This window comes from Euleptes europaea, chromosome 3, assembly GCF_029931775.1.
Source record: "Euleptes europaea isolate rEulEur1 chromosome 3, rEulEur1.hap1, whole genome shotgun sequence".
NCBI classification, from domain to species: Eukaryota; Metazoa; Chordata; class Lepidosauria; order Squamata; family Sphaerodactylidae; genus Euleptes; species Euleptes europaea.
Window position 1 is genome coordinate 10,495,644 of NC_079314.1, and position 67,543 is coordinate 10,563,186.

General features: G+C 55.7%; 5 protein-coding genes across 5 annotated transcripts; 1 reads left to right on the forward strand and 4 right to left on the reverse strand.

Moving 5' to 3' along the window:
• Positions 1-1,078: 1,078 nt before the first annotated feature.
• Positions 1,079-7,128, forward strand: MAP3K10 (mitogen-activated protein kinase kinase kinase 10). The gene is made up of 10 exons (XM_056847066.1): positions 1,079-1,256; positions 1,466-1,649; positions 1,868-2,016; positions 2,442-2,617; positions 2,861-3,101; positions 3,270-3,392; positions 4,916-5,054; positions 5,370-5,482; positions 6,045-6,593; positions 6,779-7,128. The coding sequence occupies exons 1-10, from the start codon at positions 1,094-1,096 to the stop codon at positions 7,126-7,128; spliced, it is 2,187 nt and encodes a 728-aa protein (XP_056703044.1). The 5' UTR covers positions 1,079-1,093.
• Positions 7,129-9,661: 2,533 nt separating this feature from the next.
• On the reverse strand, positions 9,662-12,174 carry TTC9B (tetratricopeptide repeat domain 9B). Its single transcript, XM_056846322.1, has 3 exons — positions 11,907-12,174; positions 9,937-10,119; positions 9,662-9,744 (listed from the first exon to the last, which is right to left on the reverse strand). Exons 1-3 carry the CDS (start codon positions 12,163-12,165, stop codon positions 9,662-9,664), a joined length of 525 nt encoding a protein of 174 aa, XP_056702300.1. The 5' UTR covers positions 12,166-12,174.
• A 1,858-nt stretch (positions 12,175-14,032) lies between these two features.
• Positions 14,033-18,946, reverse strand: CCNP (cyclin P). Its single transcript, XM_056846323.1, has 9 exons — positions 18,893-18,946; positions 17,506-17,955; positions 16,814-17,078; positions 16,508-16,614; positions 16,298-16,396; positions 15,925-16,080; positions 15,497-15,655; positions 15,085-15,263; positions 14,033-14,240 (listed from the first exon to the last, which is right to left on the reverse strand). Exons 1-9 carry the CDS (start codon positions 18,944-18,946, stop codon positions 14,033-14,035), a joined length of 1,677 nt encoding a protein of 558 aa, XP_056702301.1.
• A 4,586-nt stretch (positions 18,947-23,532) lies between these two features.
• Positions 23,533-36,086, reverse strand: AKT2 (AKT serine/threonine kinase 2). The gene is made up of 13 exons (XM_056846996.1): positions 35,996-36,086; positions 30,370-30,498; positions 29,689-29,800; positions 29,118-29,274; positions 28,860-28,991; positions 28,240-28,305; positions 28,043-28,111; positions 26,502-26,624; positions 25,575-25,703; positions 24,923-25,137; positions 24,385-24,472; positions 23,817-23,919; positions 23,533-23,637 (listed from the first exon to the last, which is right to left on the reverse strand). The coding sequence occupies exons 1-13, from the start codon at positions 36,039-36,041 to the stop codon at positions 23,558-23,560; spliced, it is 1,449 nt and encodes a 482-aa protein (XP_056702974.1). The 5' UTR covers positions 36,042-36,086; the 3' UTR covers positions 23,533-23,557.
• A 16,099-nt stretch (positions 36,087-52,185) lies between these two features.
• On the reverse strand, positions 52,186-62,310 carry C3H19orf47 (chromosome 3 C19orf47 homolog). Its single transcript, XM_056847020.1, has 8 exons — positions 62,291-62,310; positions 61,369-61,456; positions 59,301-59,415; positions 58,679-58,760; positions 58,344-58,478; positions 56,895-57,044; positions 53,232-53,302; positions 52,186-52,714 (listed from the first exon to the last, which is right to left on the reverse strand). The coding sequence occupies exons 1-8, from the start codon at positions 62,307-62,309 to the stop codon at positions 52,226-52,228; spliced, it is 1,149 nt and encodes a 382-aa protein (XP_056702998.1). The 5' UTR covers position 62,310; the 3' UTR covers positions 52,186-52,225.
• Positions 62,311-67,543: the final 5,233 nt, after the last annotated feature.

A 67,543-nucleotide genomic window follows, 5' to 3' on the forward strand; every position in this document is an offset into this window, starting at 1 on the left:
CGGCGGGCCGGGCGGCGCGGACGGAGCCCGGCTCTGCAGGCGCCTTTGTCTGCCACCCCCGCCGGCCAAGCCACCGGCGGCCCCGCAGGCAGGGGAGCCTTGCCAGCCCACGCCGGCCTCCTCGCCCAGCCCAGGTGGGACGCTCGGGCCCCGCCCCAGCCAAGGGCGCGGGAGGGGGGGGGGAGGCGCGCGGACTACAAGGTCCAGCATCCTCCGCGGCCCCCTGGCCCCCTCCCCGCGCCTCCCTCCGGCTCGCACCAGCTGACAGCTGCCGCGGCCGCCCCGGGAATGGATGGACCCCGCCGGCCTCGGCCTCCGCGCCCGGAGAGGGCGAGGCGCTAAGCCGGGTGCGGCTCGGGCTGGACGGGGGCCAGCCGAGCCGCGCGCCCCTGCCCCCCCGCAGCGCCGGCTCCGGCCGGGGGGCCGCCTCCGCCGCCGCCAGGTGAGCCGTGCCCAGGTAGGCGGGCGGGGCCGCGGACCAGCCTCTCCCCCCCGGCGGAGGGGGGCGCCGCGCCACGGCCTCTTTCCCGGGCCGCTGCGGCCTCGCGCGGCTGGCGCATGAGGGGCCCGGGCCCGTCGGGGGGCTGCGGGCAGCGGCGGTGAGCGCATGGAGCGGGGGGCGCCGGGGGCCCCCTCCGGCCCGGGCCCGGGCCCCTTCTGGACGGCGGTCTTCGACTACGAGGCGGCGGCCGAGGAGGAGCTGACGCTGCGGCGCGGGGACCGCGTGGAGGTGCTCTCGCAGGACGCCGCCGTGTCGGGCGACGAGGGCTGGTGGACGGGGCAGCTGCAGGGCAAGGTGGGCGTCTTCCCCAGCAACTACGTGGCCGGCCCGCGGCCGCCCCCGCCCGACGTGCCCTTCCAGGAGCTGCGCCTCGACGAGCTGGTGGGCGCGGGGGGCTTCGGCAAGGTGTACCGGGGCGCGTGGCGCGGCCGCGAGGTGGCCGTCAAGGCGGCCCGCCGGGAGCCCGGGGAGGACCCGGCCGCCGCCGCCGAGAGCGTGCGCCAGGAGGCCCGCCTCTTCGGCCTGCTGCGCCACCCCAACATCATCGCCCTGCGCGCCGTCTGCCTGCGCCCCCCGCACCTCTGCCTGGTGATGGAGTACGCCCGGGGGGGCCCCCTCAGCCGGGCCCTGGCCGGCAAGAAGGTGCCCCCCCACGTGCTGGTCAACTGGGCCGTCCAGGTGGCCCGCGGCATGAACTACCTGCACCACCAGGCCCCCGTGCCCATCATCCACCGTGACCTCAAGTCCATCAACGGTGAGCCCCGGGGGGAGCGGGGGGGTCAGGGGCATTTCCCGGGCAGGCCTCTGGAGCCCCTCCTGCCCCGGGACGCAACCCGGAGAACAGGGGTGGGCGGGCGACGGGATGGCCTGGCCACAGGGCGCTTGAGGGGGCTGGGGGGCTGATGCCCGCCCCTTCCGGGGCACTGCCAATGCCACCCACCTTCCCCCCCCCCTCCTCTCTAGTCCTGATCCTGGAGCCCATTGAGAATGATGACGACCTGAGCGGGAAGACCCTGAAGATCACGGACTTTGGACTGGCACGCGAGTGGCACAAAACCACCAAGATGAGCGCGGCGGGCACCTATGCCTGGATGGCGCCAGAGGTCATAAGGCTCTCCCTCTTCTCCAAGAGCAGCGATGTCTGGAGGTACGGGGAGGGCTAGGGGGGTCTCCAGTGGGTCGGCTCAAGAGGCTGAAGCACGGGTGGGGAGGGGGGCTGCTGCAGTTTTGCTTGCTCCCAGGCCAGCTGCCCTGCCTGGGGGCAGAGATGGGGGAAGGCTTGGGGGGGGGGCAGGCCAGGGGGGGCGCTTGCAGCCCTCTTGGGCCTTCACTCTCTGCCTCGCTGTTTTTGTCGGCCCTTCCTAGCTTTGGGGTGCTGCTCTGGGAACTGTTGACCGGCGAGGTCCCCTACCGTGAGATCGATGCCCTCGCCGTGGCGTACGGTGTGGCCATGAGCAAGCTGACGCTGCCCATCCCCTCCACCTGCCCCGAGCCCTTTGCCCGCCTGCTGGAGGGTAAGTGAGAGCTCCCTGGGGGCCGGGGGCATTCAGGCTTTGGCTTGAGGTGCTTTGCATGTGGGGTTGTGTGGAGGTGGAAGAGAGTCCTTTTTCTCCCCCCTCCCTGGTCTACCTGCCCTAGCCTGTTCTCTGTGCTTCCCCTCCTCCAGGCTAGTCCTGAAAGGAGAAGTGTGGGGGAGGCGGTGGTCATCTCCCTCTGAAAACCTTGCTTTTTGTCCTGGAAGTCCTCCCCTTGAAGCTGTCTTGTGCAGTGGCTCGGCAGCCCTCCATTCCATCACACTGCACAGGACTCAGAGGGAGTCTGGCTGTTCATGTTCCTGGGCGGCCCGCTGGCATCCGGGCGGCCCTGGGTTCGGCCAAGAGGCAGTATGGGGCCTCAAGAATCCTCCTGTCTTCTGAGCCCCCCCCCCCACATCTTGCAGAGTGCTGGAGGCCGGACCCCCACGCGCGCCCAGACTTTGGCTCCATCCTGCAACAGCTGGTGGCCATCGAGCAGTCAGCCATGTTCCAGATGCCCCTGGAATCCTTCCACTCTTTGCAGCAGGACTGGAAGGTGGAGATTGCGAGCATGTTCCAAGAGCTGCGCACCAAGGAGAAGGTGTGTGCCCCTCCCTCCCTCCCTCCATTTACAAAGGATCCTGGGCAGGGGTCCAGCTCAATCCCTCCTGGACTCCCCTGACTCCAGAGATGGAGACGGGTGGTCTAGCCGGTAGGTTACCGTTCCCCTTGGCACCGGCTCAGATGCACACCTGCCCTCCTTTCCTTCTGGGGTCGAGGGCCAGGGCAGGCGCTAGGAGCCCCACCTGGTCTCCTGCGGCCACCTCCTCCCTCTCCTTTGCAGGAGCTGCGGAGCCGGGAGGAGGAGCTGCTGCAGGCCGCCCACGAGCAGAAGACCCAGGAGGCAGAGCTTCGCCGTTGGGAGCAAGAGCTGGCCGAGCGGGAGATCGACATCGTGGAGCGGGAGCTGAACCTCATCATGACCCAGATGGGGCAGGAGAAGCCCCGGGTGAAGAAGCGGAGGGGGCACTTCCGGGGCTCCCGCCTCAAGCTACGGGACGGGAACCACATCAGCCTCCCCTCGGGTAGGGCCTCCTGTGCCTGGGGAAGCGCAAAGCGCTCGAGGGGGCTGGGTTGTCCTGGGGCTGCAAACAGGCCTTGGCAGGCTCAGGAGAGGGGAGGAGGAAGGGGAAGCAGGTCTTGGCCGTGGGATGCTAGCTCCCACTCACGCCCTTCCTCCCCTTGTCCTCCAGGGTTTGAGCACAAGATCACAGTGCAGGCCTCGCCCACGTTGGACCGGCGGAAAGGTCTGGGGGCCGATGGCGTCAGCCCCCCGGGGAGCCCCATCATCATCCCCCGCCTGCGCGCCATCCGCTGTGAGTACAAACCACAAGCCAGCCCCACGCCAGGTCAGTCGCGGGCAAAAATAGCCCTTCGGGACTTCGGACACAATGCAGTGGGAGTGTGCTGCAGAGCTAGCCCCAAGGCCCCTGTGCCCCAAATGTCTGGCTGGGGTGGCAGGATCTGTACAGGCTGTGTAATCATCTGTACCTGGGGCTCTGCTTGAGTTTACTCTGGAAATTGCAGCTGGTCCAGAACGCAGCTGCACTTGTCCTGACAGGAACATCAGAAGCTGCACATATTCAACATGCGCTCCGTCAGCAGCACTGGCTCCAGATTTAATTCCATATCAAGTTCAAGGTTTTGGATCTAACCTTTAAAGCCCTATGCGGTCTGGGACCACTTTATCTTCAGGACCGCCTCTCCCTATATACTCCCTCAGAGATCCTTATGACCGCCCAATAATAAACCTTTTGGAGGTCCCTGGCTCTTAAGAGTGTCCTGCTGTCCTCGGCCAGGGCCTTTTCGGCCTTGGCCCCACCCTGGTGGAACTCTCTGTCCAATGAGGCCCATGCCCGCGGGACCTAGCTGAGTCCGCAGGGCCTGTAAGAGAAAGATGTTCCATCAGACTTATAGTTGAGGGCAGTTGGCCTCCCTCCCTCCTTCCCCTCCTTTTAATTCCCTTCTTTCTCCTTTGCGGATGTCCCCAGTGACCTTTCCTTTGTCCTACATGTGTCCCTGCTTTGGGATCCTGTCCGTTTTCTCCCCACCCTCTGTTGGCAGCAGTTGAATAGAGGCCGCCACATTAACAGCTCTCCCTGTAGGGATTTATATTGGTGCCGTTGATGTAGAATGAATTTTTAAGCTCAGCTTATGATTGATTGAATTTCTAATGTGTATGGAAATGTGTATTGATATGATGCTAGCTGCCCTGTTGCTGGGGGAGGGCGGGATATAAATAAAACTTTATCATTATTTATTGTAATTCCTTTCCACTCTGTGGAGCCTTGCTGGGCATTGTGAGGTTCGCCCCTTGGATGGCCGGAGTTGGGGATTTTTGGGGAGTTGGGCCGGAGTCTTTTGGGGACTCTTCGTATCATCCAGCATCACCACATGCAAAAAGGCAGCATTTAGACTTCTTAAAACCCCAAGTTTATGGATGCAGGTGAATATTGTCCTGCCCTTTCATTTGCCCCCGGGGGGGGCGGACCCTGGGGGCAGCTCTCAGCCCGCTACTGCTGTTAACCTGTGTCTTTAAGCCCCCCCCCCAACCACAGCAATATAATCCACTCCAAACATAACCATCCGAAGGCCCTGAGAGTGGGATGTGAGGCCAGCCCAGCCTCACCGAGGAGAGTGTTCCTTGAAAGGGGCTGCCCCAGGGAAGGTGGCGCTCCTTATGTGGGCTGCCTCATGTGCAAGAGGGGAAGGGAATTCAGAATAGGGTCTCTCCCGGCTAATGGGTGGCATGGGGTAGGGAAGAGAGCCCGCCTGTGGAGGTCTGAGAGCCCCTCCGAATCGCTCTGTCCTCCCATTCTCCCCGCCCCCCCCCTTGCAGTGACTCCCTTGGATGGAAGCCGGACGTGGGGGCGCAGTACCTTGGCCAAGAAGGAGGAGCTGGTGGGGACCAAAAAGAAAGGGCGGACTTGGGGGCCCAGCTCCACCCTCCAGAAGGAGAGGCTCGGTGGGGAGGAGAGGTACGGGGGGGGGCAGGAGCTGTGGTGGGGGACAAAGAGTGGGATGGGCTGTGCGGGGTGGAATTCTGAATCCTTGGGTGTATGCCAGCCTTTAGGAAGCATAGGTGGAGAGGGAGGAGGCTTGGGGGGAGGGGGAGGGGGAGGGGAGTGCCATGTTAGAGAAGATCCTCAATGGCTCAGTGGCAGAGCATCTGCTTGGCATGCCAAAGGTTCAATCACCAGAACCGCAGGTCTCAGTCGATAGTCCCGACCTTGATGGACTGAGGGTCTGATTCATGTATTCAAGGGCTAATTGGTGCCCTCCCCCCCTCCCAGGCTGAAGTCCCTGGCTGAAGGGAGCAAGCAGTGGTCATCCAGCGCACCCAACCTGGGGAAGTCTGCCAAGCACATGCCCCTGGCAGTGGGCTTCGCCAGCTTAACAGAGATGGGTGAGCATGCCTCGTGCCTGGGGGAGGGGGGAAGCCTGAAGTACTTTGTAATGATTCTGGCGGGCGGGGGGAGGAATAAGTTCAGCCAGAGTGACCCAGCCCTACTGCATCACCCCTGATTCAAGGGTGGGGAGAGGAAGAAAGGCATTTTCAAAAACTGCTAGAAGACCAAATTTTTCAGACATGGAATCTTGGTTTTATTTTGGTCTACAGTCATTTTAGCATTTTGCGGGTTTTATTGAGCAATTTCTGCTGGGGTGGGGGAGGAGCTTAGAAAACAAAACTGATGCCACTCAGAAAACACACACACACACCCCGGTCTCTGTGAGGAGCCCCAGCTCAAAAGCTGCTGCTGTTGGCAGACTCCAAGCCCCCCTACCCCAAGATATGTGCAGAGGAAGAGCAAAGATGCATGGGGGTGATGGGGGGAGTTTTTTCTTTCTGTTTGCTTAAAAACCGGCAGAGGTCTGGCTCACTGTGCTGGGGGACAGCACCCCCCTCCAAAAGGTCTGCCCCAAACACTGAACCGCATTTTTCTCTCTTTCTCTGCCCCCTTCCCCAGAGGAGTATGCGGAGAACAGCCCCCCTCATTCCCCATGTCTTCCCCTCTCTCCAGAGGGGTCAGGGGCCTCTGCCCCCCTGCAGCAGCTGCCATCCAGCTCAGAGGGACCCAAGCGGGGCATGGGGCCGTCGCGTCGCCGCAGTGAGCTGGTTTTATTGGGCTGTGCCTCCATCCTGGCGTCCGTCGCACTGGGTGCAGACCTGGCTGAGATGGCAGGGGAGGGCCTCAGTGCCCCGCTGGGACCCCCCAACTCCCTCACCCTCCTGTCCCTCTCGTCCCTCTCGGACTGCAACTCCACCAAGTCACTCCTGCCCTCAGACAGTGACGAGGCCTCCTGCCTCCCAGAGCCCCGCAGCCCCTCACCTGATTTCCTCTACAACCCCCTGGTGGATATCACCATGGAGAGCTTCAAGAAGGACCCTCGCCAGTCGCTCACGCCCACCCATGTCAGCGCCCCGCAAGTAATCAGCCGAGGACACCGGCGAACGCCCTCCGATGGAGCTATCCGGCAGGCAGGCCAGGGCTCTCTGCAGGCTGCTGACCACCAGGGTGAGCACATGTGCTGGGACTGTGAGCCCCAGAACCTCTAGCTTGAGCACTTGAGCCCTTCCCTGGGGGGGAGTCAGAAGCTGGGTTAACAAAGAGGGGACGGGTTGGCTGTCCTGCTTTCTCTAGCATGTGCAGGCAAGTGTGTGCCCTCTCCTTCCCACCCACACATATTCGTTTACTTCCAGGTGCCCAGGAAGCCCTGCTCTTTCCATGCCTGCTGGACTCCCCCTCCCTTTCCTCTGGCCAGGCCCACCACAGTGTCTTGGAGCAGCCTGCCGCCACTGAAAGGCCAGCGGAGCGCCCTCGGACACTTGCCTTTGCCCCCCGCCCCCGCCCACCCCCGAGCCGCCCCCGCATAGACCCCTGGAAACTCGTCTCCTTCGGCCGGACCCCGGGGGAATCCACCAAGGGCAGCCCTGGGTGCCGTCAGACGCTACTAGACATGGACATGGACGGACAGAACCGAGACAGGACCGTGCCCTTGTGTGGGAGGCGAACCTCCTGTTGTGGCCTGGAGCCGGACATCTCCCATTGACCCCCCTCCCCCTGAGCCCCAGCATCCATCTGTGGGAGAGAGGCGCAGGGTGCTGTATTTATTGACTCGGGCATCCCCGCTCCCTCCAGAGTCGGTTGTGGAGTTTGTTTCCAAGCACTGTGGCTGTTGGGCCAGCAGGGGGCAGGAGTCTTGCTGGCGGTTGGTGCGTGGGTGCGTGTGGGGAGGGTGTTTTCTGTCCTATGCTCCAGGCATCTGTGGCTCTGTTTGTTTTTTTAAACTCTCTCTGAGGACCAGCCTGTCTGCCTTTCTTTTGTTCTTTCCCCTCTACCGTCCGTTCCCCAGGACCTTGTTTCTGCAATGAAAGGCTTACACCAGGGTGCCAGGGCTGAGGGGCTGGCTAGGCAACTGCAGCTCCCCCCTCCTGGCCTGTGTGGACAAGACTGTCTTCCCCCGTGGTTCAGGCCCCACTCCCCATTTCAACTCCCTCCAGTGAGCCTGGTTGGTTGAGTGGTGTTTTCCTCCTGAGCTGGAAAGTGGATAGGGGGCTGAGAGCAGCTTGCTTTGTGCTGAACTCTAGGCCTGGTCTTTATGACCCCAGCATGCGGTAATAAGGGAGGTAGTGTTTCTGGGCATGTGCCAAGGATGGGTTGTAAAACCTGACTCCTCTCCTTCTCAGTTAAGGTGGGAAGGGACATGGGAAAAGATTGATCTGTGCCCTATCAAGTCCACATCCTGCTGGCTTTGCCTTCGGTTACCTTATCTGTGTTTCCATTTAAGAGTCTGGGGGGTCTATAACCCCCCCACATTGGGTGAGGGGCAGGGTCAGCTGCCCTCGGCATCTTCCAGCAAGGTGTTTCCTGTATCCATCCAGAGGCATTCCAGATTGCTGTCTCTGCCCAGCCGAAGGGCCTACCTGCCTCTCCCCACATCTGCAGCATCTCCCAGTCACCAGGGCAGCAGCAGCATCTTTCCTGGCACCAAATGCCCCCATGCCAGGCCTTCCATCCCAGGTTGCTCTGTTTCTCTGGCCCAGCAAGCACAACGGGATTTCTCAGCGCTCTGAGGCAGCTGCCCACGCGTGCTTCCATCATTGCTGGGAGCAAGGGGGAGAATCCCCCTCCCACTCTCCTACCGCAGGGAAGGTGAGAAAGCCCTCCCCAAGCTGTGAGGACAGGAGTGCTTCACAGTGGGTAGCTGTGTTAGTCTGTCTGCAGTAGTAGAAAAGGGCAAGAGTCCAGTAGCACCTTAAAGACAACAAAAATATTTTCTGGTAGGGTAAGAGCTTTCGTGAGCCACAGCTCACTTCTTCAGATACTTCTTCAGACAGGAGTGCTTGGCGGATATGCGGTGTGAGCTTTGGACCAACCCCCCCTGCACTGCAGGGCTCTCGCTTGGTGGTGCCCTGGCCTGGGGCACTGCCAGGAAGCACCTCCCTTCCCACAGGGGGTGGTGCGGGCAGCCTAAACCAGATGCAGGGGGGCCTGGCCCTGCGGCTCTCAAGGCCTGGGGAGAACTGTCTGAGCTTCAGAAAGGGGGAGTCAGCTCCACCTGGTCAGCTGAGGCTGAGCTCCTACAGGGAAGGCAAGGCTTCCCAGACACAGCCTGGAATCCCCAGCCCACCCTGGCATTCACTGCTGGTTTCCTGGGGGGCCTTGTCCATTGTGCAGCCCACCACATTTTGCTCTGGTGCCACTTCTAGCAGGGGCTGGGGGGGGGGGATGTGTCCTGTCCCATGTCAGGAGGAATCTGAGGAATGATTGTCGGGTCCAAGAGTCAGCCGGGAGGCAGGAAGCCCCTGCAGCCAACCTCCCCTCCTGCAAGAAGCTACCTTCAGCAAGCTCTTCCCACCAGCTTCCCTTTTGTAAGGCGGCAACAAGAATTCTGCACACACACACCCATGGATGGAGCACTCTTAAATGCTTAACCAAAAGACAGAGAGGACTGAGAAGGTACCCCCCTACAAGGGGCAGATGGGGCAGAGTGCCTATGGGGGCAGGGGAGCGAAAGTCCCAAGCCCTCCTCACCCTGGAACATCCCCCTGACCTCGGGCTACTCCTGGCCTCCTAGACTGAGGTACTTCACAGGCTGGGTTGTGTGTGTGCGCCTGTGGCCTCTGCTGAGCTTTCAAGGAAGCTCCCGGGAAGGGGCTGCCCACTAAGCACCTACATTTGGTAGTGACGCCACAAGCGAGGCACAGCTGGCAGCTCCCCCCCCCCCTTGTCGGGACAGGCCGGCCTGGGCCGGGCCTAGTTCCTTCCAGCACACCCTGGGACCCTGCCCTCCGGCCTGGCCCCCATCAACTCCCGATCCTCCGGCAAGCCCCCTGCCCGGGCTCCGCAGGATCACCGTGCCTCCCTCCCCACCCGCCGGGTGTTCCTCTGGGTCGGGCGCTGCTCAGCCGGCCCTGCAAAGTTTCCCTCTTCGGAAAGGAATAAATGCGCGACCCCGGCAGCGTTTGGGCGAAAGGCTACATTGCGGCGTGGGGGGGGGGGGAGGAGGGCAGAAGAGGCGGCGGGGCGGCGGCGTCCGTCGGTCCAGGATCGGGGCGCGCGCGGCCCGGCGGCTCCCCGCGCTACGCCAGCACCCCCTTCTCCCGCCGGCTGCAGCGGCTGATTTTGATCTCGGTCAGCTGGATGTAGCGCAGGACGTTGGTGTCTGCAAGGAAGCCGGGGAGGGGGGAGCTCGTTACCGTCGGAGGGGCGCTGGCGCGGGAGAGGCTGCCGCTGTGCGCCCTTCAAGCCCCGCAGGATCTGGAGAGAGCCCCGCAGCCAGCGATCCCGTGCGCCTGGGATGCGCGGAGACTTTCCCCAGGCCGCCCCCGCCCCCGGCAGGCAGGCAGGCACCCACCTGCGGGCTCGCGGCCCCGGGCCTCTCGAAGGTAGAGCAGAGCGTTGTCGTAGTCGCCCAGGTGGTAGAAGGCGACCCCGGCGCGGTACATGGCTTTGAAGTTGCTCTTCTCCTTGGCCAGCACCTTGAGGCAGTACTCCCGCACCCGCTCGTAGTTCACCAGCTCCGACTGCAGCAGGCAGGCTGCCCAGAGAGAGAGAAAGAGCGCCGGCGGGGAAGCGTCAGCCAGCCCAGGGCCCCAAGCCCCCAGCCCCACCAGCGCAGCCCGGCCGCCGCCCAGACCCAGCACTGCTGCTTCCAGCAGTGAAAGAAAGGGGGGGACACGAGTCTGGCGAGAGCCTGCCGGTTCCTTCGGAGGACACGTGTCAGGCCTCAGGAGAAGGGGGGTGGTGGAAGGCCACTGACTGAGGGCGGAAGCTTTTAAGAAAGGAATCCCCCCCCTTTGTTCATTCATTCGGAGCCAGCGAGGTGTGGTGGTTAGGAGCGGCGGACTCTCATCTGGAGACCCCGGTTCGATTCCCCACTCCTCCACATGAAGCCTGCTGGGTGACCTTGGGCTAGTCACAGTTCTCTCTGAACTCTCTCAGCCTCACCTACCTCACAAGGTGTCTGTTGTGGGGAGGGGAAGGTGATTGTAAGACGGTTTGATTCTCCTTTTAAAAAGGCAGAGAAAGTCGGCATACAAAAACCAACTCTTCTTCCCCACCCCCAAGCCTCTCCCTTCGGCTGCCTCTGGGTTCAGGTCAGGGTACTGGCTGTCACCGACAGAGCCTTGCGGGCCTCGGATCTTCTCCTCTGCAGGGCTGCCTCTTCAGGTCTACAGGAATCTGGCAGTTTCAGCCACCCCCGCGAAGCCTTCAGAAGATGCCCCCCTTCCCTGCAAAGAGGTCAGAGCCACCGCTCCCGGCGCCCCCACCATTCCCGGCTGGGGTTCTCCTCCTGGGGGAATGTCCCGCCTGACCCGGCCAGCAAAAGCACCCCCTGCTCCTCGCTTGTCCCTATGCGTGAAACTGAATGGGGCAGGAGGGGCGCTTAAGAAAAGGGCCAGTGCTGTCATTTTATTGCCTATGTACACTTGTAGGCGATTTTCGTCGCATTTTTATTATATGTGCCAGACTACTTTTTGCATTTTTAAAAATATTGTGATCCAGCTTCATTATAGTTTGTTTTACTTATTTATTTATTTATTTATTTATTAAAAATATGTCCTGCCTCTCCTCCTGGTTCAAGGTGGCTTATAATTGTTTCACTGAACTGTTCTCTATTTTTAAATCTAGTTTTGTGACATTGTTAGCTGTGTGTGTTATCCTTTTTTCATTGTTTTCCAGTTTTCTAATCCAGTTTTAACGATTGCATTTCTGTTTTTGTTTTTTTAATGCAACGTACCTTGAGCCTCAGGATTTCTCCGAATAAAATATCAATAAAGCGTTTGATACGGTGGTGGCCGCCTGGCCCTTTTCTCTTCGGGGCATTACGTTCTCTCCCCCTAGCTGCCCAGGGTCAGGCACTGTGCAGACCCTGCTACGCCAAAGGGGGCTGGTTCCCCGACACCCTGAAGTAGGAGGGTGGTGGTTTGGCCAGGGCTTCTTGCATTTCAAAAGCGAAACGCAGAACCCCGGCTGTGGGTCATCTCACCTGACCTGAGAGACGCTGCCCCCTCAGAGGCCAGCAGCCAGGTGCCCTAAGAGGAAGAGTGAGCCCCCCCCCCAGTGGCTGTAAGGGAAAGGCCTTCTGCCCAGGGAACGGTCCTACAGTGCAGGGCTCTGCTCTGAATAGCTCTTGGGAGGTAGTAGACTTTGCCCGCGCGACTTTACTCTGGAGTCCAAACCCAGAGGAGACGGGACTTCCCTGCTTCCAGCTGGAACGCACCAGTCTCCCCTCCGCCACAGGGAGAGGCAGGTCAAAGGCTCCCCGTGGGCGCGCAACCGGGCCTCCTCCCCCGCGGGCGCCCCCCCCCCGCCAGTCTCTACCTGTCAGGCTGTTGTAGCACTCGATCTCGGTGCTCTCCGCCAGCGCCCGCTGCTCCTCGGTGAGCCGGTGCCAAGCCGCCCTGCCCAGCAGGCTCTTCTCGGCGGCGGGCTCTGCCAGCCCCGGCCCGGCGGCCTCAAGCCCCTTGAGCTGCAGGAGGGCCCGGTGGTACTTGCCGATGGCCTCGCGGAATTTCTTCTGCTTGTAGCAGCGCTGGCCCTCCGCCTTGAAGTCCACGGCCTTCTGGACTTTGGCTTCCATCTCGGCGCCTCCGACCACGGCCGCCGCGCCGCCCCCGCTGCCCTCCGGGCAGCTCTTCTCCATCTCCCCCCCTGTCACGGGCAGTGGCCCATGCCGGGGCAGCTTCAGCGCCGGCCTCCGCGGCGCCGCCGGCCACAGGGCGCTGTGCATGGGGGCGAGAGCCCGCGGACCGGCCGGCCGGCCTGCCCGCCCGCCTAGGACGCCGCTCCGCTCGGTGGAGCGGCGGCGGCAGCAGCTTCAGCACCGAGGACAGCGCTCCAGTGCATTGTGGGAAATTCTCTCTGCATCCGCATCATCAGCCGCCCGCCTGACCTCCGATGTCTCTGGACTCTAGAAAAGCAGGCAGCGGCCAAGGCGGGCCCGAGCCAGGCTCAAGGCTCCCACCCCCAACCCCCAGCAAACGGACTCCGCCTAAGAAGCCCCGTGGCCATGCTCCATTGCAAAAACATTAAAACTCCAGGGTGTGTTTGGGGGAGGGGCGATAGAGACAGGAGGCGCCATTCCCCATCTGCGGTGGAGTGCACAGCAGAGCCCCAAACGCCCCCCCCCAACAGAATTTTCAATGGGCTGAAACAAAGATCGACCAGGGCAGAGCTTCTCCCAAAAGCCTGGCGCAAGAAATGCCAGAAGGAAAACCAGAAGTGTGAGCACTGGCCAAGCGCCTTTCCTTACCACTGGGGAATACAGCCTAAAACTCAGAGCTGGGGGAGGGGTGGGGGCTGTCGGGTTCTTTCTGCCACAAGGAAGGCTTTCCACCAGCTTGGAGGAAAAGGGCCTTGAGGGAGTCCAGTCCATTGCCTGCTGATTGGGTGTGTGTGTGTTTAGCTGGGAACAGATGCTCCCTTTCAAAGTAAGACACCGGCAGGCCAAGGTGTAGGACCACCCCCTTTGGCTAAACCATAGCCAGGCCCAGGACTCCACCCATTAAGCCTTTTCTGTCTCCTAACAGAGGCAGATTCTGGATTACACCCTCTTCTCTTTTTCTTCAAGTGGGGGTACCACTCTTTCCCCAGTGATCTAGACAGGCAGCAGGCCCCAGCCCAGGAGTTCAATGTGCTGTGTGTGTGTGTGTGTGTAGCCTACATCACATGACCTTTCAGCTAAAGAGCTCAAGGCAGCATCCAGGGCTCTGCATTCCTCTAGTTTATCTTCACAACAACCTTGTGAGGTAGGTTACACTGGCCTAAGTTCACCCAATGAATTTCAGAGGAAAGTGGGGATTAAGGACCAGCCTCCTCCCTCCCAGATTAATGCTCTATCCCCTGCTCCATCCCAGGACTAGCCTTTCCACTTTCCAAGAAATATGGGTATGTGCAGCGTGGGTGTTTGTTGCCTGCCCCTTGGGGGCCTGATGTCCTAGCCTGCGCATCCCGTTTTGGTTGGAGAAAGAAGGCCAGGGCCCCAGCAGCTGGACACACAGAGCTTGCGGTGGGGAGGAAGGCAAACGGCCCCAAAGAGGAGCAGCAGGAAAAGAGGACGCAAAGGAGTGAAGGGCACACACTTTATTAGCAACTTGTGGAGTCCCGCTTCTTCTTCTTTTTTTAGGCGGACCTACAGAAACTCAAGACTGCAGCCCTGAGGGCAAAACTCCCCCATCCCCCAGGCAAGGCAACAGGACAGTGGAGACAAAGCAGAGGAGACAGAAACCGCAGCAAGAGAGTGAGGCAGCAACCCTCCGGCCTGCACTGCATGGAGATATGCAACACCCCGTCCCCACTCCAAGATCTGCCAGGTGGCTGAGGATTGTTCTTGGGATCCTGAGCTCTCCTTCCACCTTCTGGGGGCTCCGATGCCCCAGTTCTTCTCACGTCAGCTAGGTACAGGAAACACTCTCCTGGGGAAGATCCTCCCACCCTGCCCTGAGCCCTCAGGAAGCCCCCAGGCAATCCTGCTTCAGAGTGGCAGGGCTTCCCAGGAAGCCTCTCAAGTAGGCAGAGTCAGTGAGGGCAGGGTTGGTGCTGGCACAGAGCTTCTGAGGCCTGGAGTATTTCCGGAAGGTGGCGTGGAGGGTGGAGCTGGGGCCCCGAATGGCAGCCCGGGCCATAGATGGATACACCACAGATAGCTCTGACTCACTGCAGTGGGGGGAGAAAAAAGGGGACAGGATGGAGGGGGGAGACCCAGCATGGGCTACGCTGAACTTCAAGGAAATAACAATGCTCTGGCTCATTCAACAAGTTAATTCTGTTAGCCAATAAACACTTTCAAAACAAGCACCAGCAATTAGCAATTGAACTTGCCTGCAGTTGAGGAAAGGCTGAGCCAGGACTTTCATGCTTCACTTGTGAGACTGCTCCCCCTTGGTGGTCAGAGGCATCTCATCACCATTTGGCTTCAAGACCCACTTTATGGGGTGAAGCGGAAATAACCCTGATGCTCTTTTGCTAAAGGTCTGTTGGTAGGAATGGCCTGGCGGTAGGGAGGGACAGGTGGAGGTGGGGAATCTGGGGCAGAAAAGGTGGGGGCAGGATAGAGTAAGCTGAGAGTTGGTTGAAATTGAAGCATTGGTGGTGATGGTGCAAGATCTCTCCCTGGGGAACCCACTGCCCTGCGGGAGTGGCTCTGGCTTGCCACATGCTCTGCTGGTATATCTGTCAATGTTAGATTTTGGTTTATACACATAAGAATTCTTCAAGCTTCGATTGGTACCAGTGCAGGAAAGATTAAAGGGGTTAGCAAATTTTGCAGCTACCAGAGAAGCCTCCAAGATGGAGACACTCAGCAGTTTTGGAGCTCTTAGTGCACAGAAATATGAGAAGGGGAGGAACATGCCTAGGAAAGCCCAAGGGAAAACTCACCCCCCCCCCAACCACACACACACACTACCAGGCAGCTGTGAGAGATCACACCCTGGGGCCCTCTCTCCTTCCAGTGCCACGTCTGCACCCAAGCACTCCCCTCCCGGGTGCCAACTCCTACCTGTATGTGTGGAGTTTGGGGGAATCTTCCTGTGGGGTCTGTGAGCCTACAGGGCACCCTTCACCCAGGACTCGCTGCGCCAGGCACAGGGCAGCAATGGATAGCCGAGCCGGCTCAACACCCACCGTGTCTGCCTCCATCAGGGAAAGCTCCATAAAATACATTGCCAAGCACTGGACCTGAGGAAGGAGCAAAAGGGGCAGCTCACACTGGGAAAGGGAGCCCTCGAGTCCCCACACCTGACCCAGCATCCCTCCCTCCCCAGCCTGGACTCCTGAGAGCAGCTCCAAGGGCTGTGCTTCTTCTGAGCATGCCAAGCATCCATCCCCATGCGCGTGGAGTCAGGAAGCAGAGCTGGCCAGGAAGGAGGTGGACACCACGGCCAGGCCCTCCCCACCCCACTGTCCCTCACCTCCAGGCTGGCACAGTCCACTTCGGCCAGCAGGCGAAGCAGGGGCATGGGGTTGGCATAGTGCAGCTCAAAGTGGAGGTGGGAGAGGATTTTGCGCTCCATGCAGAGGAGCTCCTTTGGGCTGAACGAGTCCTCCATCATGAAGCACAGCTGGGGGGGCTGAAGGGGAGAAGGGCAGGCCAGGCATGAGGTAGGCCCATGAAGAATGCTGCCCCCTCCCCTGGGCCAAGGAGACCCTCTGCTAATGGCGGGGTGGGGGGTGGCAGGGAGACTTTCTTTTCTTTCTTTCTTGGCTGGGCTTTGTAGGAAATGGTGTCAGCCCCCGACCCTCTCCTCCTGGCTCCTGCACCTCTCAGCAGGGGCCAGGCAGGCAGGCAGGAGCCGCCCAGGCCAGCCACAAAACCCAGGGAGGCTGCCTCGGCTCTTACCTGGGGGCAGGTGCGCTCCTCGACCTTGCAGGCCAGAAAGAGGCAGGTGATGCTGATGAGCTGGAGTCTGGCCACCCGCACCTGGTTCCTTCTCAGGTAAGCGTTCATGAGGTAGACGGCCAAGTAGAGCGTGTCGTCTGCCAGCTTCAGGTACTCCTGAGAAGTGGGGAGGGTGAGGAGGAAGCCAGCCGCCCCCTGTGGCCAGGCAGGCAGGCGGGGAACCCCTTCCTTGGGGGCGCCCACAGGCTTTGGTGGGCTTGGGACAGGAGCAGGGAGATCTGAGGGTAGCTGCCCCCCCCCTCAGGGAGCAGATCGGCCAGGTGGGATTCTCAGCAGCCCCTGGCCCCGTGCGTGCGTGGGAATCGGGACCTACGTGCACCTGCACCAGCCAATCGACAAGCAGAGCCCGCCTCTCCGCAGTCATGGCCCGGGGCACGTCGGAGGCTCGGAAGGAGAAGCGCCGCTGCTCCTGCTGGGGGAGGGAAAGAGGAGCGAGGGGAGCTGCCGGGCCGGCCCAGAGCCCGGGGAGGGAAAGGCCTCCGGCTGGGTCTTGGGGAGGGGGGGGGCTGCCCCCCAGGCTCACCATCAGGCTGCGGAAGATGTCGTAGGCGTACTGCTGCTCCACCCCCATGTCCATCCGCTTCATGGCTTGGGCCAGCGCCCGGCCCAGGGTCGCGGAGAGCGGGGCCGCTGAAGGGGCAGGGCGACACGACAGCGCTGGGTCGGCCGGCCGCTCGCTCGCTGCGGGGGCCTGGCTGCCGCGCTGGGAAGGACCCCCCCCCCAATTCCCAGCTGCGGAGCAGGGACTGCGGGGGATTCCCTCCTGGGGATTCCCTCCAAGGCCCCGGAGCCGCCCAGGCCGCCCGCCCTCGCCCCCCCGCCCCCCTACCTCTCCTCGGAGGGCTCTCCGCGGCGGCGGCGTGGGTGGGGCAGGCGGCCCCCGCCTTCTGCGGCGCTCCATCCCTCCCCCGGCGCTGCAGGGCCTTCTTGGAGAGGAAAGCCAGGCGGAGAGCAGGAGTGGGCCCCGGGCAGCGGGGAGGGGGCGCCCCAAACCGCCGCGCCAGCAGAGCCCCGCAGCCCAAATGCCCCGCACGCCCAGCTGCTCTCGTGATGGCTGGCACGTGTGAAGCCGCCGGCCCCTCGAGGCCGAATTTCTGCCGGGCAAGCGCGTTGGGCGTTCGAGAGGCTGGAGACCCCTCCTCGCTGACCGCCGCCCCCCCCCGGCGCGCCAAGAGGGACGTCCCCCCTCCCAGAGACCACCCCCCTTCAGGAGAGCGGAGGGGCAGGGAGCGCCCGCCTCCAGCTCCAAAATAGCAACTTCCCCTGGAAAGGAGACCCCCCCCCTCCACGCGGCGGCCCAGCTCCCCCTCTCCCCCGCCCACGGGCTCCGCCCCCAGCAAGAAGGGCGGGGCTGCAGGCCGGCCAGAACCGTCGGAGGGAGCCTGCCGAGAGCGGCCGGCCCCCCTCCAGGATGGAACAAGGGGCAGCTGGTTGTCAATGGGGAAGGGGGCGGCAGGGACAGAGGCAAGAGCAAGACCCCTTCCCCATCCCGCTCGGCGTCGGAGCGGGAGAGAGCCGAGCCCTTCCGCGGCCGTCGGAGGGACCAGCAGCGCCGGGGAAGCGCCCGCTCGACCCTGCAGGATGCGCCGCCGGGAAGGAGCAGCGAAGAGGAGGCGGAGGCGGGTCGTTGCTCATCTGGGCCTCCACCTCAGGCGCCAGGCAGACGTTCCACAGGTAAGGAGCCCTGGCTGGTCTTCCGAAGGCGCCAACGGCCGGGCAGCCAGGACCACCCTCACCCCCTCGCGCTTGAATCGGGGCCTTAACCAGTCGGGGGGGGCGGCTTTCTGCCCCGCACCCTGTGACGCTCCCCGCAGAGAGGCGGGTGGGCGCCTGAGTAGGCCCGCTTGGGGCGACTCCGAGACCCGGCCCTGGGATCGCGGCCCTGGGAGCTCCCCGACAGCCTCCGGCACTCACCTGCCTGGCTCCGCGCTGGCCGTTGGTGCTTCTCAGGGGCTCCCGGGGCTCTTCGGCCTGCAAGCCAGCCCCGAGAGAGAGAGGGAGGGGGAATGAGGCGGGGGCGACCCTCACCCCCAGAGCGCCGCCGCCCCCCCGGCAGGGAAAGAGCGTGGCCCCTGCCCCGCCTGCTCGCCGCCTTCCCCCCCTCCCCGGCCCTGCGCCTCCAGCCGCCGCTTGGCCTCGGCGGCCACGAGGCCGGCTTAGCGCCAAACCCGGATTGTCCCCGCCATACCCCTCTGGGCAACCCTGGCTGGCTCCCCGGCGCGGCCAACACCCCGGCCATGGACCGCAGGACGAGCCCCAGCCGGAAAGGGGGTTAATGAGGGCTCCGCCCAGGGGAGCCGCCCTTTCTCCCTCCCGGGCCCAGCAGAACCTCCACGCTCAGAGGCAGTATACCGCGGAGGTGGAAGAGAACAGGGTCAGCCCTCCTCCTGGACGGACCACCAGCCTTGCCCTTGTGTGTGGGGGTGGTTCTTATGGTGGCGCCCAGCCCGTTCCCTTCCATGCTGGGAAGAGGACCAGTGCCAGGAAGCTTTTCCCGAAAAGGCTGGAGAAGCATCTGGGGGAGTGTCCCACCACCCTGGGCTGAGGAGACTCCTGGTTTGCCCTGCGAACAAACCCAAGCAAGCCTCTCCAGTCCTCTAGCAAGCGGGCCCCACCATCTCCTGAAAATCTCCCAGGTGGTGTAGGGGTTCCAGGGAGTTTGGTGGTGAAAGGTGTGTGTGTGTTGTTGGGCCCAGTACCTGCACCAGCACTGCAATCCCCAAACAGGCAACAAAACCTCTCACACCCACCCCTTCAGCCACCATCACATTATAGCTTTGGCCTTTGGTTGTGGGAAAACCTCTCCCCCCCCCACCCAGTTATTTGTCAGCCCCATAATGTGTGAAGTCCTGGAATCCAGCTGTCCTTCCTACTCTCCTTTATTCTTATTTAACTACTGATTTCACACCTTTTCCTCTGCAAAGGTAATACTGCCTCCGGCTGAAGAGGAGACAGAGAGCATGGCCTGCTCAAGCCGGTCTGCTGGGATCCCCCTCCCCCCCCCCCCGCTGAAATATGCCTCCCCCCAGGTGCCCTTGAAGTCCTCTGGGGCACTGGGCCTCTGGTGGCAATTTGACATTTGCACTGTCATGGTTGAAGATAAAGTCACTCGTTTGGGAAAGCCCCCACCCCCCAGCTCTGATTTCTGAGCAGGAGCATGAGGAAATTTATGTGAACCGAGCAAGCAACTCTGTGGCCACTAGGTCAAGTGCCCCTGGCCAGAGGGCCAGCAATAGCCACATACCATACAGGCCACCCCAATGGGCAAGTTCAGAAAACACCAGCTGAGTGGCCATGGCCACTGATCGCGGTTCTTGCCCTGTGGCCAGGACTTTCCACTGGTTTCCTGTTGTAGCAGCTCTGGGAATGCACCACAGAAACATTTTTTTCAGGGGAGGAAAGAGCCAGCACTTTTGGGGAAAACGGCCCTGCAGGTAGGTATGAGTCAGGCTAACCTGACTGCCCCCCCTTTTTTGCTCACTGGGGGGGGTGTCTTCCCCAGAATCACTGCCCTGTCCTTCACCTTCTGTACAAACCCTCTCTCACCCTGCTCTGCTGCAGCACCAGCATTTGCAAAGCTGTCCCCCCCCAACCAAAACCAGCCCGTGGCAAACACAAGGGCAGGCCTGGCTTTACAGCAAAAAGAGCCCCACACCGCCTAGAAACAAAAAAAGGAAACATTTTATTGCTTGTACCGTACAAACCCAGGGCAGAGGCTGGCCCTCCAAGGCCTACAGAAGCCAAGCAAGCAGCGCCCCTTGGGAGACTCACCTCCCCCCCATTTCACAAACTGAGCTGGGGGGGGGGCTGGTGTCCAGTGCTGAAAAACACCCCGCAGCACCAGAGCAGGCTTCACACTAAGGCGGCTAAAACAGGCCAGTATTAAGTTAATAAACTTCAACTATCACAACTACAGAAACAGAGAGAACACTTTTATTTTTTAAAAACCCCAATGTAAAAAGTAAAAAAAAAAAAAATCTCTATCCAGGCTTCCCCAGAATTCATATACTTGTTGTCTGGTTTAAGAGTTCCTACACAGCATTATTTCAATTCAAAATGAGTTTCCTAAAAGGCAAAGTTGTCAGGGGGCAAGCACCTGCCCCCTAGGGCTCCAAGTTGGGAGACGGGGCTAGCGGGCACAGGTGGCACATGAGGTGGAGATAAGATGGCAGCGCCACACTGCCAGCAGCAATGGAGGGGCAAAGGGAGGACTCTGGCCTGTCCTTTTCTTCCGCTGTGGCCACTGAAGGTCGGACTGCAAAGCCCAACCACCACCCCTTGCTGAAGGCAGCTGGTGGGCACAGCTCTTTGGAAAGGGTGCCATTCAGCCTTGGCTAGAGAAGCTGTGGCTGCGGGATCCCTCCAGGGAGGCTAGCACCACCCGATAACATTAACACCCCCACGTGCATGCTGAAGAAGTCAAGTTGCATGGCTGGGAGCGCTCTTGCGCCTAACTGCCCAACAACACAACTGCGTCAGCAGCCATGGTCAGGCAGCTGCACCACGACACAACTGACCCAGTTCCACTCCAGCCACCCAAGATGCCCCCAACTGGCTCACTTCCTGCAGTCAGCACCCCAGATAAGTGAGCAGTGGGGGAGGGGTTCCTTGGGGCGGTAAAAGAAGGCCCCTGACTTCCCCCACAAGATCACCAGCCAGGCTCTGCAGAAGGCTCCCTGAAAGTAGAAGCCCAAGGGGAGATGCTTGGAAAAGAAGGCGCTTGAAAGTGGCAAGACACTGTGTGGCAGGAAGGGCTTCCCCCCCAAAAAAGCAGCCCCAGCTGCACCCAGAGGAAGCAGGTTTCTTCCTGAAGCCCAGTGAGACCTCAAAGGCCTTCCTTCCAGCTGCCATGCAGAATCCAAAACTTAACATGCCTTTGGGCAGTAACCAAGCTTTCAGGCCCTTTGCAGCAGGGAGGATCCAGAGAAACTGCCAACCCCTGGGGAAGCCCCCCCACCCCCGCCGAAGTTGCCCATAGTCCTCATTCCAAACACAGAGGTCTGGCTCTGGCAACAAAATTCATCAGCCAAACCACCCAGAAAGGACAGCCCTTCGATGCTTCCCCCAATCCATCCCTCTGCCTCTCCCGGCAGGAAGGCCAGCTGTGATGGAGATGACCTCTCAAAAACCGCCCCCCCCAACTTGTCCTATACACACATCAACCAACAGTGGCAGCTTCTGATACCCCGGAGGTCTTCAGCATCCCTGCTCATTTAGGATCAAGCTGCTTCCCATTTTGACAGAACCAGCAAGGGGGGGGAGAGAGCCTGTATCTCCACCCCACCCAATTGTGTAGGCAATTGCAGAATGGATGCTCTCAGCCTTATAGAGAGGGGAAAGAGAACTGCATGATCTCCAAGGACAGAGGCAGGAACAATCTGAATGCGGCCACTTTGAACCACTCCTCTCCCCCCACTCCCGGCAAATATTTCAGGAAAGGCCTCACTGTAAACGCAGGGGAGGGAGGGAGGTTTTGTGGAAGCGAGTGGGGTTTCTCCCCATGCCAGCACTGCCCACCCCACACTCCCCCCTGGAGGGCTGCTGCCTGTCCATGCCTGCTGCCCTGCACCACCAGCCCCTGGACTTCCCCCAAGCAGCAAAGGCCAAATTGCTTCAGTCCGGCCAAGGCAGACGTAGCCACTGAGGGCCAGCAGGGCAGACCCCAGACTCCCCCCACCGGGAGGGAGCCCCAGAAAAGGATCTCTGGTTGGGGGGGGCATGGTAGGGGGGCTGGCTTGCAGCTGACCAGTGAAAAGTGAGTTGCTGCTGCCCTCCCCCCCTCAAGCTTCATGTGCTATTTTTGAAATGTTAAGATGAGCCTACAGGGTCACTCTTCAGATGGCCAGCCCCACTGCGAAGGGCCCCCCTTGAACTCAATAAGGACGTGTGCCAAAGTCCCAATTCAGCCCCTCACAGGGAATCTCCCCACACAACAAGGCCCAGGCAGAGAAACAGAATAGTCTGGGGGTGGGGAGAGTGGAATCTGCTCTGCTGGGAAAGTCAACTGTAGGCCTGGTGGGGCAGAGGGGGCCCCTGGCCGCTGCAGCACACAGGAAGAAAGCTGTGGCACAGAGATTTGGGGGGGGCAGAACGTCCATGCTCCTCCTCCCCTTCCCCAAATCCAGAGGCCAGCTGCACTGAGGGGAGCACTCCATTGCCAGCAATGGAAGACACAGAAGGGAGTACAGCCAGGATTCTGGCTCGCAAAAGGGTGAGTGTCACGAGGCCCTCCCTCATCCAGCCATTGGGGGGTGGGCAGCTGCCAAGGCTTCTGCCAGTGGAGAAGGCAGGCCTGGGGTACATGGCCAGCTGGAATTGACCGTGCTGGAAGCCAAGCCCCCATGCAGACATAGGGCCTGCCTTTGGCCAGAGCAGCCTCCTGACCCTTCGAGGTAGCAGCCACCCAGCGCGCAAACCGCATAGCTCACTTGGGCCAAAGAAGGTTCCTCACTCAATGCCAGGGAGGGAAAGCTGAGGAGAACACAGCCCGTGTCCTTCGGAGGCACCGGAACAGAAGACTTTGACCTTCCTCCCCACTTGCTGGCACTTGGCCCCTTGACTAGTGGTTCACCTGGCACCAGATGTACCCCTACCAACAGCAGCTACAGCACATCAGAGCGATCAGCGTCCAGCTGCCCTCCCCAGTATCACAGAGGCAGCACCCTGCCCGTTGCTGGCGGGGTGGGAGTGAGGCACTGTTTGGGGCTGCCAGGCTTGTCGAGAATGAATCCTGGTGAGCAGGGCCCAGGAGCCACACGGCTGGTGCTGGGCGTGCTCTGCCCTTGGCTTAAGGCGTGATGAAGGCGTCCGCAATTGCTCTGGTGACGGCCCAAGCAGGAGAAAGACTCCCACAGCTTTCTGGGGAGTTGGTGCCCTTCGCACCGAGCAGGAGGAGTGGGAAACTTCCCGCAGGTTCTCGCTGTCGGCCGTCAACGAGGGTGGCTCTGCTGGTGGCAAGTGGGTCTCTCTCTCTCCCTGCTGGCCAAGGCCAGTCTGAATGAGAGAGCTGCCAAGCAGAAACCACAGCCGGCTTTGGCGCCTCCTGCTGGCCGGAGAGAGGATGTCCCATATCCAACACGCAAGTTGTGGGGCAACGACGCCCCCTCTAGAAAATGTGTCTTTTCCTGTCTGTCGTGTGGCAGTCTGTTGATCCAAAGAGATCCCCTCTGGTCCACAAGCATGCTCACCAGAAACCCCTCACCTGGCTCCATGGGGGGACGCCCCTCTGCCATCCAGAGAAATTTCCAAAGAAACGGTCCCCGTGGCAGGATACAGATCCTTTAAAAGCTACCGCCACAGCCTTGAGACTGTCCTCCTTTAAAATGCCGGTGGGGCTGGGAGCCGGAATGCTCCCGGCATGGAGAGCCCCCCACTTTCTCGCTCCTGCAAGTTCAGGACTCTTCAGGGCCTGGCTGCAGAAGGGGTGTGGGGAGGAGGCAGGGCCGGCGAAGTCTGTCCAGTCCCCCAGGAGCCAGGGTGCTGCAGAACCAGCAATGTGGGGGGCAGCCACAAAGAGCTCTCTCCGCGGCCCCCGCTGGCTCTTCAGCAGGCTCTCCGAGGGACTGCTGCCCGCCTACTCCCGGATGCTCGCCGAGTAGGAGAACTGGGGGAAGTGGGTCCTCTGGTCCGCCTCCAGGGAATCCAAGCTGTCGTCTGCGGGCAAAGAGGGAACGGATGGCGCTCAGCCCAGGGAGGGCAGAAAAATATGCTCCCCCCCTCTCTCAGGCCAGCCAAGAACCAGCCCTGCCCTGGCTCCAAACCCAACACCCACCAGGGAACAGGCTGGCCATGCTTCCGGGGGGTGGGGACGGGGCAGTCTGCCTTCTACTCACATCGGTCAGGTGGGGTGATGGTTATCGACTGTGCAGTGAACTCATCGTCAAAGTACCGGGTGTCGATTTCGGAGGTCACCTGGGGCTTGAAGGGTGGGATGAGCTGCAAGGGAAGAAGAATTGTTTTGTATACACTGACTTTCTCTACCACTAAAAGAATCAAACCGGCTTACAACCCCCTTTTCCTCCCCACAACAGACACCCTATGAGGTAGGTGGGGCTGAGAGCTGTGACTAGCCCAAGGTCACCCAGCTGGCTTCATGTGCCGGAGTGGGGAAACCAACCCAGTTCACCAGATCAGCCTCTGCTGCTCATGTGGAGAAGTGAGGAATCAAACCCGGCTCTCCAGATCAGAGTCCACTGTTCCACCGCTCTTAACCACTTAAGAGGCCCATTTGCTCCAGGACCCGGCCAGCCATGAGCCCCACACCCAATGAAGGACTGAGGGCTATAGAAGCTTGCCAGAACTCCCAGATCCACCCATTTAACCAACACTGCTCATGCTGGTGTTCCCTGGGTGGGTAAGGGGGTGTATGCCACTTGCTTCCCAGACACTCCCTCCCCCTACCTTTCTCTGAACCACATCTTGCCAGTTTACAGCTGCAAAGAATCGGTGCTCCATCACTTCCTTGGCATCGTTGGGGCCACCACCAAGCCTGCAAGATGCAAAAGGAATGGGTTCCCACTACCGAGGAGTGCATCCAGGGGCAACTCACAAGGAAGCAGGGCTTCCCCAACTTGCCAAAAGGCACAGCGACACAAACAGCACCGAGGGAGCCTCAGAACTGTCGCCGCCTCCCCCAAACCCAAACAGTTGAATGCTGGCCTCCGTCATGGGGAACAAACGGCCGCTCTACATTTTCTCCAGCCTGCCCCCGGAATGCGGCAAAAAACACCCGAGGCTCCCTGAATTTCACCCAACACAAACTCTGCAACAGAAACAAGATTCACTGGGAATTCACAACCGCCATAGAATTCTGACACACTCCCAGACTGGCCTGTTCGGTTAATGCTGCTTGTGTTCTACACCCCTGTTTTGAACTCAGGCATGGGCCAAAAGATGCCCCGTGGAGCCCCGGAGCTACCCAATAGCACACCGACCTCACCTCTGCTTGGGATCTTTCTTGAGCAGTCCGGCAAGGAGGGCCTTGGCCTCGGGGCTCAGCGTGCGTGGGAAGCGGATCTCCTCCATGAGGATGAGCTCAAAGAGGCGCTCGTGGTCTTGGTTGTAGAAGGGGAGGCGCCCGCACATCATCTCGTACATGACCACGCCCAGGCCCCACCAGTCAACGGCCCGTCCGTAATCGTTGTCTTCCAGCACCTGCAGTGGGATGATGGGGTAGGGTGGGTGGGGTAGAGAAGCAGGCCGCCCAGCACGCAGTGGCCCCCCTCAGAGAAGCGCTTTGGCTGCCACTTGCCCACTCTCCCTGCCCATCTCCCATTTCCCCCGCTGAAGCCCCCTGGAGAGCCTGCAGCCGTCATCTGCTGCAAGTGGACAGGGCGTGAGTGGCAGCCGCTCAGAAGGTAGCCTGGCTGGACCTTGCCTCACAAGCTAAGCCACACTGTTAGATCACAGGGAACACTACCAAGTCAGGCCCTCCTGGGCATCCCGGTTTGCTCTGACTAGCAACCGCTCTCCAGAGTTCTGCATTCGGGGCGGATGCTCAACAACTCAGCCAGGCACTACAGGGGTCTTCGCTCCCTTCTATGGGTCCCTTTGGACCAGTTGGCTGCACAAGCCACAGGACTTCCCCCTACCTCTGGGGCGAGGTACTCCGGTGTCCCACAGAAGGTTTTCATCGTGGCCCCATCGGTGATGCCCTCTTTGCACAACCCAAAGTCCGTGATTTTGATGTGTCCGTCTTTATCCAGCATAAGATTCTCCAGCTGGAAGGAACCAAGGCAGAGAGTTTGACAGCCACCAAGCACAGGGGATGCAAAGAAGAAGAGTCCCAGATCACCTGCTAATCTCCTGCTAATGGCAGGACAGCCTGCCATCAAACTACGTGGAACATGTTGACTATTTTGTATTACTAACTGCTATACTGGCTGTATCCTAAGTGGAACGTGGTGACTATCCTGTATTAGTAACTGCAGTCAAAAAATATTTGTATCAAGTCTTCTTGACGTTTGGGGACTGATGAAGAATTGAATTGAAGAAATTTGAAACAGCCGTATCCCCGAGTCATCTCTTAAAGCATCATCACCTGTGCTTTATTATCTTCAATACTAATACATCAGTTACTATTGGACTTTGTAGATACAATGTGATTTATTTTTGTTATGCTGTTGCTTATTACTTGTAGCTTTTCCAAAAAGAACTTTTTTGCACTGTGTAATTATATTGTTGTGTCGCTCCTGTGCTAATCTCCTGCTAATGGCAGGACAGCCTGCCATCAAACTACCACCAAGACAAACCACCCAGCCAAAGGCAACCTGATGTGGGGAGGGAGACACCATAAGCCACAGTTGCAGCACTGGTTTCCAGAGACAGCGCCTGGCACAGCTGGGCCCCTTCCTTAGATGAGGGGCCTCATCTAAGGAATATCCCCCCCACACACACACACAAGGGCAGCCCTTGCAGTGGTGTGGCCGGGTCTCAGAGCATCTCCCACTAGTCCCTGAGCAGAAATGCCGACTGGTCCAGCATCCTCACAATGCCTCAAAGGAAGGACATGGCATTACCTTGATGTCTCGATAAACAACATCCCGGGAGTGGAGGTACTCTAAGGCAGAAACAATCTCTGCCCCATAGAAACGGGCTCGGTCCTCAGTGAAGACTCGCTCTCTGGAAAGGTGGAAGAAGAGCTGGAGGCAGGAAGACAACAGAGGCACCTTGTGAGCAGCAGGGAAGATGAGCAGAAGCTGCCAGCAAACACGGGGTGGGTGGTTGGGCACCGAGTGTGTGAATATGGGCACACGGTTCCCCCCACAGTCCTCCCCTTCGATGTTATCCTGGCTGTTTAGTTTATTGTTTGGCTGGCACCCCCACTGTAACAAAATGATTAAGGGGCGCCACCAGAACTTTTAAATGTTGAGAATTTTAACTATAACTGTGATGCTTTAATTATTATAACATGCTGTGAGCCGCCCTGAGCCCAGGGTTGCTGGGGTGGGTCAGGATAGAAATCGAAAAATAAAACAAAAATAAAAACTATGGAATAGCAAGTCCCCTGGCAAGCCATTGAGCTGCTGCTGAGGGCTAGCACAGCGTCTCAGGAAAGTGTGGCAGACCTCTGATCAGTTCATAGGTTTTTTTTTTTTTTTTGCTGGTTTCACCTAGATGAGAGCCCCTATCAGGGTCATCAAGTTGGTCCATCTGATTGCACAAGGTTTTTCTTTTATCCTTGACAGTTAATTAAAGCACCTACAGAAGTACTAGGTTTACAGCCCTTTAATTTAGATTAAGGGTTAAATTTGACCTTCTAATCTTGCTCGAAAAAGGATAATGAGCATGTATCAGAGGTGGTTTCAGATGCATCAGTTTGATTACCTCATCCTTATGAATTTACCATTTATCTAGATGATCATCATAGAATGAGTTAGAAAGATGTAGCATAAGATAAAATTGCTATTTTTCTATATAAAAATGTTGTGATCAGCAAATCAGATTTCTCTGGATGGAACTCTAAGAAGGTATTAGATGAGGTTTCTATGTGTGTGTCTGTGACATGGGTTTACAGAAAAATTCATAAAAGCAGTTAAAGAAAACAATCTAAAATCGGTTTCGGAGGGCAGTCGTGGCGTTTGGCAGTAGAACAGCTAGATCGGAGTCCAGTAATGCCTTAGAGATCAACAGGATTCTATACCCAGTAAATCTTGTGGGTCTCTAAGGTGCTTCCAGACTCAAACCTAGCTAATCTGAAATCTGCTTTCCTTTAAATCTAATTTATTCAAATATGGTTGAGAAATGCTAGGAGATTTTATTGGCACTTGTTTTTACAGTTGCTGTATGGTTAATTTTCACATGCTTGTATTTTCTAACATCTTGTCTAATAAAGAGAATTATTTCTTCCTTCCTGCTTTGCTGGTGAGAGCTCAAAGAACCGAACTCATAATTAATTCATTTGTACTATGAAAATGAAGGGTTGCAAACAACTGTATCTTATGGATCTTGGAGATATCTGGGGCCAAACAGTTTAATAGAAGAATGCTGAGAGAGTCCAGAGTCTCTCATTAGATGCGAGAGTGACGGGGAAATTGTCTCGTTACCAAAGGACCCCTACCTCCCCTCCGTTGGCGTACTCCATGACAAAGCAGAGCCGGTCATTGGTCTGGAATGCATATTTCAGTGCCTGGGAAGGAAAGGAACCGAGTCACCACTGAGAAATGGCAGCTGCAGCCACTCCTGTGCGGCAGGGAAAGGTGGCAAAGACTCAGCCGCCACAGCCCTCCTGCTGGACCGAGGCCCCAGTCCACATACCGTGAGGAAAGGATGCCTTGTATTCTGCAGGACTCGGCTCTCGGTGACGGTGTGGGCCACCTCATCCTGGAAGGGAGAGAGAAAAATTGTCCATCACTTGACCTGCAGAATCAACACTTGACAAGCCCCAAAAGGCAGACATCACCCGTGCCGGGATCTTGGGCCCAGCCTCCAAATGAGCCCCTGCATGCAGGGAGGGCCACGATGGCACCCTCTCTGGGGGAGCTTTCTCAAGATGCCTCTCTCCAACTGGGCAGGGCATAAAAGGACTGCCAGCTGGACCCCAAGAGGTGCAATTTTCCTCCGCTTGGGAGCCAGGACTGGACAGCAACAGGGCACGGATGAAACCCTCATGCATAGCCCCTTGCAGCTGCAGGGAGACCTCTGGAGGCAGCTCTTGGAATCTTGCCTACAGATCAGGACTCAGAGCCATGCCCACCCCATATTTCTGTCCAGGACACTCCCTGCAGGAAGAAGTCACCAGCCCTCGGGAGCCTCCTGGCAGCTTTTCATGGGGCCCCTTCTGCCTTTCACCTGGACACCTGGCTGAGGCCAGGCCTGGTTTCCCCAGGCCATTCCCCATTCCCCCCCACTGGATTCTTGCCACAGCTCAACAAGACCTTGGCGATGATGACTTCCTTGCGCAGGATCTTCATGGCGTAGTAGCGCCCTGTGGCCTTCTCACGCACCAAGATGACCTTCCCAAAAGTGCCTTTGCCTAGGAGCTTTAGGTAGTCGAAATCATTCATGGTCTTTGGAGGAAGGAAAGAAGGAAGCAGAGAGGAAGGTCAGGCGCCTGCCAATGTCCACCTCTGCCACCCCGGACCCAAACGGCACATCGCAAGCAGAAGAATCTGAACAAAGCCTCGGCTTCTCACCGCCTTGGCCCGGGTCTGGGTCACGGCCACCACCTCCATCTCCTCTGCCCCGGTGCTGCCCCCGGGAGAGCCGCCCTGGTAGTCCATCCTGTCCTCTTCCGGCTCTTGGTTCTTTAAGCTGTTGGCAACCATCTGGATGGCACGGATCCACTCCTCACTGGGGACAACACAGGAGATATGGGCACTGGAGGCCACGCAGATGACAGGAAACGATCCGCCCGGCAAGGCACAGCAAAGCTCCGGGGTTCGATACTGCAGGGTGGCCAGGGGCCTCTAAGCGTAGAGACCCTGAGAGATGGGTTTGGCTAGCATTATGGGCCCCTCCGCAGCTTCTAGCCACCACCACCAGAGTCTGCACATGCAAATACCAAATTCCTCCAATTACTGGGTGTGGGGAACTCACAAAGGGTGTGGAAGGAGTTGCCACACCCACCCCGTGCTGGGAACGTCTGTACACCAGACACGAGACCCGGGACGCCTCTCTTTCCAGGAAGAGCCCCTGCCAAAGGCTCAAGCCCAGCCGACTAGGTCACGCTTGCACCCACATGGACACGCCCTCTGTCATGCTCACCGTTCATCAGGGGAGTCTACGTGGAATGTCCTCTCAATGACGGTTGTCCACTGGAGGCAGCGGATGATGAAGGTGTTGGGCCGGGGACGCTCCGCCTTCATGAGCTGGCATTCTGTGTGGCGGGCAGAAAGAGAGGCCTTTTGGGCTAGGGGTAGATGACAATCCCAGCATCTCCCTCCCCTGCCCAAAACAAGAACCCACCGAGCCTGTGACCCAGCTGCAAAAGCTTCACCCAGAGCGCATGCGGGGGAACCCCACGCTGCCCCTCCTCCCTCACAGCCTAGGACGGGCCTAGGAACAGCCTCCTGCACCTTATTGAGAAATATCAACAACAACAACAACAAAAAACCCGGCCCCACTAGATCAGACCAAAGGTGCAGCACCCAGTTTCACACAAAGGCCAGACACTGCTGCCTTCTCCCGAGCCAGTCTCCAGGCCTACCAAGGTCAGCCTTGCCTCCCTAGCTGGCAGGTACTCTTCAGGGTCTCCAGTACACAGAAGTCCCTCTCGTCCGCACCCATCTGGTCTTTTTAACTGAACCCAGCACTGCTGAGTGCCGAGCAGAAGCTCTCCCGCAGAGCTGCAACTTCATAGCTGTATGCCTCTCAGCTGTTTCCTCCTTGGCTGCTGAGACCCAGAAAACCTCCATGCCCATCACAGGCTGAACATGCGCAACACACCTGCCACAGAGAAGTCGTTCAAAGGGGGCAAGCTGTGCTCGGAGGTTTCAGGCTTCTCCTTGTACCCAATGAAAGACCCGTCACTCTTCAGCAGGAAATATCTGGGGCGCCAAGTTTTGATGTATTCACCTGGAAAGCACAAGGGTTGGGGCAAAGGACTCTTCAGAGAGATATGCACGGCTCCCCCTTCCCCGAAAGGAACGGTGGGCAGGTGACGCTCACCCTGGAGCTGACTTTCCAGCAGGGCCCTGCCGGGGCTCTGACTCCCGCACACAGAGTGCCCCGTCGCCTTCCCCAACTGCCCTGCCCTCAGATTCACACCCTTTCCCTGGGCAAGTGGAGGGGGCTCGGGTGGGATCGGCATCTACGCTAAACACTGTTTTCTAACATTTCAGCAGCCGACTCTTTCACACACAGAGGCCAAGAACCACTCTGAGGGTCAGCAAAGGCTTGGAAGCAGGCAGGCCCTTTCCAGCAACTTCCCAAAGCCCAGATGGAAGTTGCAGCGGCCAGAGCCCCACCCCTTCCAGTTGGCAACCCATACCCCAAATGGGGCTCGGGTCTCCCTTGCCTTTGCCTGGTTCAGCTCTTCTCTGCAGCCAGAAAAGCATTTCAGAAGAATGCGACTGAGGACATTCTGAGACACCTGGGATCCCAGCACAAGGCCTGCATTTTCACATTCACACAGCGCTCTCAGGGCAAGAGAGAGCGAGCAGGGAGGGCTTGCGCGTGTGCCCCAAAGCTGCGCTCTGCTCCAAGGACCAAAATAGCCCGCAGGAGGGCCTGGAGACCACCAGCTGCCTTCTATATTTGTCTGCAGGGAGAAGGAATGTGCTGGAACCCCAGCCCGGGGGGGGGGCGCATCACGGGTAAAGTGCCCGCTCAGGGGACAGCTGAGGATGAGGAGAGGAGAACCAAGTAGGGGTGGGGGGACGGGGACAAAGGGGCATTTCAGAACTGTAGAGCTGGGGCCAGCACTCAGGTGGGATCAGGGGGTCATTACAGCTTGGGCAACTGGTTACACATTTGTGAAGAGGGTCGGGATCAACAGGCACAGCACAGAGGGGGTGCAAAACAGAGACAATCAAGTTACTGGCAGCCCTAAATTGTGATTTAAAATTTTGTTGTTTACATGTTTTATGTGGTTTATTATTAACAAAATTTATATCCTGCCTTTCTGCCCTTATAAGAGCTTCCAAGGCAGTTAACAATTTAAAACACAGATAAAATTACATCAAGTGGGGGTGGAAAGTGCCACTGACTTACAACTGCCACTGACTTTCAAGGCCAGAGACGTTCAGCGGTGGCTGGCCATTGCCTGCGTAGGAAACCTGGACTTCCTGAGTGGTCTCTCATCCAAATATTAACCAGGGTCGACCCTGCTTAGCTTCTGGGATCTGATGAGATCGGGCTAGCCTGGCCCATCCAGGTCAAGGCAGAGACAGACAGAGGTGGTTTGTCATTGCCTGCCTCTGCATAGTGATTTGGACTTCCTTGGTGGTCTCCCATCCAAGTACTAACCAGGGGCAACCCTGCTTAGCTTACGAGGTCTGACAAGATTAGGCTAGCCTGGCCCATCCAGGTCAGGGCAAAAAAATTACACTATGAAACCATTAAACTCAACTCCCCCAAGCATACATCATTAAAACAATTTTTAAAAGAGTAAAAATCAAGAGTAAAATATATATACAAAACATAAAAACATTGGTTAGGAAGGAGGGATCATTGAGGGAATGCCAAACGAAAGAAAAAAATGTTCACATGCTGGCAGAGGATGGCAACGTAAGGGGACAGATGAATCTCCCTGGGTGCCACAACCGAGAAGGCCCTCTCCCAGCTTGCCACCCCCCGATCTCAGAAAGCAGGGGCACCCAAAGCAGAGCCTCCAGAGAGCACCATAATGATCAGGCGGGTTCATAAGGAATTTGGTAGTCCTGCAGGTATGTTGGCCCCAAACTATACATGGCTTTGAAGGTCAAGACCAGCACCTTGAATTGTAACCCAGAAACAGACTGGGGGCCAGCGTAGATGGACCAAGTGATACAGTCCCTACAACCCACTCCTTACAACATCCTGGCTGAGCATCATGTACCAAGTGATGCTTCTGGACACTTTTCAAGGGCAGTCCCACATGGAGCACACTGCAGTAGCCAGGGCATGCAGCACTTTCCTGCCCAGGAAAGGCTGCAGCTGGCTAACCAGTTGAAAGTGGATAAAAGGCCCTCTTGGCCACAGCTGACACCCGCTTATCCAGCAGTAGGCCTGGGTCCCAGAGCACTCGCAGGCTACAGACCTGTTCCTTCAAGGGGAGTGCATCCCCATCCAGATCAGGGGACACCTTAAATCCTGGGTCAGGCCTTCTGCCCACCAGTAGCACTTTTATCTTGTCAGGATGCAGCTTCAGTTTATTATGCTGTAAGCTGCTTTAAACTGCGTAAGGAAGAAAAGCTGCTGATAAATGTTTTAAATAAATAAAAATAAATAAGGGTGCCCCTAATTAATTCCACTGAGCAATTCCTCACCTGCATTGCACATTATGCTCCCCCAGTACACTAACCCAGCCAGAGAGATGGGCTGGTCTGAAAATTGTAGCTGAAATGTGTTTTATTGTTTCCACAAGAAGTTTCTAAACATTCACTGTGTCATTAAATTAACAACAACAATAAATGGGTGCCACTGCCATATAATATTAGGCAAGCTTTGCAGTTTCAATGCGGTCGTGTTTTTCAGGTGATGCTCCCTAGGAATGGTGTGAGGGAGCACACCGATGTTTCACAAACACGTATAACGATCCATACAGTTATAACTGTAAAAAATACAGGTATTCGTTCACCTAACTGGTTGAGCCAGTCAAATCAAAATTAAATTCTTCTATCTCCTCTCACATGATGGAAGGGAGACTGTCAATCCCTCCCCCCCCCAAAAAAAAATCAGATACAGAACTAACAGGTGCCTCACTGGCCTCCATGGAAGAAGAATTACAGGTCAGCGGGTACCCAAGTTCACGGCCTGTCAGGAAGGGCCAGAGCTACATTTTTTTTTAATGGGGGCAAAAGAACCAAATGATGCCCCCATATATTACATACATATTTTCCTTTATATATACATATATAATCAATCAATATAATATACATATATAATCAACAACTCTTTTAAACAATAGAATAAATTGTGTAGACCTCTATGAACTGTTAATTGTTAATTAATAATTACACTTTTACATTATCTTAGCTATCTATGAAAAGTTACACTTTTGGCACTTGTCAAGAGTATAAGCTGGCGGGGCTGACAGAGGAGAGAAGGCTCAGAGCCTGGAGGATCGGGCTGCTGCCCCTCCATGAGATCAAGGATGGGGAGGAGTCCATTGACAGAAGGGTTGTTGGATGGCCATCTGTCAGCAATGCTGATTCTATAACCTTAAGCAGATGATGAGAGGGAGGGCATCTTGGTCATCTTCTGGGCATGTACTGGGGGTCACTGGGAGTGTGGGAGGGGGAGGTAGTTGTAAATTTCCTGCATTGTGCAGGGGGTTGGACTAGATGACCCTGGCGGTCCCTTCCATGATTCTATGATGAGACCCCACATTGGGATGGGGAGACCAGTCGGAGGGACAACAGTGTGGACAACTCCCCTAACGAGAATGGATGGCTTAACAGTAACCAACAAGCTAGAGTTGGTGGGTGGGGTGGAGGTGGTGGTGACTTCAGGGGGAAGCGCTCAGGTCCTCACAGAATTCCTTTTCCTGCTGGGAGCCAAGGGAGTTCATAGCCATGTATGTTCAGTTTTAGGAGGACAGACTAACGGACTCAAGAGGCACGATGAGTGGCAAGTCAGCCCAGAACAATGCAATGGGCAGCAGCCCTCTGTGGGGGGGGGGGGCTTGGCAAAGGAAGGCCTTTGGCAATACCCACTGTCTCCTGGCCAGGCTAGTCCAATCTCATCGGATCATGGATGCTAAGCAGGATCGGCTGCAATCAGTATTTAGATGGGAGGCCGCCAAGGAAGTCCAGGATCTCTACACAGAAGTAGGCCATTTCAAACCACTTCTTGCCTTGAAAACCCTACAGGGTCGCCAGAGGTTGGCTGCAACTTGACAGTTAAATGAAAAAAAGCCTGTCTCCTTTACCTGCAGATGGCAAGGATTGAGCCAGGGACCTTTAGCATGGCCCTCTCTGCTCGAACTGATGAAGCTGCCAAGTTAGACCCACTGGTTCATCTATCCCAGTGTGATCTACTGATTAGGAGCAGCTCTTCAAGATGCTAGGATTTCCCTTAACTGAAGAATGTTGCAGTGCTTTGCATATCAAGATAGTAACGTGGGCCATGCCACCATGAGAGGGTATACAGAAGGTCCCAGGTTCAATCCTTGGCATCTCTACCCCACCCGCGCTGCTCTCCCCACCTACCCCCAGGAAAGGAGTGGTGAGATGGGGAAGGGTGAGGACTTTCCTCCAGCGGGGGGGGGGGAAGGGCTGGGACGGGATCCCCAGTCAGCCGGGGGCAGGGGTGTACACCCTGGTGTGCTGAACGGGGGCCAGCCAGGATGCCACTCATCTACGCCTCATTCGGCTCTCCTCTGAGCGGCAGTGCGGCTGCCCTGTCTGCATGTGCCACCCAGGGCAGGTGCCCTCTTTGCCCCCTCCCCGCAGAACCGGCCCTGCTGTCAGGCACTGTTCTTTCAGGACGTGTCTCCAGTGTCGGGGCCTTCAAATGTCAGGGAAGCACACGCCACAGTGTCTCAAAATTGTCAAAAGTATTATTTCAGTAATGAGAAGTTACACATGCAGTTTTAAATTTGTTTGAACATAACTTTTAAACCGCTTTATTGGTCTCCTACTTCAAATATTTCAGTTCGAGCATTTTTTTAAAAAATTGAAACATAAGAGACATGGGATTCTTTAAAAACTTGTTTACCAGACCTGAGGATATAAAAAGTTAAATCAGATCACACTGTATTTAGGGGATCAGTTAGTTTTCTGGATAACCTTTTGGAAAATTTTCCAACTGTTGCAACGGTCAGTGAACAACAGTTGGAAGGGGCCAAGCAGCCACGTAATCTGCACCCAAGATGTCAGTGCTACCCACCCACTCCTCCAGCCTCCCCTCTCCACCTTGGCCTCTCACTGGAGCTAGCGGAGAGTCCAGGCAACTGGCCAGAAAGCCGGGGGGGGGGTTCCCCTTCTGCCCTAGCAGCTGCACAGCGAGACTCCTGGCTGAGGCTCTGGCTCAAAGGCAGAAACAGCAGTGGGACAGGAGACTGGTAACACCAGCCTGCCCCTGGGATCAAGGGAGAGACAGAGACTCCGCAGCCTGCAAATGAGGATCCCCAGTATTTGGCGACCTGCCTTCAGAAAACAGACAACCACAAAAGCATCTCTCTAAGCCCCAGTGATTAAAGGTCAATCCTGTTAAGCGGGGCTTGCCTTATTCCAGGGCTTTTATGCACTTCCTGTGGGAGTCTCAAGGCAAACTCAAAGGCCACCTCTCTCTGCGTGTAATCCAACCAGAACATTCTGGCAGACACCCCCAAGGGGGAGCACCTTACGTACTGGGGAGGAGAACCTCCCCAAGAAGGCAAAACCCTCACCACTTAGCCCCTTCCTATGAGGGGGGGGGGATTGCTCACCTCTCTTGTGCAGCCACCCCTCCTTGACGACAGACACCTCATTCATGTTGATGTGGTGGTCACGTCACTTCCCTCTTGTAGGGTTCTGAAAAGGCCTTGACTCTGGTGACCTGCAGGAGAGAAGAGGAATGGCTCAGGACTCATGCCGCAGGGTGACAAGCAGTGGGTGCCGCCCCCCCAGGTCAAACCACACTCCACCCCAGTGGCCTGTGGACCAACAAAGCTCCCCCAAGATGTGTGACTGGCCCCCTGGGCAAGGCTGGCTGGGCAGCAGCCCCTCCCTCCCTCTGCCTTCTCCACAGCTGCCAGAAGCAGCAGAATAATCTCGTGGAGCTGGGAGTTGTCATCTCCAGGGCCAGAGCATCCCCCAGGCAACCACCAGCCAGGGTGGATAAAAAAGCAATTACATTAAAAAAATCATTTATTTTATTTAAATCAGATTTTTAAAATAAAACTTTTTTGAGGAAAAATCTATCTAAAGATAGTTTTCTATTTAAGATCCATTGCAGTCCAAAGGTTATTCATCATGAAATAAGGATTAGCTTTTAAATATGTAGCATAAGGCTGTGTGTGTGTGTGTGTAAAGTGCCGTCAAGTCGCAGCCGACTTATGGTGACCCCTTTTGGGGTTTTCATGGCAAGAGCCTTAACAGAGGTGGTTTGCCAGTGCCTTCCTCTGCACAGCAACCCTGGTATTCCTTGGTGGTCTCCCATCCAAATACTAACCAGGGCTGACGCTGCTTAGCTTCTGAGATCTGATGAGATCAGGGTAGCCTGGGCCATCCAGGTCAGGGCAGCATAAGGCTGTATATTCATGCAAAGTTTAAATTTTTTGGTAAATGAATTCCATTAATCCATTCACAATGTCATGCTCTTCCAGAGGTTTTTGAAGATTATTTTGGACAATTCTTCTGTCTAGAAGATATTGCTAGCTTTTGCAATTCTCAAAACTATGAATTTGTGTCTGCAGATAACACGCCCCTCCTTCATAGCAAAAATGTTATAAAATAAACATATAGAGTTAAGAAAATGACCTTTATTCCATTGTTCCTTTGCAAATCTATGTACACCAAATCAACCCCTTACCTCTTAAGTGCTAAGTTTCAAGAAGTTCAATGAATAGAAGATTGTTTGGAGTGGAATAGATCTGCACAAGGAGTTAAGTGTGAGGAGGAGAGGGGCAAGCAGTAAAAATGAAAGTGAAACCTTTTGCGCAGAATACTCCACCAGTCTTTGGATCTTTGTATAGCCTGAGGTTTATCATATTATTCTCTCCCTGGAAGAGAAAACCTATAATGGCAGCAGGCTGTAAAAGAGACCCAGTTTGGGAATATTTTAATGAAGTTCCTCTACCTATGGGTAAGGCAGGCATGCACGCAAAATGCAAACCCCGCAACAAAGAAATGCCAGGTCTGGTGGCCTGAATGAAACTGGAGATAATTCACCTCACAATCATTTCATAATTATCTATCTACCTATTTTTAACAGTATCACCAAAACAGTATTTTTTTTATTTAATGGAAAAAATCTGAAAAGATATTATTCTAAAAATGAAACCTTCATCTGGTTGTAAATATTAGGATTATACCAGCAAGAATGAGTCTTCATGTAGGAAACCATGATTTAAATTGTGATTTAAATCAAATCCATCCTGCTGCCAACCAACCAACCAACCTCACCCAGAGGGAACTTCAGAGGACCCCAGCCCCTCCACCAGGGCCAAAGAGATGAGCAAAGCCTGCTTGCCCAGATTTCTGGGCCTCCAGGCAGATCGCCTCCCCCCCCTCCCCCCCACGCCCTTTACACCTCTGTTTTCAATTTCCCTTGAGGCCTTATCTGCCCCTGTGCCTTGCCCTGCTATCAGCAGTGATAAGGAGCCCAGGGAGATAAGAGGCCTTCCACATGCTCAGATCAAAGAGCCTGGCTGGAGAAAAACATCCACCCTGGCAGCAAAAACAAACAGCTGGAGAAAGATTAATTCCAGGCACCTGACGGCATTAACGCTGGGGTCAGACAGGAGCCTCAGGAGGCTGCCAGTAAGCCAGTGGCAGGGGGCAAGGAGGGATTCTGCCTACCACCTGCAGACAATACGGCAACACTCAAGAGGCCAGTGCAGCTAGGAACGGGGGTGGTGGTGGTGATTGCATGTCTGTGTCACATCCCAGCTCAGAGCTCATGCTCAAAAGAACCTCACAGCAAGGCCTGTTTGGGGCTGCTTCTGAATGGAGGCGGGGAGAAACCCCACACAGCAATACTATGATGATTGGGGGGAGGGGGGAAATCCCATGCCCATAGAAGGCTGGCAGGTCAGGGAAATGCTGAGGCAACACTCCCTCCCTAACCAGCTACTTTACACTGGTCGGGGTATTCACTTTTGTTTTACTTCAATTGTAGTTTTCCCCAATGGGGACCCAAACTGGCTTGTTCCATTCTCCCTTTTATCCTCACAACCACCGCTGAGATTGTTGAGGCTGAGTGTGCATGACTGGCCCAAGGTCAGCAGGCAAACCTCCATGGCACACAAGTGGGGATTTGAGCCTGGGTCTCCCAGATCCTACTCCAACCGCTGCACCACCCTGGCTCTCAGATATGGGAGAGGAGTCTGCCATGCATTCTGAGGATAGGTCAAGAGTGGTGCCTCCCTGTTTGGAGGGCCCCTCTTCACCTCGCCCAGCTTCCACGGAGCATCTGCCTCCTCCCCCGCTGCCATGAGGCAGGCACAGCCAAGACAGCAGTCAAAGAAAACCTCACGCCTGAGCCGAAAGGAGAGCTTTCCTCTGTGCTGCTGACAAGGAAAAGCCCACCACCGCTCCCTTGGCCAGGCACCTGCTTGCGAAACACAGAACAGCGCTTGCTCGTTTCCACACAGGCCGGCCACTGGAGTTGCAACAGGACTTCCAGGCATTTGCGTAACTGTGTGTAGAAGCCCTGCAGGCCGCCTGGAGCAGCCACATTTCCCATGTGTCTGGAGGCCGAGAGGGACTGGGGGGAGGGAAGGGCAAAGTTCCACGTGGCTGAACAAGGAGACTCTGCACACCCCTCCCTCTTCTTTGCTCCCCACCCCACCATTTCAGACCACTTCTTTAATCGCACCTTTACTTTGCACGTGTCTCTTTCTCTCCTGGAGCCCGAGGAACACGGCGTTTGGGTTCTTTAAGGGGGCAATAAGATCCGGAGACCTCATCTGGATCAAGAGGGCAGGGATCGGGGTCGGATCCTGGAAGCAGAGCACTACCGGATGTCAACAAAGACAAGGTGAACAACTAAGAATGGGTCTGGGGGTTTTATGAACTCACAACATGGAACTTAATGGATCTATATAAGCCACAAGGTACAATGCTGGAATATGAGGAGCTACCATTTCAAAAAGTTGTGGTTCATATAAAGAGGTGCTGCTCAAGTGCCCAGCTACCAAACATTTCTCCCCGGGAAAGAGGACCCTTCTGCTTGAGTAGGGTCTTAACTGCCTGGCTCAACTCAGTTCTAGCTCTTCAGGAAGGGGACACTTCCAGCCCAGCTGTTCACCATCCTTTAACAGAAGAAGCCAAAGATCAGACCTGCAGGCTCCAGAGGCCCAAACTGGCCATGAGAGACAGCACTGAGTCAGGCGCGGCACCGGGACACTTCTCAAAGTGAAGCAGCCAGAAGCCAGCAAGGGCAGGGCAACCTTAGGGGGCATCCCAGTCCAGTTCTACAGGCACTGACAGACCTCTCAAGAGAAGTCTGGGGCAAGACCTGGTAGGTCCCAGTTGGTGAAGATAAAGGTGTGATGGAAGCAGGGACCGAGCACCTCTGAAGGGTCTCAAGAGCCTCCATTACTCGGTTGGAAGCTCAATGGTTATGAAGGCTACCCTCTGATAAATGAAGAAAAGGCCAGCGCTGCTGAGGATGTGTGTGGAGATGCGTGGCCCTCCTCAGGGAAGGGAGGACCACAATCTCTCTCACTAAAGAGAGGGGGCAGTGCCACCCCGCCCTGGTTTGTCCATCATCTCCCCCCGCCCCCCAAACAGTGTGGCTGCTGACTTGAAAATGCTGCCACAGCACGGTGCTGCTCCCAACAGCCTGGTGGAGCAGATGGGAGGGAGGCTGGATGGCTGGCGAAGCACGGGTGACTCAGACATCGCAAGCACAGGGGTTGTTGACGCACTCCAGGATGTGACCCTGTGGAAGGGGAAAGGAGAAGGCGGGACTTGTGGCAGAGGGAGGGGGGAAGGAGGCCAGAATAGGGCTGCATGCAGTGAAATTCAGGCAAAGGGGAGGGATCTAATCATCCTGTGGGGGAATACAGCCCTGAAGACCACCACTGTCAGGAACCCCGGGAGGCACGGCTGCCACCAAGCGGGCAGGACACGGCAGCTCACCCTCACCACCAGCCAACCACCACCGCACCACCATGGGTCTTTCCCCATCATGACCGACAGCGACTGGACACCACAGTTGAAAGAAAATCCAGAATGGAACCTGATCATGGGCCTCTCTCATTTTGGACAGCATGTCTACAATCGGGGGCTGAAAATACCACTGCTGTGCCACCTGTGAAATGGGTGTGCCTCAGAGAACCAGGCAGCAGGTCTGGTTGGAAGCTGCAGGGGAAAAAGGCAGAGGTGGAAACTGCAGCTGGCCAGAGCACTGAGATGAAGGGTGGGAGGCCACCAGCCGGGGTTCAATATAACACTGCTCCCCCCCCCCCCCCGGCAACAGTCAGCCACCTGGGAACCTAACCTTTGGTCCTAACAAAAAAAGAAGAAGAAGGAGGCCCCGCTTTCCTTCTACTGAAGCTTTAGTCCACTCCAGGCCGAACACAAAGGTGATTCTGTTTCAGGACCGAAGAACTTGGGACCTGGTGGGCACCCAGCATGAAAGAAGGGGGCCAAGGCACACGTGTGGGCACCACCCCCTGTCAAAATCCAGCCCCACATCAGGCCCCAGGAAAGCTTCCCAGGTTCCCCATTGCCAGCCCCTACAGCTCCCCATCCCCAAGCCTTCCAGGAAAAGGCTGGAACAGCTGACGCCGCCCTCTCCAAAGTCACTCTCCAAAGTCTCCCAAAAGAGATCCCAAGGCTGGCTGCCCCAGAGCGCGGCCACGGAGGGGGAGGAGGGGGGCGCACGGTCCTGGGGTGGGGTGGGGGGGAACAAACCTGCCCGTCCGCCAGCGCTTCCTAAATGGCAACGACCGGAGCCGGAGCTATTTTTAGAGGCCCGCCTGGGCACTGGTACAAAGCCCCTTCGCACAAACCCTGCCCCCCCCCACCCAGGGCGGCGCTTGGGGGGGGGGGACACACGGAGATCGCAGCACGCTACGGCCAGCAGAGGAAGAGGGGAGCCCCGGCAGCTTCCCCGAAGGCCGGCCCCCGGGGGCAGCCGGCGGAGGCCCCGGCTCTTCCGCTCCCCCAGCCGGAGTGACAGCCAGCCCTCCAGCCCGGGCATCTCTCCCGCCAGGCGGGCGGGCAAAGGCCCGGCGATTGAAGCCAGGCACCGACCCAGAGTGCAGCCCTGAAGAAGGGAGGGGGGGGGCAGAGGACTAGCCAAGCACCCCTCGCTCTCGGGGCCGCCACGCCTGGTGGCAGGGAGTTCCGCAAGCACGCGTCCTGCCTGCAGCTGCTGGCCCCGGGCCCCGTCCCCCGTCCGGCTTGGCCGTGCTGGCTGCCCGGGGCCAGGTCGCAGCCGCAGCCAGGCCCCGAGAGCGACGAAGGCGCTCGGCGGGAGGGCAACCTGCGTGCGGAGCCCCAAAGCCGCGCTCCCCCCCAGGCAACCTCGCAGGGCTGTTGTGTAGACAAAGAGAACAGAACACGACCCCCCCCCCCTGGCGAGGCCGGGCCAAGGTCACTCGGCAGCCCGAGAGGCGAGCCGCCTCCACCGCCCCCCCCCCCCCGCCGCAGCAGGCGCCCGGCCCGGCAGCCACCCCCTTTCCTCCCGCGACTCGATGGTTTGGTCCACTCCCCCCCTCCGACAGCCGCCCACAGCACCACCACAAAGGCGTCCCACAATGCCCCGCGCGGCGCGGCCGAGACCATTCTTCGCGCGGAGTGCGGGGGGGGGGGGCTACGGGGAGGCCGCCTCACCTGCCGCCGGCGTCACCTCAGGGCCATCCTCAGGTCCGCCGCCGCCACCGCTCCTACACCGACGGCGCCCGCGCTCCCGGAAACCCCACCCCCGCCGGGCCCACGCATGCAGGAAAGGAGGGAGGGCGAGCGGGAGGCGGGCGGGGCTTACTCGCGCCTCTGAAGGGGAATGCAAGAAGCCCCAGCGTACCCGCCGCTACCTTTTCGCCTCTGCGCAGGCGCGTCCGAGCCGCCCTCTGCTGCGCAGGCGTGAAGGGGGCCCGGCGGAAAGGCGGAACGGCGCTTGCGCGGAACCGCCGCGTCGCTCAACGCGCATGCGCTGCCGGGGGTGGGGTGGGTCCACGTCCGCACCTTGGCCGCCTCTGACGCCGCCTCCGCGGAGCCACGTGCTCCGCTTGCGGAGGGAAGGAGTGGGTGCCTCAGCGGCTCCCTCAGTAGGGTTGCCAACTCTGGGTTGGGCTATTCCTGGAGATTGGGGAGGGCGGGGTTTGGGGAGGGGGGACCTCAGCAGCGGGAGTGTGATGTCCGCAGAGTCCACCGTGCAAAGCATCCGTTTTCTCCAGGCGAACGGGTCACTTGTTCTTCCGGGAGACCGCCAGCCCCGACCTGGAGGTTGGCATCCCTGTCTCTTTTGGATGCACGGAGACAAATGACAGGAATGCCCATTGGGAACAGATCACGATGGGTAGCCGTGTTAGTCTGTCACTAGCAGTAGAAAAGAGCCAGAGTCCAGTAGCACCTTCACGACTAACAAACTTTCTGGCAGGGTATGAGCTTTTCGTGAGCTGTGGCTCTGCCAGAAATGTTGTTAGTCTTGAAGGTGCTATTGGACTCCTGCTCTTTTCTACCACTGGGAACAGCGAGAGATTCCTGAAGCCCCATATGGCTCCCATATCATGGGAGCCATAATGTTGCAATGAAACTGTGGGACAGATTGAGAGAAACTTGCTCTGGCCTGGGAATGAGAGTCGTTGGGGAAGAAGGAAAAGTGTTCTGGGACAGGAAAGATGGCCCCTGAGATCAAATAAAGAGCTCTGGGATCAAGATGGCACCCCCCACCCCCGAGTGGAACCACAGTCCTTGAGGCCATGCAAGCAAGGCAGTTGGCATTCATGGCTCCCATGATATCCAATAGGCATTCTGGTCATTCATTCTAGTACATTCAGCTTCCTTATCCTTTACAATGGCCGAAAGTAAATTTTATAATAGGAATAGGGCTGCAGTAAAATGGAATTGTTCAGGAGAGCGCTTTCTATAAAAGGGATTGTGTACATTATCTTGTTTTTAAAAATGTAAAGGTCCCCTGTGCAAGCACCGGGTCATTCCTGACCCATGGGGCGACGTCACATCCCGACGTTTTCTAGGCAGACTTTTTGCGGGGTGGTTTGCCAGTGCCTTCCCCAGTCATCTTCCCTTTACCCCCAGCGAGCTGGGTACTCATTTTACCGACCTCGGAAGGATGGAAGGCTGAGTCAACCTTGAGCCGGCTACCTGAAACCAACTTCCGCTGGGATCGAACTTAGGTCGTGAGCAGAACTTTTGACTGCAGTACTGCAGCTTTACCACTCTGTGTTTTCTGATTTATGTAATCCAGTTTTGTCATGATTTATACACTTATTACATTCTTTTTTGATCTTCTAATCTTATTACATCATTTATTGCATTATTTAAAAAAAATTCAATCTGCTTGAGTTTCCACAAGAATAGCAGACACTAAAGTTAAACAAGATGAACTGTGAATGGGAAGGTTGATGCTGCTGGAGAGCACAGAGGCAAAGCACCCCAGAGGCGGGTCTATACAGCGCTCTTAAAAGGTGAGCAGCTGCTGCAAGCGTTCCCCCTCTTCAGATCAGGATAGCAGGAGAGGTGAAGCCTGCCCCTGACTGCAGTGTCACTTGATGGAAACCAACATCCGCAGTTTCAGCATGCCAGGCTGGAGACAGGGACCCTGTCTTTACCCACGAGGTTATGCCCATTCTCTTGGTAGACCTCCCCTGCTGTGTCAGACAAGTGGTCCATCTAGTCTAGCATCCAGTTGCACACAGTACCCAATCAGCTGGCAGGGAGGGGGAGCAAATAAGGCACAGGGACCAAGGCCTCCCTGAATATTGCCTCCCAGCACTGGCCTTAAGAGATGTGCTGCTGCTGGCTGGGGAGGTTCCCTTAGTCACCCTGGCTAGGAGCCATGGACGGACCCTCTCTTCCATTGCTATGTTCAGTGGCACTGAATTCCACTGCTTAATTACTCGATGAATAAAGAAGTTATTTCCTTTGGTCTGTCATGAATCTATTGCCCATGAACTCCATTGAGTGCTGCCAAATTCTGGTATTATGGGTCAGCCAGTAGTTTTGCTGTCCACTTCTGCTGTCCCATGCATAATGTTATAAGCCTCCACCACATCTTGCCTTAGTCATCTCTTTTCTAACTGAAAAGTCCCCGGCTCTCCAGCCTTTCTCCTATTGGCTGCCCTCTTTTTCACCTTTTCAAGATCTACAATATTTTTTCAGGTATAGAGACCAGAACTGCACCATAGATTCAGGGTTATAACGATGGTGGCCATTTTATTTTCATTCCCTCATAATCCCCAGCATGGAGTTTGCTGTTTTCACCACTGCCATCCACTGAGTTGATGTTCTCATTGAGCTATCCAATATAACCCCAAGATCTCTTTCCCTTTCAGTCTCTTCCTGTTCAGACCCCACCAGGGTATATTTAGAATCTCAGAGTTGCAAGGGACCACAATGCAGGAAATTCACAATGCAGGAAATTCCCAGAAGATGGCCCCCAAAAAATCTTCCAGGATCCCTGGCCAATCTGGCCTGGAGGAAAATTGCTTCATGACCTCAAAAGTGGCAATCGGCATTACCCTGGGCATGTAAGAAGGAGCCACGAGAGCCAAACTGTGATGCGATCCTTCCTGCCCTCCTTCTCATGATCTGCCTAAATTCACAGGATCAGCTTTTCTGCCAGAGGGCCATCTAGCCTCTACTTTTAAACCTCCAAAGAAGGAGAGACCACCACCTCCTGAGGAAGCCTGTTCCACTGAAGAACCACTCTGTCAGAAAGTGCAAACTAACAAGTCACAGGGACCAGACATTATTCATCCTAGAGTTCTTCAAGAATTCAAATGGGAAATTGCTCAGCTCCTAACAATGATATGTAACATGTCCCTTAGATCAGTTTCTGTACCAGAGGACTGGCCAATGTAATATCCATTATAAAAAAGGTTCCAGAGAGGACCCAGGAAATTACAGGTCAGTTAGCTTAATGTCTGTTCCAGGTAAATTGATAGAAAGCATTATTAAAGATAGAATTGTCAAGCATATAGAAGGGCAAGGTCTGCTGGGCAAAACCCAACAGAGCTTCTGTAAGGGTAAGTCCTGTCTCACTAACCTATTTTTTTGAAAGTGTCAATAAGCATGTGGACAGGAATGCGTCTGTGGACATTGTGTATTTGGATTCCCAAAAAGCTTTTGACAAAGTCCCCCACCAAAGACTGCTAAGCAAACTTCATAGTCATGGGATAAGAAGACAAGTCCTCTTATGCATTAAGAGCTGGCTGAAAAATAGGAAGCAGAGAGTAGGACTCAATGGTTAGTTCTCACAATGGATATGAGTAGTGGGGTCCCTCAGGGATCTGTGTTGGGACCGGTGCTTTTCAACCTGTTCATCAATGACCTTGAGTTGGGGGTGAACAGTGAGGTGGCCAAGTTTGCAGATGACACCAAATTATTTAAGGTGATTAAAACAAAATCGGACTGTGAAGCGTTCCAAAAGGATCCCTACAAACTGGAAGAATGGACATTAAAATGGCAAATGAGATTCAATGTGAGCAAATGTAAAGTGATGCATATTGGGGCAAAAAAATCCCAACTTCATGTATACACTGATGGGATCTGTGCTGGCAGCGACAGACCAAGAAAAGGATCTTGGGGTGGTAGTGGATCACTCGATGAAGAGGTCAACCCAGTGTGCGGCGACTGTGAAAAAGCCAAATTCCATGCTGGCCATAATTAGCTGAGGAATAGAGAATAAAACTGCTGCTATCATACTGCCCTTGGACAAATCTATGGTGAGACCACACTTGGAATACTGTGTACTGTTCTGGTCACCACGCCTACACAAGGATATTGCAGAGCTTGAGAAGATGCAGGAAAGAGCAACCAAAATGATCAAGGGGTTAGAGCTACTGCCCTATGAGGAGCAGTTAAAACACTTAGGGCTGTTTAACTTGGAAAGAAGGTAGTTAGAAAGGATGGCTGCAATTACTAAGAGCCAGCACGGGTTTCTCAAGAAGTAATGGCAGACAAAACCTCTATCTTTCTGAGAAAGTTTCTACCTTGCTGGGTCAGGGGAATGCTTTAGACATAGTTTATCTTGACTTCAGTAAGGCTTTTGATAAGGTTCCACATAATATTCTTGTTGACAAGTTGGTAAAATGTGGTTTTGATCCTATTACTGTTAGGTGGATCTGTAACTAGATGACAGACCGCACCCAAAGAGTGTGAATGGTTCCTCATCCTCTTGGAGAGGAGTGACAAGTGGAGGGCCTCAGGGATCTGTCCTGGGCCCTAGGTTGTTCAACGTCTTTATAAATGATTTGGATGAGGGAATAGAGGGGATGTTTATTAAATTTGCAGATTATACTAAATTGGGAGGGGTAGCAAATACAATAGAAGACAGAGTCAGGATAGAGGATCATTTTGATAGGCTGGAAAACTAGACTAAAGCAAACAAATTTCAACAGAGATATGTGTAAAGTTATGCATTTAGATCAGGGATGGGGAACCTCAGGCCCGGGGGCCGCATGCGGGAGCTCCGGGGGCCCGCCGTGGAGGCGCAGCACAGGGCGGCCCTCCCTGAGGGTATTCCTGGGGCCACGGCTTGCAGGGGCGCTGCGGCGACCTTTGGACCTTCTCTTGCCGACTGACGGCTGTTGGTCGGCAAGAGGAGGGGGAGGGACGCTTCCCCCAAGGCTGCCCCCTATCACCGCAGGAACGCTTGGGCAGACTGTAAGCCCCTCTTGCTGCCTGTCGGCTGTTGAGCAGCGAGAGGGAGGGGGGGAAAAGAGGCCCATGGCTCCTGGCGGCAAAGCATGCGCGCAGGAGCCGATTGGGGTTTGGGGGGCCTTTTGTGGACTCTGGGGTGGGAAGGCATGGAGCCTGGGACCAGGTCGCGTGGGGCCGGCAGGTGTGTGTGGGGGAAGGCTTTTCTCTCTCCCTCTTTCTGTCTCTTTCTTTGTCTATCTCCCTCCGTCCTTTTTTTTCTCCCCCTCTTTCCATTTCTTTCTCCCCCTCTCCCTTTTCCTCTTTCTCTGTTTTCCTTCCTTCCTCCCTTGCTGATCGACTGCGGGCTGCACCCCCCTGGCGCCTCGTTTGCTCAGGCCCCCCGCTGGCTGCCCTCCCGCCTGGGGGGGAGTGGGGGCACCCTCCAGGCCTTCTCTGCGTGGCCTCCCCTGGGGTTGCCAACCTCCAGGTAGTGGCTGGAGACCTGGCAACCCTAGCCTCTCCCCCCCCACCGGGAGATCTACACCTGGTATGGCCCCCGAATGATGTTATAAATGTGCAAATGGCCCTTGGCAGGAAAAAGGTTCCCCACCCCTGATTTAGATACATAAGAACACAAGAAAGACTATGCTGGATCAGACCAAGGTCCATCAAGTCCAGCAGTCTGTTCACACAGTGGCCAATCAGGTGCCTCTAGGAAGTCCACAAACAAGACAACTGCAGCAGCACTATCCTGCCTGTGTTCCAAAGCACCTAATATAATAGGCATGCTCCTTTGATCCTGGAGAGAATAGATATGCATCATGACTAATATCCAATTTTACTAGTAGCCATGAATAGCCCTCTCCTCCATGAACAAGTCTACTCAGCTCTTAAAGCCTTCCAGTTTGGCAGCCATCACCACAAAAATCAAATGCATAAATATAGAATGGGGGAGACTTGTCTTGGCAGCAATATGTGCAATAAAGATCTTGGGGTCTTAGTAGACCAAACACTGAACATGAGTCAGCAATGTGATGCGGTAGCTAAAAAGTCAAATGTGATCAACAGATGTATAATGTGCACATCACACAAAGTGTCTGCTCTTGTTAGACCTCACCTAGAGTATTGTTCACAGTGGGTAGCCGTGTTAGTCTGTCTGCAGTAGTAGAAAAGAGCAAGAGTCCAGTAGCACCTTAAAGACTAACAAAAGTTAGTCTTTAAGGTGCTACTGGACTCTTGCTCTTTTCTACTACTAGAGTATTGTGTTCAGTTTTGGGCACCACAATTTAAGAAGGATGTAGACAAGCTGGAATGTGTCCAGAGGAGGTCAATGAAGATGGTGAGGGGTCTGGAGATCAAGTCCTATGAGGAAAGGTTGAAGGAGTTGGGTATGTTTAGCCTGGAAAGGAGATGACAGAGGTGATATGATAACCATGTTCAAGTACTTGAAGGGCTGTCATAGAGATGATGGTGTGGAGTTGTTTTCTGTTGCCCCAGAAGGTCGGACCAGAACCAACGGGTGGAAATTAAAAGAGTTTTTGGCTAAACATTAGGAAGAACTTTCTGTCAGAGTGGTTTCTCAGTGGAACAGGCTTCCTCAGGAGTTGGTGGGCTGTCATTTGGAGCTTTTTAAGCAGAGGTTAGATGGTCATCTGACAACAAGGCTGATTCTGTGAACTTAGGCAGGTCATGAGAAGGAGGGTAGGAAGGGTTGCATCAGTGCTTGGCTCTTATGGCCCCTTCTTACATGTCCAGGGTACTGCTGATCGCCCCCTGGGGGTCAGGAAGCAAATTTCCTACAGGCCAGATTGGCCAGTGATCTTGGAGTGCCCCCCCCCCCATCTTCTGGACATGGAGCAGAAGTCACCGGGGTGGGGGAAGGGAGGTAGTTGTGAATTTCCTGCATGTGCAGGGGGTTGGATTAGAGGACTCTGGAGGTCCCTTCCAACTCTATGATTCCATTCCCCACCTCCACCTCTTTTCCAGACTAAACATTCCCCGGTCACTCAGCCTTTTCTCATAGGGCTTAGTCTTCAAGATCTTTGGTCTTCCAGATCCTAATTCACCACTGTAATCACTGCACCATGTTGGTTGTCTAATCCCCAACCTGCCCCCCTCCCCACCCACATTTGGAAAGATCCTGCTGGAGCTCTTCACAACTGCCTTGGTTTTCACCACCTTGGTGGTTTGGTTCCTGCAAACTTGGCTGCTGTACTGCTCCCTCCTCCCATTTCCAAATCACTAAGAGCAAAATAAATATCACTGGTTCCAACGCCACTCCCCGTGGAACCACTTTATTTACTTTACTCTATCATGTTATTCCTGTTATTTAAATGTTTTTTATCCATAACTGGACCCGTCCTCTTATCCCATGTTTGCTAAGTTTATACTGAAGCCTCTGACGAGGTAACTTGTCAAAAGCCTCTCCCCGCCCCCCCAGTGAGAGAGAAAAAGAGCCAACCTGGATCAGGTCTCTTGCCAATCTCTACAGGGCCATTTTGGCCCTCCCAAACGGCTTGCTGCAGCTTGGCCCCAAGCGCTTGACACGGCTCCTCCTCCCACTCCCTTTCATCAAGACAGCACTCTACACACACACACACTCCCAGAGCAAGACAAAAAGGGCAGGTGAGGAGGGACTGCAGGTATCCACCCAACCACAGCACCGAGCCTGAAAGGTGAGGGGCACCAGGAAGGCCAAAGCTCCAGCCCACTCTCTTTTTGTGGGCCCCCTTGCAGCGCCCTCATGCAGAATTGGATTTACGACGAAGGCGGGAAGTGGCGGAAAGGAAGTTTTGGAAACGGCCACAGCAGTAAAGCTAGGAGGGTTCAGTGCAGTCCCCGACCCCAACCCCCCAGAGCCAGGCAGGAAGCCCCCCCCTCCATTTCAAGGAATGTCAGAAGGACGCTAAGACAGGGCAGTCACCAACACACTTTATTGCAAGGAAACTCACGTCTTCCAGTAGGCAAGAGAGGCACTGGCCTGCTCAGACCACAGCACTGCAAATCCAACACACACACCCATCGTGCAGCTAGCTACCCAAATCCAAATTACATCCACTTGCATTTACAACCGTTTAAAACACACACACCATTAACAGTCATTTTGTTACCCTTCCAAAGAGGTTCTCAAGTAAGCTCATTAAAACATTAGGAGTGAAACAATGTCGTCATCTCGTTTTTGAGGGGAAAACAAAAAAGCAGAATTTCTTCCACTGGTGCCCAAGGTTGAAAATGAAGCCACTGTGAAGGCACCGCAGGCAGGGTGAGCCCCCCATGTAGGACCCCCACTGGAAGCCAGTCCTGGGGATGCCGTCCAGCAGAGCACGGTGGGATGTGGACAAGTGGTCTGTCAAGGAAGACTTGGGGTAGACCTAAGAGGAAAGGTGTAGCAACCCATCTCTGGCCCAATATCTCCACAGGATTCCAAGCTAGCTTGCCATGGACTTCCAATATGATGCCGCTGGGTCTAGAAAGGCAGCTAACACAGTGGCTGCCAATGAGCCGGCTCGATTCCCCCCTCCCCCCTAAAAAAGCTGGGCACACTTCCTGCACCTACCTCGTCCCTCCAGATCCAAGACAGTGAATGAGCATAGTCCTCCCTCCTACCATTCCAGCTGTGGCTACACCCTTAACCAAAGGCAAGCTGGTAGAAGAATGGGTCACTCAAAGGCTGTCTAGAGGGGCCCCTCAGAGCTGATCCCATTTGGCTGACAGCAGGAAATGCCCCCCTTCTGACAGCCGAGGCCCCTTTCAATACTAAAGGGGTCCATGCCTGGACATGGGGCTAGCAGCAGAAAAGCAAGGCAGCTGCTGGGGCTGAGGCATGGTGGCCCCTGCCTCACCATCCCTCCTTCTCCATCCATTTCCTGCTGCAAGGGAACAGGGGTAGGGGGTAGGAATCAGGCCCACCGCAGCCAGGCACAGGGCTCTCTCTCACACACAACCCCCTCCCCAAGACTCTGGCACCATTCCTGCAGACACAGACGCATCTGCACAGCAAGGCGTTTGGCAAGAGGTTGCTACTTGATCACTGCAGTGTCAGGCTAAAGTAGTCTAAATAACCCACCTAATAAATATTTGATGACTGAGGCAGGATCCACAAGCCCAAGCCAGAGGCAGGCTTGGCCATGACATCCTGATCCTTTGCTTCTCATCTCTCGTGTCCCACTAAACACCCGTACACTAAACAATGCACAGAACAGAAAATGTGCATGCCCTCTGCACTTAGGGGTCTTCAAGGCAACAATTGGTGCTCTCAGATCCAGGGGGCCACTAGTTTGACTGGGGAGGGGGACATCTCCTCCGACAAATGCTCAAGCAACTCAAGGAGGGGGAAAAAAGAGACCTAGCCCCTTTTGTCGGATGAAATAATGGGTCCCGTATCTGGAGCCTGGGCAGGAAGGGTGGCAATTCTGATCAACACCAAAGAAGCTTCTTTGCAATGTGCAACAAACAGTCAAACAATAGATTTTTTTCCAACATAAAGGAGCTCCCATTTCTGCAAAGGAAAAACGAAGTGGGACAAAATACGATTTCTATCACAGGGCAGAATTTGGAACTGGGACCCTACAGCAGGTCCCAAAGGGATTTCTGATAAGTGTTCTGTTGCCTTTCCCAGAATAGAGGTACTAGGAAGCAACAGGTGAAAGCCCAGAGAAAAGGAGGGAGCAAGAGAAAGAAAGGAAGCTACAGCATCTCACAAGCCTCTGGAGCCCCTCAAGGCATTACATCCTAGGAAAGAGCAAGGACCTGCAGAGGGAAACAACAGACACAGAGAAAGGGGTATTCAGTGCACTCCAGAGCCACCACGAGGCTTGGCAGCAGCTCTCACACCAGGGCATTCCTGTTCTCACCCCTGCCCAAGTCACATCCAGATTGATGCCCAGCTCAGAGATCTGAGTGGCACTGCGGAGAGGTGATCACTGAGGGACGCAAGGGACCCACTCTCGGCACACCGAAGGGGCTGCGCTCCCCACCCAGAGACCTGCAGGGCAGCTGGAAGAACTGACCTGGAGTTTCACAGAAACCCATAGACTTAGCCGCCCAGAAGCAGTGCTAGAAACCATTTGTATTAACAGGAGAGATGTGGGGGATTAAAAAAAACAAGCATCAAGTCCAAGCAGCCTCCTTCGCACAGGGCCCCACACGCATGCTTGCGAAGAGGCGGGCGCCCCACGGCATCACACTGTCCTTCTGCCCAGCCGTTTAAAGACGCTGACTGTGCCTGTGTTGTCCATCTGGGCGCTGTGGCCTTCCGAAGTGCTGCTTACCTTGGCACTGCCCAAAGTCCTCTGGAAGGTGACCTTCAGGTCAGGTTCAGGCCTGCTCCGGGAACTGGTGACGCTGCTGTCCTGGGCCTCCCCGGGTAGGGACCGCTTGCCCAGCCTCTTGGCCACGCGGCCTTGGGAGGGTGACTCAAGCACCCTTTCCGTGCTCACAGCCCCAGGGCTCGCCGGGCTTTTGCCCCCTGGCCGTGGGGACTCGGAGCTGGTGGCCTTGGCCTTGATGGTCACCCCAGTCGTGGCACTCTCCTTGGGGGTGGGAGGTCGGAAGGATTTCTTCAGCACCCCGGCGTATTGCAGGACAGAGCTGTCATCCTCCTCGCTCTCGGCCGCTTTCTCCTCCTCTGCCTCCTGCATGTCCCCTAGCCGGCTGAAGACACCCGTGGGCTGCCAAGACACGAAAAGAGGGTTTTTTTTAGCGGGGACAAGGACATAACAAAGGAGTGCCAACCCCACCTCGGCCCCACGGGATGAAGCAGGCCTTGCCACGGCTGCAGGAGAGCCCAGGAAACAAAGCTGAAGTGGGGGGAGGGGGAGGACCCCCGTCCCCTGACGTTCCTGGGCACCCCCACCGTTGGCCCCAAGTGGGGAGCAGGAGAGCGAGAGGACAGAGTGGCACCCTGCGCTGCCAGGCCTCTGAGCGGCCACTGTGGGAGCCGGGGGGTGGGGGGACGGGACTTAATGGGCCTCTGCTTTGGACAGCAAGGAGGGGCAGGCAGAGACTCCCACCTGCCAGTCAGAAGGCATGGAGGGTGAGAAGGTCCTCTGCAGCAATATACTGGGCAGCCTCAGGCACACAGAAGAGCAACAGGGAGGCTCGGGCCTCCTCGGTCATGCAGACCCCAGGCTGCGCTGTGGGGGCAAGCCAAGGAGCAGGGCCAAGCCTCCCTCCCCCCTCCCGCACCTTATTTCCGGTGGTTGTATCCACATTGGTCTCTGCACCCAGTCTGTCGAACACAGAGGTTCTCTGCAAACCTGAAACCAGACAAGTTTGGATCAGAGACCGCATCACACAAGAGCGACAGGAGAGCTGTTAAGGAGACAACATGAATCAAGACTCTACGCCACCAAGGAGCCTTTGTCAAAACACTTCCCTTCCCTGGCATGGGGGCATCAGGCTGGGTAGCCACAGCAGGCCAGAGGCATTCTCCTCAGCACGTCAGGCCCAGGGATACTCGAGCATCTGGTACAACAGCTAAGAGGAGAGCGAACCGTGACCCAGGGATGTTTTGCCTGTGCCACAACCTCACCCTTGGCAGCCTTTGCCAAGACATTTCCTTTCAGCCTCCCCCCATGATACTGGGGGGGGGGGAACAATCATACTGTCCTACTCTACACAGCTGTTGTAACAGATTAGAAGATAACGAATTACAAAATATTACATCATATTATGAGAGAGAGAGCTGCTGTTCATAGCTACAGCAAGCAATTTTATTTGTTAAAATATTTATATCCCACCTTTTCCTTGTATTTCAGGGTGGTTTACAATTCCAAGATTAAGAAAAGAACATACTAAATAAAACTACCCCATTAACCCCCCCATTCCCAAGAAAACACCGCGGATTCCATTGCTCTGAGGCTTGGGCTAGTGTGTGTGTGTGTGGGGTAGTTGTCATATTCATTCTTGTTATTAATAATAATATATATTTTTAATGCTGAAGGACAAAACTGGGTAAGCCTACTTTTGTTTTCCCATTTTACTTAACACACACACGCTTGAGTTAAGTTGGCCCAGATTTTGGGTTTAGGCAAAGTGTTCACGTGTCCCCCCCCACTCCCTAGATTGCCGCAACCCTGGCTGTCCCCAGTGCCAACCAGCCCTCTCCTTAAGCACCTTCCACAGGGCATTCAGACACTCTCCCACGCGATGCCTAGCCTGTGCCTAGAAACTCCTCCCACCGCTTTCTCAGCAGTCCCCAGTTCCTCTCTGGGAACCCACCATCGGGCTCCTGTTCTCTGCATTCCACTGAAATAACCAACACCGGCCAGCCTCCCACTGCCCAGTCCAGAGGGCTTCTGGTCTCACCCTCCACCCTCTCCATAAACCTGCCTGCACGACACCCCCCCCCCCAGTCCACCCCTCTTCGCTAGTTGGGCTTCCACAATCCTTCCCTCAGTTGATTCTCTCCCTACTTGTCTAATCCTCAGGGTTTCCATGGGGGGTGTCTTCCTCCTCTTTCCCTCCTCTCTCCTGTGGTCCCTCAACCCACTTGGATTCTCTCCCACACACTGCCCTTGGACGACGTCCTCCTTCAAGTCCCGCAAGGAATCATACTGAGCTGCTGCTTCCACCCAGAAGTCTCTCCCCCCACCCAGTCCTGCTTCTCCAACTTCTGGTCTAGTCATTGTGCTGGGATGCCCGATGCTGCACCCCTTTCCTCTTCCTGGATGCTCCCCAGAGTATCGACAGCACCCCATAGACCAGGCACAAAGCCCAGGTATGACTTTTGGCTCTCCTCTCTCGCGCGCACCCCCAGATCAGTGTGCCACTATGAAACACCACTTCTCCCTTTAGAACATCGCCAAATCACAGCGTCCGTTCTGTGCTTTCAGAGTGAAAATCAGAGGGGCCGTGGCTCAGTGGTAGAGCATTTGATTGGCATGCAGAGGTCCCAGGTTAAATCCCCAGCATCTCCAGTTAAAGGGACTAGGCAAGTAGCTGATGTGAAAGACCTCTGCCTGAGACCCTGGGAAGCCGCTGCCAGTCTGAGTAGACAATACTGACTTTGATGGACCAGGAGTCTGATTCATTATAAGGCAGCTTCATGTGTTTGTGTGTTCAAAACTCTGGCTCATGCTCCACTCAAGGTGGGAGCCTTGACTTTGGCTGCTCTCTCCTCTGCTCCTCCACTGTTACACCTCAGACCCCTCACCTGGCTCACAGATAGTGCCTCTGCTTGGCATGCAGAAGGTCCCAGGTTCAACCCCCAGCACCTCTGGTTAAAAGGATCACAAAGCAGGTGATGTGGAAGACCACCCCTCCGAGACCCTGGCCAGCCACTGACAGCCCAAAGAGACAGGACTGCCTTTGAGAGGCCCCGAGGGTTTATGGCAGCTTTAGGCGTGATCCGTCGTTCTGACCATGCAACACCCTTCCATTAATCCCTGCCTGGGTTCTGGTCTCCCCCTGCCTGCCATCCCTCCATCCCCCACTTCTCATTTGGTCTATCTCGACATATCCCTGCACGGCCATCTGAACACAGAAAGCTGTTTAGGTAGAGCCAGACCACTGGGGTCCATCAAGGTCACTACTGTCTATGCAGGCTGGTAGTGGCTCCCCAGAGTCTTAGGTGGGAGTTGAACTTATCAGCTGAACCTCTTAAATGGAAAAGCTGGAGATCAAATGTGGGAGCTTCTGCAGACTAAGCCGATGCTCGACCAATGACCAAAGCCCCTCCCACCTCCCTCTTCCTCATGCCTGGCAATGCTTCCCAGAGCATCTTTGGAGCTTCCCTGAAATCTGCATTTTCTGCGGCAGAAGCCCGTTGTCACATTTCCCCAACTGGCACAAAGCCCAAGAATTTAAACGAATAAGCGCCTATTTCTGTCCGTGCTCTCCCATCTCCCTCTGACACTCCCTCCTCTGTCACAGAGCAGAAGTTCTTTGGGCAGGGACCAGCAGTCTTGTGCTTTCAGAGCTGCCATTTACTGCAATGGCTCCCAGTTTCATAGAATCATAGAGCTGGACCACCAGGGTCATTCAGTCCAACCCCCTGACAATGCAAAAAATTCACAACTATCTCCCCCTAGCCATCTCCAGTGACCCCTACTCCATGCCCAGAAGATGGCAAAAAAAAACCCTCCAGGATCCCTGGCCGATCTGGCCTAGAGAAAAATTGCTTCCTGACCCCAAAGTGGTGATAGGCACTACCCTGGGCATGCAAGAAATGGCTTTGAGAGCCAAGCACTGATGCAACCCTTCCTGCCCTCCCTCTCATGATCTGCCTAAGTTCACAGAATCAGCCTTGCTGACAGAGGGCCATCTAGCCTCTGCTTCAAAACCTCCAGGGAAGGAGAGCCCACCACCTCCTGAGGAAGCCTGTTCCACTAAGGAACTGCTCTGTCAGAAAGTTCTTCCCAATGTTTAGCTGAAAACTCTTTTGATTTAATTTCAAGCCATTGGTTCTTGTCCGACCTTCTGGGACAACAGAAAACAACTTGCCACAATCCTCTATATGTCAGCCCTTCAAGTACTTGAAGATGGTTATCATATCACCTCTCAGTCTTCTCTTCTCCACGCTAAACAGACCCAGCTCCTTCAACTTTTCCTCTTAGGACTTGGTCTCCAGACTCCTCACCATCTTTGTTGCCCTCCTCTGGACACGTTCCAGCTTGTCTACATCCTTCTTAAATTGTGATGCCCCAAACTGAACACAATACTCTAGGTGAGGTCTAACCAGAGCAGACACTTCGTGCACGAGTACACAGTACTCAATAAACTCCCCACAATTTATTTCCCCTCCCTGGTCCCATTTCCTAATTCTTCTTTTTAAAAGGTGACCAGAGAGCAGCCTTCCCACCACAGCAAGCTGGAGGCAGCAGGCACGGTGAGATACAGCCAAGATACCTTTGGCTGCCTGCTGCTCCAGGATCTTCTTGGTCCTGGGCGTGGTGCCCTTGGGCATGTGGACGATGTACTTCCCTTCCATCTCGGCAGTGACCCGGCGGCGCTTCACTGGGGCTTCAGCGGGAGCTTCGTTTGCTGCACTGCACAGAGCTAGGGCAACGAGAGGACAGAGGTTCGGCTTGGACACAAGCTCCTGCTCTAGACTCCTGCTCCAGAAAGGGATTTGGCATCAACCTGTCCGCTAGGACAAAAGAGCAAACAACTCTCCTGCTTCGGTACCTGCCTTCATCTGATGAGGCAGCCCAGGAACCTGCGGCCTTATCCACATTGGGGACTCCATGCCCTTTCTGACCCCCTTGTGAGAGGTGGAGAGAAGCAGGGTAAAGCAGCAGGTGTGCCTGCTGGGGGTGGGAGGGAACACTGGCATCCCCTTCCCCCCTCGTGATCCAGCCCATCACCCTCACAATGTCTGACTCAAGGATAAGGAAGCCAAGGATTCGGCCACTAGAGGGGAGCAGAGAGCTTGAAAAGGTGGTGGTTTCGTTTCAGAACTGAGGTTTTCCCGATTTCGACCAGGTCCTCAAATATGTCGATTCCAAGTTTGTTTGTTTACATCCCCCTTTGGTTTTTGAAGCAGAAAAAGTGTACTGGAGCATCTTCCCTGACTCTTATAATTCTGAGAAGGGTCAGAAATGGCAACTGTGCACCTTTCCTCCTTCTCACTTCAGCATCCTAAACACAAAGTTTTCCCACTACCGTGGCAAGAAATATTTCTATCCCTCAGTCAAACTAAGTACTGCATAATCCTATCTGGCAATGCCCCTTCCACCATGTGGAAGTTTTCTTCTCATATTCCCATTTTAAATGCAGGAAACCGAGGCTGACCCAAAGTCGCACGGCTCAAGACTGCCCAGGTCCTGGTCAGGAGCTTTAACCCGTCCCTTCTCTGGGCTTCAGCATCTTAAGGGGGCAGACAGGAGAAGAGCTGGTTTTTAATGCCCTGATTTTCTCTACCTTTAAGGAGTCTCAAAGCAGCTTACAATCTCCCTTCCCCTCCCCACAACAGGCACCTTGTGAGGTAGATGGGGTTGAGAAAGTTCTGAGAGAGTTGTGACTAGCCCAAGGTCACCCATCAGGCTTCATGTGGAGGAGTGGGGAAACCAACCCAGTTCTCTGGATCAGAGTCGCCCGCTCATGTGGAGGAAGGAGGAATCAAACCTGGTTCACCAGATTAGAGTCCACCGCTCTTAACCACTACACCACACTGGCAACATCTGCTTTGCTCCGTCTAAGAGCTGCGCGGTGAAGCTGTGCGCGCCCCCAACAAGCGCAAATAAAATCCCTGCACCATCCCATGCCAAGCCATAGCAGGTGCTCGGGAGCAATGACTGAGGACCAAACAGAGTGCAACTAGCAGAGTAGGGCACGAAGAGACCACCCCCTGGTCACCTGCTTTGGCATTCTTCACTGCCAGTTTGTTGGACACCGTGACGGAGATCTTCGAAGCGCTGCTGTCTGGCCTCCGAACAGGTGTGGAAGGTGGGGAGTCTCGGCTGAGACTGTTTGCAATCATCCTGCTGGCAGCTGCAGGCAGGGCAAGAAACAGGGTTGGGGGGAGGAGCTTCTTCTGACCACAAGGGCTACCAGGGCCACACCACCTCTCTGGATGGAAGAAGGGGGCAGGCAAGAGAGGCTCTGGCCCACCCCGACAGTGCAGATTCCCAGCAGCCCTCACTGCAGGAATGCACCCTTGCAGCACCGTCGCTTGTGCCACTCACACTCACCGCTGGTGGCATTCCTGCGGAGTTCAGACTGCACGGTGGTTTGGCTGGAGGCGACGGACTCTGTGGCTGCCTTGCACATTTCCTAGAGATGGAAAGGGTCATTCCCCTCGTTCTGGCATTCAGATTCCCACAAAAGCCCTCCAAGGCTGTCTTCCAGGTTAAGCGCCTGAACACCACAGCCCAAAGACTGGGTGGGGCAAGCCACCCCCAAGAAACAGCAGCTTGATGGCCGCTGGTCTGGCCTGGGGGTGTGCCGGGAGTCCAGAAGGCCGACCAGCTGCCTCTTTATTGGTGCACAACTCCAGCTCCTATAAATGCCCTTCAGGCCACTTCCATGGCTCTAGCTGTTGAGCTGAGTCAGCTAAGAGTACCAAGAATCACAGGGCTGGAACCCAAGGGCCATTCAATCCAAACTGCTTCTGCTCCCACAGGAACATCCAGGGGCTGATATAAGGACTTTCTGAGCCTTGGGAAGCAGGGGTGCTCCAAAAAGCTTCTTTAACTGGGCTTCCCCCTCAAGCCAGACAGATCCACCACCCCTCCTGTATGCCTGAGGACCCTACCCAGAAAGCCAGACAGATCGATCCCCCTCCTATATGCTTCAAGCGTCCAGGAGACCCACCTGCCTATAAACGACTTTGGCATGCTTGAGGATGGCGATGATATCCCCGACCACGGTGACACCCAGCTCATTCAGGATCTCCTTGTTCAAGTCCATCAGCATGTTCTTCTGGATCCTGCAGAGCACGCAAGTCGCAACAGTGGGCCACTGCGCCAAACCCCTTGCAACCCACAGGTACTCTGGGTGTCAAATGCCAGGCAGAGGGCTGTTTGAGCCACCCAGAAATGGCAGGGACAAAAGCCACTGCCAGGACTAGCCTGCCAAGATAAGGCCAAGGGCTCCCTGTCTTTACTGAAGTCAACCAATGGAAGCATTCTTCTGAAGACTACGTGCCCCTACCATGCTAAGAGAAGCTTTTTAATTTTGACTTTCAGTCCATTCCCTCGAAGTCCTTTGAAAATGAGGAAGAAGAAGAGTTGGTTTTGTACCCCAGTTTTCTCTACCTTTAAGGAGTCTCAAAGTGGCTTACAATTGCTTTCCCTTCCACACAACAGGCACCTTGTGAGGCAGATGGGGCTGAGAGAGTTTGGAGAGAACTGTTACTGGCCCAAGGTCACCCAGCTGGTTTTATGTGTAGGAGTGGGGAATCGAACCTGGTTCATCATGTTGGAGTCTGCCGCTCATGTGTAGGAGTGGGGAATCAAACCCAGTTCACCATGTTGGAGTCTGCCGCCCATGTAGAGGAGTGGGGAATCAAACCTGGTTTTCAAGATTAGAATCCACCACTCCAAACCACCGCTCTTAACCACTACATCACAGTGGAGACCCACATGAACTCATGAAGCTGCCTTATACTGAATCAGACCCTTGGTCCATCCAATATTGTCTACTCAGTATTGGCAGCGGCTCTCCAGGGTCTCAGGCAGCGGTCCTTCACATCATCTACTTGCCAGGTCCATTTAGCTGGAGATGCCCCTCCCCAAACCACTAGTACGATACAACAGACTAGCATGAAAATGTACATACTCAGTGCCGAGGGGGTACAGGCAGGCAAAGTTAATAACGACAACTGAATGAAAAATAACAAAACACAAAGTAAGTTGTAATCCCAAAGTTGGCAAGCGCAGTCGGTGGAACGGAGCTTCTTCCACTGCGCATGTCTGATCCTTTCCAGCTCCTACTTGTCTTCAACTAGACTATTCCGCATGACTTAGCTCGCCGATTGTGTCTGCTCTGTTCCGACTGCGCTTGCCAACTTTGGGATTACATACTCGGCACTGAGTATGTACATTTTCATGGTAGTGTGTTGTATCGTACTATTGTATTAGTGATGTACATACACTTGGTTTTGAATACAATTTTGTAACTTCCTATTCTTGGAGCTAGTGCTGTGCTTCGTTTGTTAACTAGTTATATTACAGTGCTAGAAAAGAGCAAGAGTCCAGTAGCACCTTAAAGACTAACAAAAATATTTTCTGGCAGGGTATGAGCTTTCGTGAGCCACAGCTCACTTCTTCAGAGCTTTTGTGTATCTGAAGAAGTGAGCTGTGGCTCACGAAAGCTCATACCCTGCCAGAAAATATTTTTGTTAGTCTTTAAGGTGATACTGGACTCTTGCTCTTTTCTACTACTGCAGACAGACTAACACGGCTACCCACTGTGAATTATATTACACTGCTGTTTGTTTTTTGTACTGCACCTCCCCAAACCACAGCACCACTTTCAAGTTAACTTCCATCTTAAATTATATTCACTGCAAAAGATCTATTGTAGTTGTACAAGAAAATCCTGGCTCCATCTAAAAGGTAACATTTCATATTTTAAGATTAAGTGAGCAGCTTTAAAGCAAGCTTAGCCTCCTTATTGTGTTTGACCAAGGAAGCTCTGACTCTTGGATGGTCATGCCCCGGAAATCTTGACGGTCTCTCAGGCGCTCCTGGACTCCAATGGAGCTGTTCTCCCGCATTCCCACCCTCTGAGTGGTTTGTCCTTGCTGGGCTCGCTGACTGCTGCTGCCCCACAACGCTGCCAGGGCCCCCAGCCGACAGCTTCCTTGGCAAGTCACCAAGAGGGCGCCTTCTTCCCCCTCCCCCTCCCCACCAGATGCCTGCTCGAGGCCCCTCCTGACCTGTTGTCCACAAACATGACGGCATAGTTGACGGCGGGCCCGGGTGGGATGCCGGCCTCCTTGAAGAACTGGATCCACTCCGACGTGGCTGCAAGGAAGGCGAGAGAGCCACGGTGGGCGAGGGGAGAGGGAATCCCCCTTCTCCCCCATCCCTTTTCGCCCCCCTCTCCCCCCACCCATTCTCCCCCCCCGATTCACCTGCCTCACCCCTTTCTCCCCCCACCCCTTTTTGCCCCCTCTCCCCCACCCATTCTTCCCCCACCGATTCACCCTCCTCACCCCCCTCTCCCCCCACCCCTTCTCCCGCCTCACCCCCTTCTCCCCACCCCTTTTCACCCCCTCTTCCGCCACCCATTCTCCCCCCCACCGACTCACCCGCCTCACCCCCTTCTCCCCCACCCATTCTCCCGCCTCACCCCCTTCTCCCCCACCCCTTTTCGCCCCCTCTCCCCATCCCTTTTCGCCCCCCTCTCCCCCACCCCTTCTCCCCCCACCGATTCACCCGCCTCACCCCTTCTCCCCCCACCCATTCACCCGCCTCACCCCCTTCTCCCCCACCCCTTTTCGCCCCCTCTTCCGCCACCCATTCTCCCCCCACCGATTCACTCGACTCACCCCCTTCCCCCCACCCCTTTTCGCCCCTCTCCCCCCACCCATTCACCCGCCTCACCCCCTTCTCCCCCCACCCCTTTTCGCCCCCCTCCCCCCCACCCATGCTCCCCCCACCGATTCACCTGCCTCACCCTCTTCTCCCCCCATCCCTTTTCGCCCCCATTCTCCCCCCACCCATTCTCCCCCCACCCATTCTCCCCCCACCCATTCTCCCCCCCCACCGATTCACCCGCCTCACCCCCTTCTTCCCCCATCCCTTTTCGCCCCCATTCTCCCCCCTCACCCCCTGCCAGGTGGGCCGGCCTCTCACCCATTGTGACGGACACCATGGCGGCCTGTCCTGGGGAGGGGGGGTTTCCCCACACTCCTCCTCCTCCGCCGCCGCCGCCCCCAGACCCCTCAACGGCCACGGGGTTCCCGCAGGCCGCGCCGGAAGTAACGAGCTCCCCGGCCCCGTTCACTTCCGGCCAGGCGCAGCCTACTATAGGCGTCCGCGACCATAGAGCCCGGGAGGACCGACGCCCAGCCGCCTCTCCTTTCCCTCTGCTGGAACCCGCGGCCGCCGGGGGGGGGGGAGTGGGCAGAGGCGCGTGCACGCTGGAGGGGCGGGGCGGACGGAGGGCTTCCCGTGCCTAGCCGGCGGAACCCCTGGACACTTGAGGCTGCCTCGGGAGGGAGGGGACTCTGGCCCCAGGGGAGGGGGAGCGTGCTTGGCATGCAGAAGGCGCAGGGCTGCCAGCCTCCAGGTCCAGGAGGGGGCTGCAGAGCGCCTGCTATTACAACTGATCTCCGGCTAGGGCAGCCAGTTCCCCTTTCGCCACCGCTGCGAGGTTTTTGGGGCGGAGCCTGAGAAGGGCGGGGTTTGGGGAGGGAAGGGACATCAGTGCCATAGAGTCCAATGGCCAAAGCGGCCATTGTATTTATTTATTTATTTATTTATTTCCGTTTGTTACCCCGCTCTCCCCGGCCAAAGCCAGGCTCAGAGCGGCTAACGTATTCCCCAAGCTGACAGCCTTCCGCTGGACCATTGATGAGATGTTTCTCATTTGGTGGCTTTATCCTAGGATCCAGAAACTTTTCTGAGATACAAAAATTTTGCGTTTGAAAAACTTCCACTTTCTTCAGTGATACAGCAAGATTGCTATCCACTCCCTCCCACCTAGTGTGCATTCAGGGGCCAAATATGTATTCATTTAAAGAAAATGCTGGCATGCTCTTGGCCCAGTGAACAGTCTAAATATTTTCTCCAGGGGAACTGATCTCTGTCGGTTGGAGATCTATTGTAATAGCAGCAGATCTCCAGCTAGTACCTGAAGGTTGTCAAAACAAAACAGGGTCGGCTCAATTATCAAAAGCTATATTCAAAGTTAACAACTACAAAACACAAACAAGTGTAAAAATTGTGCAACTATATACAAAAATGTACAGTTAGAATGCAATTACAACAAAAGCTCAATAGCAGTCTCCAAAGGGGAACAAACAGTAAGTCGGGAATTAGAACAAGTCGATTATATAGTCCATAGGTGGAAACCACGATCTTGCCACTGCCAAATAAAAGCAAGGCGACACGAAGAGATGGAGGGAACGCTTTCCCGGGTAGTTGAGGCGCTTTCACTTACGAGAGCTTCATCAGCCTCCAAAAGGAGTATCTGCACTCAGCCAAAGAAAGTCATGAATAATCAAGTAAGATAGACGGAACGGCTTCAGTTCTGTTTTGCTATTTTTAATTTTCTTAGATTTCATGCTCCCACAAAAAGTGGGCTGCTAATTGAAGTCCCTCCCCTTCCCAAACCTCCTCAGGCTCCGTCCTCAAAATTTCCAGGTGTTTCCCAACCCAGAACTGGCAACCCTAAGAAGGCACCAGCTTCAATCCCTGTGAGAATCTCCAGTTAAAAGACCCAGGCAGTAGGTGATGTGAAAGACCTCTTCCTGAGGCCATGGAGAGCAGCTGCCAGTCTGAGTAGACAATACTGACTTTGATGGACCAAGGGTCTGACTCAGTGGTTAGACAGCTTCACGCGTTAGGGTCACATTGAACATGATGGCTTTTTCACTGGAGAGGGCCCACGGCTCAGTGGCAGAGCATCTGCTTGGCATATGGAAGGTCCCAAGTTCAATCCCTAACATCTTCAAGTACTTGAAGCGCTGTCATATAGAGGAGGGGGCCGAGTTGTTTTTCTGTTGCCCCAGAGGGTCAGACCAGAACCAATGGGTTGAAATTAAATCAAAACAGTTTCCATCTAGACATTAGGCTGAATTTTCTAACAGTTAGAGCGGTTCCTCAGTGGAACAGGCTTTCTCGGGAGGTGGTAAGCTCTCTGGTTCTTGTGGGTTATCCGGGCTGTGTAACCGTGGTCTTGGTATTTTATAAAAAAAATACCAAGACCACGGTTACACAGCCCAGATAACCCACAAGAACCAATGAACTCTGACCGTGAAAGCCTTCGACAATATTTTGGTAAGCTCTCCTTCCCTGGAGGTTTTTAAGAAGAGGTTAGATGGCCATCTGTCAGCAATGCTGATTCTATGACCTTAAGCAGATGGTGAGAGGGAGGGCATCTTGGCCATCTTCTTGGCATGGAGTAGGGGTCACTGGGGGTGTGGCAGGAGAGGTAGTTGTGAATTTCCTGCATTGTGCAGGGGGTTGGGACTAGATGACCCTGGTGGTCCCTTCCAACTCTACGATTCTATCTCCAGTTAAAGGACCCAGGTAGAAGGTGATGTAGGAGGACGTGCGCCTGAGACCCGGGAGAGCCACTGCCAGTCTGGAGTAGACAGTACTGACCTTGAGTGACCCCAGTGGTCTGATTCAGTGTGGGTCAGCAGCTGTCAGTATCATTGATCAGCCCACCCCCTCCGGCTCTGGGCCAAGGTGTGGTGCAAGTGGGTGGTTCCACTCAAGGGGCTGGTGAAAAGTTCTCAGTGAGACATTACTTGGGGGGGGGGCTGTTGATGACCAGTTGCAAGCAGAGCCATGGGCCTCCCCATGATCAGCTGTGCTTGAACTTTTCATTTGGCTCCAGTTCCCTTTCTCTTGCGCAGGCTGCAAAATGTTCTAAGCAAAGGACCAGAGTCAGTGAACGAAGCTGGAGGGGCAGAGGCTGGAGAGCTCAGCCTGCATTAGTCAGGGGGGTAGACCTCCAAACGTGGTGCCATGGGGCTTGGCCTTACCACTGGAACCCCCCAACTCGCCTCGGCACTAAGCGCTTTCCCGCAGTGGTTGCAGCCCTTCTTAGAGAACTGTACTGGGGTGCTATTTTCCCACATCTCATCCAGGGTAGGGTGTCAAATGCACTCAGTAAGAGGCCACCAATGAATGAATTTATTTTAGAACATGTCTGTACTCCTGTTCAATAGAAAATATGGCCCAGGAACGCACAGCAGTAACAAACAGCACCACTACAATTGTTACAGTAAAATATAAAGCAAAGCAAACATTTACAGAGCAATCCTAAAGGGAAGGGCTGAAAGCAGTCAGGAGGCGTGACTTTGGCGCCAGCGCAAATGCCCATTGCGCTGGCGCAAGGGGCATTTACAGCGGCCCTGAGCCTGACGCACCAACGCCATTGCAGCCGTCATGGTGGCACATCTCCGCCGCAGGGGCTCACACCGCAGGGGCTCACACCCCAAATGGGGCGTGTTCCTGGAGGCAGGGACTGACGCTTGGCGTTCCCAGCCCAAAAGGGCTCAGGGAGCCAACCACTTTTTCCAGCGCAAAGCTACAACTGCACAAACAGTGGCACAGCCCTTAAAGCTGAATTATAGGACTTGAAAAATGACCTCCCCCCCATTGGCACAGCCACGCCTCCAGGGCCGCAGCCAGCTCCGGATGCCAACGGAGTGGCTGGGCAAAGGGAAGGCAGCCAAGCCCCCACAGCAGCAGCCAATAGCAGAGCCCCACCATGTTCAAAAGCCCAGTCCCTCTGCACACACCTTCTGGCAGGAGAGGCGTGCAGCACAGGATACTGCCTGACATCCATGAGAAATGCGGACATAGAACATGAACTGGGCACCCTTGGTGGTGGCATAAGGGCAAGGAGGGGGACTTTGTGCCACAGCCCAACACACAGCACTGTGGGCACGCACCATGACCAGTGGGTCGGCACCTCGCATAGCTGGTCTGACACGGGGCACAGCACCACAATAAGGAGAGCAAAGCCCCCCTGTGTGGCCAGGCCCTCCCTAAGGGCTTACTTTGCAGATCGAGGCTCTGAGCAGTCGGCAGGCAGAACCCCCTCAGCAACCTGACAGGTCAGACGCCACCCCATCAGACAACAAGATGTGCTGCAGTGAGCTGTTCCCCCCCGGGAACAGCAGCAAGAGGTGGCCGTTCCAGGGTGGTCAGGTGCCAGGGATCCCAAACAAAGATCCTGGGGGATGGCAGAGGTGGCGGTGGGGGCTTGGGTGTGTGTGAACAGGGAGCCTGCCACTGAAAAGAAGCAGACCCCGGGGTGGGGGGGAAGCTGTCAGCTCAGAGGTCGTGGGCCGCTGAGGGGCTGTGCAGCAGCTGACCCATTCTGTTGTGGGGGACGCCGACGATCCCAGGCGAGCAGCTGGAACAGGGGAACGAGGCATCGGCCGCGCTAACACGACTCGCGATGGTCGAGCACTGATGCTTCAGACATTTTTTTTAAGTTATCCCGCTACCACTGGAAGGACTGCAGTGAACAAGTGCAGCAGAACTCCTGGGGAGACAATCCCAAAGGGAAGGCCCGCAGCAGCATACCCCTGTGCCCACAGGTGCCCACAGCGGCCTTTCCTCAAATGATCTGAGAGGGTGGGTGGATACTAGGAGGATATTAAAGATCCAAAGCAGCACTTGTGGTGGGGGGCTGACTTCTGACACCCACCTGTAATAAATCCTCTCCCATGATGGCCCGTTGTGGTCTGATCCTGGTCTTCCTTCCAGGCCCTCAGGTAGGCAAACAGAGTCCTCCCTCGCTCCCGCTTCTTTACCTTCGACACAGATGCTTCACAAAAGGAGGGCAGGCTGAGCTTCATTTAAGCCCCCCTCTCCAACTAGGCACTTATTTATTCTTTGTTAAAGCCTTTTTTGTGGATTGGGGGAGAGAGAGAGGAAGCAGTAGTTGGTTTTTTATATGCCGACTGTCTCTACCACTTAAGGAAGAATCAAACTGGCTTACAGTCACCTTCTCTTCCCCTCCCAACAGACACTCTGTGAGGTAGGTGGAGCTGACAGAGCTGTGACTAGCCCAGGGTCATCCAGCAGGCTGCATGCAGAGGAGTGGGGAAACCAACCTGGTTCACCAGATTAGCTTCCACCACTCCTAACCACCAAAGAAGAAGAAGAAGAGTTGGTTTTTACATGCCGACTTTCTCTACCACTTAAGGGAGACTCAAACCGGCTTACAATCTCCTTCCCTTCCCCTCCCCACAACAGACACCCTGTGAGGTAGGTGGGGCTGAGAGAGTGTGACTAGCCCAAGGTCACCCAGCTGGCTTCGTGTGTAGGAGTGGGGAAACAAATCCAGTTCACCAGATTAGCCTCCACCGCTCATGTGAAGAAGTGGGGAATCAAATCCGGTTCTCCAGATCAGAGTCC

Bases quoted from the DNA above. Each gene is read 5' to 3' on its own strand.
- C3H19orf47 (XM_056847020.1), bottom strand. The intron at 58,479-58,678 runs GTGAGTGTGAGT...CCCTGCCTGCAG, and splicing joins CCGCAGGAATGCCACCAGCG to CTGCCAGCAGGATGATTGCA. The intron at 52,715-53,231 runs GTGCGGGAGGGG...GTGTCTTGGCAG, and splicing joins ATACAACCACCGGAAATAAG to CCCACGGGTGTCTTCAGCCG.
- TTC9B (XM_056846322.1), bottom strand. From the start codon at position 12,165: ATGGAAGCCAAAGTCCAGAAGGCCGTGGACTTCAAGGCGGAGGGCCAG. The intron at 10,120-11,906 runs GTAGAGACTGGC...CTCTCTGGGCAG, and splicing joins GTGCTACAACAGCCTGACAG to CCTGCCTGCTGCAGTCGGAG. The intron at 9,745-9,936 runs GTGGGTGCCTGC...GCTTCCTTGCAG, and splicing joins CCGGGGCCGCGAGCCCGCAG to ACACCAACGTCCTGCGCTAC.
- AKT2 (XM_056846996.1), bottom strand. From the start codon at position 36,041: ATGAATGAGGTGTCTGTCGTCAAGGAGGGGTGGCTGCACAAGAGAG. The intron at 25,704-26,501 runs GTAATGCCATGT...GGTTCCTTCCAG, and splicing joins TTGTTTATCGAGACATCAAG to CTGGAGAATCTTATGCTGGA. The intron at 23,920-24,384 runs GTAGGGGGAGGG...CTTCCCTTGCAG, and splicing joins AAGATGTGGTTCAGAGAAAG to CTCATCCCACCCTTCAAGCC.
- CCNP (XM_056846323.1), bottom strand. From the start codon at position 18,946: ATGCTCTCTGTCTCCTCTTCAGCCGGAGGCAGTATTACCTTTGCAGAG. The intron at 17,956-18,892 runs GTGTGAAATCAG...GCTGGCTTGCAG, and splicing joins TTACCTTTGCAGAGGAAAAG to GCCGAAGAGCCCCGGGAGCC. The intron at 16,081-16,297 runs GTAGGTCCCGAT...CCCACTTCTCAG, and splicing joins ATTGGCTGGTGCAGGTGCAC to GAGTACCTGAAGCTGGCAGA.
- MAP3K10 (XM_056847066.1), top strand. From the start codon at position 1,094: ATGGAGTACGCCCGGGGGGGCCCCCTCAGCCGGGCCCTGGCCGGCAAG. The intron at 1,257-1,465 runs GTGAGCCCCGGG...CCTCCTCTCTAG, and splicing joins TGACCTCAAGTCCATCAACG to TCCTGATCCTGGAGCCCATT. The intron at 2,017-2,441 runs GTAAGTGAGAGC...CACATCTTGCAG, and splicing joins CTTTGCCCGCCTGCTGGAGG to AGTGCTGGAGGCCGGACCCC.